This window comes from Triticum urartu, chromosome 7 (genome assembly GCF_003073215.2).
Source record: "Triticum urartu cultivar G1812 chromosome 7, Tu2.1, whole genome shotgun sequence".
NCBI classification, from domain to species: Eukaryota; Viridiplantae; Streptophyta; class Magnoliopsida; order Poales; family Poaceae; genus Triticum; species Triticum urartu.
In genome coordinates, this window is record NC_053028.1 from 437,924,907 (window position 1) to 437,996,995 (window position 72,089).

General features: G+C 45.8%; 2 protein-coding genes across 3 annotated transcripts; both read right to left on the reverse strand.

The window, feature by feature from the left end:
• Positions 1–31,409: 31,409 nt before the first annotated feature.
• LOC125519896 lies at positions 31,410–49,867 on the reverse strand. 2 transcript variants are annotated; one of them, XM_048684673.1, is made up of 6 exons: positions 49,393–49,859; positions 48,138–48,226; positions 47,759–48,039; positions 47,315–47,378; positions 46,770–46,860; positions 31,410–31,733 (listed from the first exon to the last, which is right to left on the reverse strand). In XM_048684673.1, the coding sequence occupies exons 1-6, from the start codon at positions 49,433–49,435 to the stop codon at positions 31,576–31,578; spliced, it is 726 nt and encodes a 241-aa protein (XP_048540630.1). In that variant the 5' UTR covers positions 49,436–49,859; the 3' UTR covers positions 31,410–31,575. The 2 variants fall into 2 exon arrangements, with proteins under 2 accessions (XP_048540630.1, XP_048540631.1); XM_048684674.1 differs by lacking the exon at positions 31,410–31,733 and adding an exon at positions 44,940–46,673 and having other exon boundaries at positions 49,393–49,867.
• A 447-nt stretch (positions 49,868–50,314) lies between these two features.
• LOC125519895 (polycomb group protein FIE1) lies at positions 50,315–54,500 on the reverse strand. Its single transcript, XM_048684671.1, has 13 exons — positions 54,091–54,500; positions 53,519–53,584; positions 53,308–53,430; positions 52,827–52,907; positions 52,655–52,747; positions 52,179–52,254; positions 52,014–52,093; positions 51,851–51,922; positions 51,573–51,632; positions 51,322–51,418; positions 51,017–51,080; positions 50,845–50,904; positions 50,315–50,649 (listed from the first exon to the last, which is right to left on the reverse strand). Exons 1-13 carry the CDS (start codon positions 54,277–54,279, stop codon positions 50,574–50,576), a joined length of 1,137 nt encoding a protein of 378 aa, XP_048540628.1. The 5' UTR covers positions 54,280–54,500; the 3' UTR covers positions 50,315–50,573.
• Between the last annotated feature and the right edge of the window lie 17,589 nt (positions 54,501–72,089).

The window sequence follows — 72,089 nt, forward strand, 5'->3', positions numbered from 1 at the left end:
TTATTTTGTATTTTTTAATAAATTCGGATACGGATAATTTCCATTTTCATTTTGGTTCGGATGTGGATGTTTCGGATACGAATAGGCATTTTCTCGAATACGAATATCGGATGTTTCGGATTATCCGCTACCACTTTCCACCCCTAGATATGACCGAGGTGGATTATGGTGGAGGGGAGCACCGCACACGGCTAAGGGATCAATGATCAACTTGTGTGTCTATGGGGTGCCCCTGGCCACGTATATAAAGGATGGAGGGAGGAGGAGGCTGGCCCTCATAGGGCGCGCCCAAAGTGTGGAGTCCTACTAGGACTCCCTAGTCCTAGTAGGATTCCACCTCCCACATGGAATAGGAAAAAGGGAAGGGAGAAGGAGAAGGAAGGAAGGGGGCACCCCCTTTCCCTAGTCTAATTCAGACCAGTTCATGGGGAAGGGGTGCGGACACCCTTGAGGCCTTTCTTTCCTTTCCCTTATGGCCCATTAAGGCCCAATACGAATTCCCGTAACTCCCCGGTACTCCGAAAGATACCCAAATCACTCGGAACCTTTCCGATGTCCGAATATAGCCTTTAATATATCGATCTTTACGTCTCGACCATTTCAAGACTCCTCATCATGTCCCCGATCTCATCCGGGACTCCAAACAAACTTCGGTCATCAAATCACATAACTCATAATAAAAATCGTCACAGAACGTTAAGCATGCTGACCCTACAGATTCGAGAACTATGTAGACATGACCCAGACTCATCTCCAGTCAATAACTAATAGCGGAACCTAGATGCTCATATTGGTTCCTACATATTCTACGAATATCTTTATCGGTCAAACCGCATAACAACATACGTTGTTCCCTTTGTCATCTGTATGTTACTTTCCCGAGATTCGATCGTCGGTATCTCAATACCTAGTTCAATCTCATTACCGGCAAGTCTCTTTACTCGTTATGTAATGCATCATCCCGCAACTAACTCATTAGTCACATTGCTTGCCAGGCTTATTGTGATGTGCATTACCGAGAGGGCCCAGAGATACCTCTCCGACAATCGGAGTGACAAATCCTAATCTTGATCCATGCCAACTCAACAAACATCATCAGAGACACCTGTAGAGCACCTTTATAATCACCCAGTTACGTTGTGACGTTTGGTAGCACACAAAGTGTTCCTCCGGTATTCAGGAGTTGCATGATCTCATAGTCATAGGAACATGTATAGTTATGGAGAAAGCAATAGCAACAAACTAAACGATCATCGTGCTAAGCTAACGGATGGGTCAAGTCAATCACATCATTCTCTAATGATGTGATCCCATTAATCAAATGAAAACTCATGTCTATGGTTAGGAAACATAACCATCATTGATTCAACGAGCTAATCAAGTAGAGGCAAACTAGTGACACTCTGTTTGTCTATGTATTCAGACATGTACTAAGTTTCCGGTTAATACAATTCTAGGATGAATAATAAACATTTATCATGATATAAGGAAATATAAATAACAACTTTATTATTGCCTCTAGGGCATATTTCCTTCACCGTGATCACTCGGAAGGTGATCATGGGTATATACATACATACTATACAAGTGGTGACTAAAGTCGGGTCGGCTCGTAGAGCACTCACGAGTGATTCACAGATTGGGGGCTGAAAGGACCTTTGTCCCGACGGCCCTCTGGGTGGATCTTTGTGGCGGAGCGACAGGGCAGGTTGAGACCACCCAGGAGAGAGGTGGGCCTGGCCCTGGTCGGCATTCGTAGTTACTTTAAGATAACACGCTTAACGAGATCTTGGTATTTGATCTGAGTCTGGCCACTGGCCTATACGCACTAACCAACTATGCGGGAACAGTTATGGGCACTCGACGTCGTGGTATCAGCCGAAGCCTTCATGACGTCAGCGACTGAGCAGCGCGCGCCGGGTTGGACCACGTAGCGCAACTTCCTTTGTAATGGAGGTTGCTAGGTTTGCTCATCGGCCGCGTACGCAACGTGCATGTGTGCAATGGGCGATGGGCCGAGACCCTTGCGCACATAGGATTTAGACCGGCATGCTGACCTCTCTATTGTGCCTAGGTGGGGCTGCGACGTGTTGATCTTCCTAGGCCGGGCATGACCCAGGAAAGTGTGTCCGGCCAAAGGGGATCGAGCATGTTGGGAAATTTGGTGCACCCCTGTAGGGAAGTTTATCTATTCTAATAGCCGTGTCCCTTGGTAAAAGGACGACCCGGAGTTGTACCTTGACCTTATGACAACTAGAACTGGATACTTAATAAAACACACCCTTTCAAGTGCCAGATACAACTCGGTGATCGCTCTCTCACAGGGCGACGAGGGGAGGATCGCTGGGTAGGATTATGCTACGCGATGATACTTGGTTAACTTACCATCTACTCTCTTCTACTGCTTCAAGATGGGGGCTGCCAGAAGCGTAGTCTTTGATATGACTAGCTATCCCCCTCTTATTCTGGCATTCTGCAGTTCAGTCTACATATACTACCCCTTTCATTGATATCAATGCATATGTAGTGTAGCTCCTTGCTTGCGAGTACTTTGGATGAGTACTCACGGTTGCTTTGCTCCCCCTTTTTCCCCTTTCTATACCCAATTGTTGTGACCAGACGTTGGAGCCCAGGAGCCAGACGCCACTGTCGATGATGACTCCTACTACAGTGGAGGTGCCTACTACTACGTGCATTCCGCCGCCGACGACCAGGAGTAGTTTAAGAGGATCCCAGGCAGGAGGCCTGCGCCTCTTTCGATATGTATCCCAGTTTGTGCTAGCCTTCTTAAGGCATACTTGTTTAACTTATGTTTGTACTTAGATATTGTTGCTTCCGCTGACTCGTCTATGATCGAGCTCTTGAGGCCCTTGGCTTGTAATATGATGCTTGTATGACTTATTTTATTTGTAGAGTTGTGTTGTGATATCTTCCGTGAGTCCCTAATCTTGGTCATACACGTTTGCATGTATGATTAGTGTACAGTCAAATCGGGGGCGTCACAGCGAACATCTAACCTCCCCCCTCTGGTTCGTTTGTCCGAAAATGCCTAACACTGGGCAAACTTTCCCGGATGTTAATCCCCTTCACCGGTATCGTGTAGCGCCGCGTTAGAACACCCCTAGTACCACGTTAGGTCACACCTAGCACCGTTATTTGTCTTGTCATGCTTTGTATTGCTATGTTTGCTTTATATTTATTATTTCTTCCCCCTCTTCTCTCCGGTAAACCCCGAGACCGATGTTGATGCCCTTGTGATCGACTATGTCGACAACGACACTTCTTCCTTTTCAGCAGAGCTTTCAGGCAAGCAAACCCCCCTTGAGCATTCCGATATTGCCCATTTCTTTCTCACTCATGCTTGGATTAGAACTGCTACTACTTTTCGTATGATCCTATTATGATGCATAGCCTATTTTTGTTACCTGCTTTCATAGCTTACCTGCTTATTCTAAACTTCTTAGTATATGTTGGTTGGTGATCCATCAGTGACCCCCACCTTGCCCCAGTTGCCCCGCTCTATGTTCGATGACTCGATCAACGTGATCGACATCCAGGGCCCGACACCGCACATCACCCCCCTTAGTTGTACGACTCTGCAGAGTTACTATCGAGTGCCGAGGGTGATACCTCGCCAGCACTTCTGATGTTAACCCTGTAGTGTAGCTATTCGGCCATGGTAATCGAGGGTGATTCCTCCTTCACCACTCCCGATAACGACTCTGTCGTGCAACCCCTCACGTGTGGACCAACGAGGGTGATTCCTCCAAGTCCACCTTAATGGTTACATCGAGTGGGAATCCATCGAGGGTGTTCCTCAGGTTTCCCCCTTGTTGTTTCAGACACACGGTTACTTTTGACTTACCATAGAGCCATGATGACATCGGGTCGGCCCCGAGGGGTACCCGCGAGTGATGTGAAGTCGGGTTGATCTAGAGGATACCCGCAAGTTTTCCACGCGGCGCAGCTGGGCATTCTTTGCCCTTGTCGCAAGTCCGTGAGACAGGGTGACGGGACCACATATCGTGGATGATTGATCATTACCGTACACTACCAAGATACTAATGGTTTGGATATTTGATCCGAGTAGGCTTCTGGCCTTTTTCGCACTGACCACCACGCGGGAATAAGTATGGGCACTCTGCATCGTATGTATCAGCCGAAAGCTCACTAACATCAGCGACTGAGTGGCGCGCACCGGGCTGGACTGGTTAAGCCTACACTTGTATAAGGAGGCTAGGTCTGCTCACCGGCCGCGTTCGCAACACGCAGGATTGCAAAGGACGATTGGACCATGACCCCTTCACATTTAGGCCATGTTCAAGAATTCATCCGATTAACCAGTTAACTTGCCGATTAATCCCTACTCATAGGGTCACCGAGTAGCCGATAAACCGAAAAATCGTCCGAATAATTGATTAAATGGACGATTAACTTGCCGATTAGCCGATTAATCCCCTACTCGCTAGCCAACCGAGCAGCTACCAGTTAACGGTTTCCGCAACAATGCAAGGATGTAGACCGGCATGCTGGCCTCTCTATTGAGCCTAGGTAGGACTACGATGTGTTCATCAGCCGAGGGTGGTCATGACCTGATGGTGTGTCCGGCCGGAGTTGATCGAGTGTGTTGGGTAAGTTGGTGCATCCCTACAGGGAAGAATTCTATATATTCGAATAAGAGGGTCCACGGTAACGGACGCTCGGAGTTGTATCCTGATCGATACAACTAGAACTGGATACTGGATGCTAAGGCATGTAATGGATATGATGGCTCCGGGATTGTTTCCTCGCAGGGAGTCGAGGAAGTGATCTCTGGGCAATGTTACAACATACTAACTAATATTAGAATATGCCACTCTTATGTCTTCTAATGCTGCAAGATGCTTGGAGCTGCTTGAAGATGCTAGTCTTCGATAGGCTAGGCTTTCCTCTTCTCTTCTGGCATTCTACAGTTTAGTCCACAGATACAACCCATTCCTTTGAGACAGATGCATATTTAGTTTAGATCTGATGTAAGTCTTGCGAGTACTTTGGATGAGTACTCATGTTGCTTTGCTAGCTCTTTCCCCCCATACCCGATTGTTGCGACCAGATGACGGATCCCAGGAGCCAGACGACACCACTGATGACTACTTCTACCCTGAGGGTGCCAACTACGTGACGGCCGCTGACGACCTGGAGTAGTTACGAGGCTCCTAGGCAGGAGGCCTTGCCTTTTCGATCATTGTTGCTTTTGTGCTAGCCTTCTTAAGGCAGACTTCTCTAACTTATGCATGTACTCAGATATTGTTGCTTCCGCTGACTCTTGTGTATTCTAGCTTATGTATTCGAGCCCTCGAGGCCCCTGGCTTGTAATTTAAAGCTTGTAATATTTTAATTTGCGTCTAGAGTTGTGTTGTGATTTCTTCCCGTGAGTCACTGATCTTGATCATACACATTTGCGTGTATGATTAGTGTACGATTGAATCGGGGGTGTCACAACCGACGAGGGAGCGTCTGCCCACTGGCGATGGAGCTTGTGGTGGCCCAGTCAGGCCCGGGAAGAGGGGGGAGGGGATGAGCACGCGTGAAGGCTGTAGGTAGGTGATGGATCTGGCCATGGCAGTAGGCAGCCATGGCAACTGACGATGGAGCTCGTGGTGGCCCAGTCGCAGCCCGAGGGGAGGGGGAGGGGTGATAACCCACAAGTATAGGGGGTCAATTGTAGCTCTTTTCGATAAGTAAGAGTGTCGAACCCAATGAGGAGCAGAAGGAAATGCCAAGTAGTTTTCAGTAAGGTATTGTCTGCAAGTGCTGAAATTATAAGTAGCGAGTAGTTTGGTAGCAAGATAATTTGTAACGAGCAAGTAACGATAATTGTAACAAGTATGCATCAAGGTAGCCCAATCCTTTTGAGGCAAAGGACATGCCAAAATGGTCTCTTATGATAAGCAAAGCGTTCTTGAGGGTACACGGGAATTTCATCTAGTCACTTTCATCATATTGGTTTGATTTGTGTTCGCTACTTTGATAATTTGATATGTGGGTGGACCGGTGCTTAGGTGCTGTTCTTACTTGAACAAACCTCCTACTATGATTAGCCCTCCCGCAATCATCCGCAACTATGAGAAAAGTATTAAAAATAAATTTTAACCATAGTATTAAACTCTAGGATCCAATCGGTCCCTTACGGAATAGTGCATAAACTGGGGTTTAAGTTTCTGTCACTCTCGCAACCAACCATCTATTTACTACTCCACAATGCATTACCTCAGGCACAAATATGGTGAAGTGTCATGTAGTCTACGTTCACATGACACCACTAAGGGAATCACAACATACATACTATCAAAATATCAAACACATCAAATTCACATGATTACTTGCAACATGATTTATCCCGTGACCTCAAGAACAAAAGTAACTACTCACAATCAACAAACATGCTCATGATCAGAGGGGTATTAATATGAATAATGGATCTGAACATATAATCTTCCACCAAATAAACCATATAGTAATCAACTGCAAGATGTAATCAACACTACTAGTCACCCCCTAGCAACAATCTATAGTTCCGGTAACAAGATTGAATATAAGATATGGAATAGGGTTTGAGATGAGATGGTGCTGGTGAAGATGTTGATGGAGATTGCCCTCCCCAAGATGGAGAGTTGTTGGTGATGATGATGACGATGATTTCCCCCTCCGGGAGGGAAGTTCCCCTGGCGGAATCGCTCCGCCGGAGGGCAAAAGTGCTCCTGCCCAAGTTCTGCCTCGAGGCGGCGGCGTTCTGTCCCGAAAGTATTATTGTGATTTTTTATAGGTCAAAACCACTTATATATACCAGAAGATGGGCACCAAAGGTGGGCCGAGGAGGGCACAATACACCAGGGCGTGCCCAGGTGGGTTCTGCCCACCTGGTGGCCCCCTTTGGTACTTATTGGTCCCAATATTTCTTATATATTCCATAAAAAATCTCCGTGAAGTTTCAGCCCATTTGGAGTTGTGCAGAATAGGTGGCCTAATGTAGCTTTTTCAGGTCCAGATTTCCACCCGCTGAAATTCTCCCTCTTGGTCTGTTCCTTGCAAATTATGAGAGAAAAATGCATCAGAATTACTCCAAAAGCATTATTATAGATAAAAACATTGTAAATAACAGTAAGAAAACATAATGCAAAATGGACGTATCAGCTCCCCCAAGCTTAGACCTCGCTTGTCCTCAAGCGAAAACCGAAATCGAAAAACATGTCCACATGCTTTGAGAGAGAGGTGTCGATAAAAACAAAATACGGACATAGAAGCATCATGTTGATTATTATAACAACAACAAATTTAAACATAGGACTTTTATCATAGAACTTTCATCATATACTTCATATGAATAAGTAATAGTTCATCACAAAATCGAAGTATAAAGCAAAAACTCTATTAGTAACCAACAAACTATGTCCTCAGTCAACTTTGCAACTACAATTCATCATCTTTTCAGGAAGGGTCACGTATCGGAGCCTTTAGGCAAGTCCACATACTCAACCATCATATAGTCTTCTATGATTGCTAACCCTCACCTTGTACTCATGAACAAAATGTCTCAATCGGACACATAGAATGATAGGGGCTTACAGTTTCACCTCCCAACTTACTCACCTCAAGGGTGATGTCAACAATAATAACTCATGCTATCTATATTCAACTGGACATATGTGCCTAGATCTTTCCTCACCACATGATGCTTGCCAAAAGAATAAATAAAAAGGAATAGAAGGAAAACTTTGACTCTTTGCATAAAAGTAAATACATATAAGTAAGAGATAGGCCCTTCGCAGAGGGAAGCAGAGGTTGCCATGCGCTTTATTTGTTTGCATGCTCAATCCCTTAGTGCAAGAGAACATCACGTTGTATTGCCCCTTAAGATGACAACCTTTATTATGCAGTCTGTCGCTTTTATTCTTTGTCATCCAAGTTTGTATAACGCTCAATTTTCTCTTATACTAAATGATCTTACATATTTAGAAGCAATTTTTATTGCCTTTTTGCACCGACGACAACTTACTTGAGGGATCTTGTTCAATCCCTAGGTAGGTATGGTGGACATTTGAAAAAAGATTTGGGTTTAAGGGTTTTTGGATGCACAAGTAGTATCTCTACTTAGTATGGAATTTTTGGCTAGCAAAGATAGGGGGCAAGCACCACATGTTGAAGGATCTATGACAATATGACTTCTATGTGAATATAAACAAACATAAACCATTAAGTTGTCTTCCCTATCCAATATCAACAATTTTGGCATATAATATTTTGATGAGGGCTCACAATCACAAAAGAATTCTAGGATAGTATATTTATATGTGAATCTTCCCTTCCATTCTTAATTCTTTCATGAGTTGCATCATTGACTAATGTTATGTTTGTCAATCTCTAATAAAATTTTCTTACTTATACTTTTCCTTATGTGGTGCTATCACCTACCATAGGATTAGTATATGATCATATTGATTTATTTCCTCTCTTTTATTTATTTCCTTTCTCTTTTTATTTCCTTCTTATTTATTTTCTTTATTTGCAACATGAAAGTAAAGAAAGCAAAAACTAAAACTAACTTTATTATATGACTTGCACACGATTACAAGGATAGATCACTAAGCAAACTTTCAAATAAGAGAGGATTGAACTAAATTTTATTTCATCTAAAAGCAAAAGATTGAACTAAGATAAATAAAAGCAAAAGGGTAGTGGGGTGATACGGTACCGGGGCACCTCCCCCAAGCTTGGCGGAAGCCAAGGGGAGTGCCCATACCCGATACTCAGTTCTCCTTTGGTGGTGAAGAAGATGATGGTGTTGATGAAGCGATCTTGTCTTTAAAGGCGAAGAGATCCTGAAGCCGACGGATGACGCTCCGAAGATAGATGATATGCTCTTGATGCAGAATATTTTCGCGAGTGAGACACTTATTTTGTATGCGAACCAATTCAAAAGCACGAAAAGCTTTAATCTTAGCATGAGTAAGGTGAGTAAGACATGGTTTAAGGATAACTTCCTCCTCCTCCTCAGCCAACAGTGCTTGTGCTGCCACCGGGGATGGATCCACGGTAGTTTCCTTGCCCTTGTCTCATTTGATAGCGTCCGTGGGCTCCTCCCTCTTCGTCTCGATCTTCATCAGCCAAGCATCTTCTTCCATGTGGTTGGAGGAACAGGAAGACATGATGCCCAGCTTGACAAATCTGACCAAGAATAGCAAGAAAAGAGAACAGAGGATTTTCTCCGCGATACGGTGGTTAATGGCTTCGGGAAGTATATATAGATTTATCTTGGAGGACAAGCATATGGAAGAAAAAAGGAGTACGAGAGATGTCCCAGGCGGGCACAACCCACCTGGGAGCGCCAGGCTTGCCCACCAGGGGACGCTTCCTGGGTGTTTCTTTATTTCCAAATTTTAAAATATTCCAAAACTGATAAAATATATTTTTGTAGATTTTTCGGAGTCCGTTTACTTACCGTATCACGTATCTCCTTATTTTGACAATTCTGGAGTGTTCTGAAAGGACTCTTTTATGTGTTCTTCCGGTGTCAAAGTTTGGATAATATTGCTTTCAACATTAATAGGCGTACCTGAGATATAATGCTTTATTCGTTATCCATTGACAACCTTCGGGTTAGTACCTTCGGAATTATTTATTTTGATGGCACCGCACCGGTAAACCTCCTCGATGACATAAGGGCCTTCCCATTTGGAGAGGAGTTTTCCTACAAAGAATCTGAAACGAGAGTTGTACAAAAGAACATATTCTCCGACTTTAAACTCGCGCTTTGAATTCTTTTGTCATGCCATCTTTTAACTTTTTCTTTAAATAACTTTGCATTTTCATATGCTTGGGTTCTCCATTCATCTAATGAGTGTATATCAAATAACCTCTTTTCACCAAGAAGTTTGAAATCATAATTGAGTTCTTTAACTGCCCAATATGCTTTGTGTTCTAACGCAAGAGGCAAATGACAAGCTTTTCCATAAACCATTTTATAAGGAGACATAACCATATGATTTTTATATGATGTCCTATAAGCCCAAAGTGCATCATCTAATTTCTTAGACCAATTCTTCCTAGACCTATTAACAGTATTTTGCAAAATTAATTTTATTTCTCTATTGCTAACTTCAACTTGACCACTAGACTGAGGATGATAGGGTGATGCAATTCTATGGTTAACATCATACTTAGCAAGCATCTTACAGAAAGCACCATGAATAAAGTGTGAACCACCATCAGTCATTAAATAACTAGGGACTCCAAACCTTGGGAAAATAACTTCCTGAAGCATTTTAATAGATGTGTTGTGATCAACACTACTGGTTGGAATATATTCTACCCATTTAGTAACATAATCAACAACAACCAAAATATGTGTATACCCATTAGAGGAAGGAAAAGGTCCCATGTAATCAAATCCCCAGACATCAAAAGGTTCAACAACAAGTGAATAAATTCATAGGCATTTCTTGACGCTTACCAATATTACCTATTCTTTGGCATTCATCACAAGAAGAGACAAACTTACGTGCATCCTTGAAGAGAGTAGGCCAATAAAATCCAGACTGCAATACCTTGTGAGTAGTTCTTTCTCCAGCATGATGCCCTCCATAAGACTCGGAGTGACATTTCCATAGGATTTGTCCCTGTTCATGCTCAGGTACACAACATCTAATAATACCATCTACTCCTTCTTTATAAAGATGTGGGTCATCCCAAAAGTAATGTCTTAAATCATAGAAGAATTTTTTTCTTTTGTTGATAAGTAAAGCTAGGTGGCAAATATTTAGCAACAATGTAATTAGTATAGTCAGCATACCAAGGAGTACCATTAGCAACATTTATTGCAACTAACTGCTCATCAGGAAAACTATCATCAATAGGAAGTGGGTCATCAAGCACATTTTCAAGCCTATACAAGTTATCAGCTACAGGGTTCTCTACTCCCTTTCTATCAATAATATACAAATCAAATTATTGTAAAAAGAGAACCCAACGAATGAGTCTAGGTTTAGCATCTTTCTTTTCCATAAGATATTTAATAGCAGCATGGTCTGTGTGAACAGTTACTTTGGAATCAACTATATAAGGTTTAAACTTATCACAAGCAAACACCACTGCTAAGAATTCTTTTTCAGTAGTAGAACAATTTCTTTGAGCACTGTCTAGAGTTTTACTAGCATAATTAATAACATCCAATTTCTTATCAACTCTTTGTCCTAGAACAGCACCAACAACATAATCACTAGCATCACACATAATTTCAAAAGGCAAGTTCCAATCAGGTGGTTGAACTATAGGTGCAGTAATTAAGGCTTTCTTGAGTGTTTCAAAGGCCTCAAGACAATCATCATCAAAGACAAAAGGAATATCCTTTTGAAAAATATTAGTGAGTGGCCTAGAAATTTTAGAGAAGTCTTTGATAAATCTCCTATAGAAACCAACATGACCTAAGAAACTACGAATACCTTTGATGTCCTTGGGACATGCCATTTTCTCAATAGCATCAACCTTAGCTTGGTCCACTCCAATACCTTTTTCAGAAATTTTATGACCCAAGACAATGCCTTCATTTACCATAAAGTGGCACTTCTCCCAATTCATGACAAGATTTGTTTGTTCACATCTCTGCAAAACTCGATCAAGATTGCTTAAACAATCATCAAAAGACTTCCCATAAACAGAAAAGTCATCCATGAAAACCTCAACAATCTTTTTACAAAAGTTAGAGAATATAGCCATCATACATCTTTGAAAGGTAGCAGGTATTACATAAACCAAAAGGCATACGTCTATAAGCATAGGTTCCAAAAGGACAAGTAAAAGTGGTTTTTTCTTGATCAGGTTGAGAAACAGGTATTTGTGAAAAGCCAGAATATCCATCAAGGAAGCAAAAGTGTGTGTGCTTAGATAATGTTTCAACCATTTGATCAATAAAAGGCAAAGGGTAATGATCTTTTCTAGTTGCTTTATTTAATTTTCCAAAATCAATTACCATTCTATAGCCTGTAACAATTCTTTGTGGAATAAGTTTATTTTTATCATTAGGAACAACAATAATACCTCCCTTCTTAGGAACACAATGAACATGACTTACCCATCTACTATCAGCTATAGGATAAATTATACCTGCTTTCAGAAGTTTTAATATTTCCGTTCTTATCACCTCTTTCATCTTCGGATTCAACCGACGTTGGTGATCAACAACTGGTTTAGCATCAGGTTCCATATTAATTTTATGCTGACATAGAGTGGGATTAATGCCCTTTAAATCATCAAGAGTATATCCAATAACAGCTCAGTGCTTCCTTAGAACTTTCAATAATCTTTCTTCTTCATGTTCTGAAAGGTTAGCACTGACAATAACAAGATATATCTTCTTTTCATCTAGATAAGCATATTTCAAAGTGTCTGGCAATTGTTTTAATTCAAACACATGATCACGTTTAGGTGGAGGAGGACCTCCAAGAGTTTCAATAGGCAATTTGTGTTTAAGTAGAGGATGTTGTTCAAACAAAATATTGTCTATTTCATTTCTTTCATGCATATGTAACTCATTCTCATGGTCTAGCAAGTATTGCTCTAATGGATCAGTAGGTGGCACAACAATAGAAGCAAGACCAATGAATTCATCCTTACTAGGAAATTCTTTTTCATGGTAATTTCTACTAAACTTGGAAAAATTAAACTCATGAGACTCATCACCAAAGCTAACTTCCATAGTTTGTTTCTGGCAATCTATCCTAGCATTAACTGTGTTCAAGAAAGGTCTACCAAAGATAATGGGACATAAGTCATCAGGTGGAGTACCAAGAACAAGAAAATCGATAGGATATTTTGTTTTCCCACACAAGACTTCAACATCTCTGACAATCGCAACTGGTGATATAGTGTCTCTATTTGCAAGTTTAATAGTAACATCTATGTCTTCTATCTCAATAGGTGCTATTTCCTCCCTAATTTCTTGATATAACTTGTGAGGAATAGCACTCACATTAGCACCCATATCACATAAACCATAATAACAGTGATATCCTATTTTAACTGAAATGACAGGCATGCCAACAACATGTCCATGTTTATCTTTTCCACCAGGTTTAGCAATTCTAGCAGCTTCTTTACAGAAGTAGATAACATGCCCATCCACATCTTCTTGCAAGAGATCTTTAACTATAACAATATTAGGTTGAACTCTAATTTGTTCATCTAGTTTAGGTGTCCTAACAGAGTTTTTGTTAACTGTAAGTGCATCTAGTGCCACCCCTAGTTGGTTTTGGAGTATTGACGACAAACCTAGTTGAGGGACTAATGTGTTTGTGAGAATTGCAGGATAACACAGGTAGAAGTCCGTCATTGATTCGGTTTTCCTACCAGAGATGACCCTTAAAAATGTATGAAGACATTGAAGTCAAAGGTGGTATATGAAGATATTCACATTGAAGACTATGACAAGAGAAGACACCACATGAAGCCTATGGAGCTCGAAGACTTAGATCTTTCGTAGTTCTCTTTCTTCTGTGTTGAGTCATAGGAACCACCGTACTGTTAAGTGGGGTCCAAGAGAACCAGTCAGAATGACTGAAGTGATGCCTAAACAAAACCTATGTCTTCGAGTGAAGACTATGAGAGCGAATCTTGTCCAGAGTCGGACAAGTCAGCTTTGCTTGTAGCCCAAGTAAAGTTGTCGTGTGAGTTTGAAATCTGACCGTTGGAACACTTGTCAGTTCCTTAGTGACCCAGGGTCATTTCAGACAAATCAGGTCGGGTTGCCAAGTGGCTATAAATAGCCCACCCCCTACAACCATAAACGGTTGGCTGCTCAGATTGAGAGTACGGCTTTTGTCGTTTGAGAGCAACCCACCTCGAAGCCTTTGAGAGAGAATTCCTTGCGAGGATAAAGCTCTAACCACCCAGAGCCAAAGAGAATTAGGCATCACTTAAGTCTTCTTGTCTGTGTGATCTGAAGACTTATTACACTTGAGGACTGTGAATCCTCCAGCCGGTTAGGCGTCGCGTTCTGAGCATCCAAGAGACATTGTGGATTGCCGGTGGACAAAGTCTGTGAAGGTTTGGGAGTCTACCTTGAAGACTTACCAGAGTGATTGGGCGAGGTTTGTGTGACCTTAGCTCAAGGGGAATACGGTGAGGACTGGGTGTCCTGAGCTGCGTGTTCAGGACTGGGTGTCCGGGACTGTGTGTCCTAGGGTTTAAATACCTAGCCGCCCCAACCAGACGTACAGTTGTCACAGCAACTGGAACTGGTCCAACAAATCATTGTCTTCAATGAGTCACTGGTTTCATCTTCCCTTCCCTTTACTTACTGTTACTCCTTGTGAAGTCATTGTATGTTTGCACTATCTTTTGTCTTCACTGAGTGACTACGTGTTCTGTCTGGCTTCATAATATCTTTCTACCTGATCCTTACTACATTGCTGCTATTAGTCATTGTGCTTTCACTCTATTGAATACTTGACTATGGCTTGCCTAGTGTAGTCTACCTTCCGCTACAGGGTATTAGGTTTATTTCTATCATTTGTCTTCATAACTCCCACGTTTTGAAAACTTTCATAAAAATCGCCTATTCACCCCCCCTCTAGTCGATATAACGCACTTTCAATTGGTATCAGAGCAAGGTGCTCCCTTGTTCTGTGTGATTCGGTTTAACCACCTGGAGTTTTAGCTATATCGACTGCAGGGATAATTAAAGTCTCCGCTGCGTGCCCCGTCTTCGATGGAACTGAATATCCCTACTGGAAGAATAAGATGCGCATGCATCTTGAAGCCATTGATGTCGACCTATGGTATATCGTCGAAAACGGCGTTCCCAAGGCTGGAGAAGGTGTCACTGCTGCTGATGTCAAGAAATTTGTTCAACTGGACTCTACTGCCGAGAATATCATCTGTGGTCACCTGACCAAAGGACAGTATGGCCGTGTGAGTGCTTTGAAGACATCTAAGCTGGTCTGGGACTGGCTCTCCAAGGTCAATGAAGGCATCTCAACCCAGAGAGATCAGAGAATTCAGTGTCCTTCGCAACCTCTTCAACCGCTTCAAGCGAAATGACAATGAGAATGTCCAGCTCACATTTGACCGACTCACTGACATCACAAATGAGCTTCAAGCCCTCGGCGCTACTGAGATCACCAAACATGAAGTCGTCAAGACACTACTGAGATCACTTGATAGTTCGTTTGACACCCTAGCCCTGATGATTCAAGAACGTCCTGATTTCAAGACACTCGATCCGTCTGACATACTTGAGAGGCTCAACACACATGAGTTTCAGCTTTCTGAGAAAAGAGATATCTACGGTCCAAACTATGGGCGAACTCGTGCCTTGAAGGCAAAAGCTGTCTCCTCATCTGAAGAAGAATCTGACAGCAGTTCTGATGATCCTGAAGACATTGGAAGGGAACTTGCTATGCTTGTGAAGAAGTTCCAAAAATTCACCAAGAAGAAAGGTTTCAGAAAGTCTTCCCGATCAAGCTCAAGGAATGATGAAGCTTCTGCTCATGACTACAAGAAGAAAACATGTCACAAGTGCAAGAAACCTGGCCACTTCATCTCTGAGTGTCCACAGTGGGACAATGAGAACAAAAAGAAGAAGAAGAGCAAGGAATATGACTCTGACGACAAAGAAGAAGAAGAAATACTCAAAGTCTTCTTCCAAGTCTTCCTCAAAGTCTTCATCACACAAGAAGAGCTCATCTGGCAAGGCACGTGTGTTTGTTGGCAAGGAAATGGATTCAGAGGAGGAGTCCGCTTCTGAGGAGGCGGAGGTGGAGTCTGAGGAGGAGTCCGATTCAGGCGTCGCAAGTCTGGCTACAGCATACGTTGCCAGGTCCATCTTCAATACTGAAGACAATGACCTCATCACCGACACCGATGCAAATGACAAGGACTACTCCGCTTCTACCTACTGCTTCATGGCACGTGGTGCCAAGGTAAACACACGCACTACTCACTATCAAACATCTAGTGACGATGACTCTGATTGTGATTCAAAACCCAGCTACAAAACACTTGCTAAAATTGCAACTGAACAACAGAAAGCTATGGAACATATTCAAAAACTGTTAGACAGAAGCGATGATCTGTTAGGTGCTGAAATGACTCGATCTGAATCCTTAATTGAAGACATAAAAAATCTTCACATTAAGTATCAGGAACTTGAAAGTCGTCATGAAACTCTCTCAACAACTCATAAAAGCTGTCCTATGATTATCTTTAAAGGAAACAAGATCTTGAGATATTGAGAGCGGTTCATGAAGATCTTCAAAAGGAAAACGAGTCACTTCGCGCCAAACAGATCAGTCCCGCTCAGGAAGGATTTGAACCACCATGTCTTAAATGCATTGAGCGTGATAATGCTACTTCTGTTGCTGAATGTTCTACTGCTACTACTGTTGCAATATCTTCAACTGTTGATGTGGTAACTAACCCCTCTGCTGAGAATACCACTGCTATTGCTGATGAGAATGCTAGGTTGAAGACATTGCTTGAAACAGGGATGTACAAAAGTCTTAAATGGCATCAGACACTATGTGATGTCCTCAAAAAGCAGATACTAAACCGAAACCCGAGGAAAGAGGGTGTTGGGTTCGTAAGGAAAATGAATGCTGATGGCTCTTACTGGAAACCTGAGCAGTACCCCAAAACCATGTGGGTTGCTGCAAAGGAACCTTCAGCAGACCCATCCAATCTATCTGGCTTCACTTGTGCTAACTCCATTATCATTGATGAATCCTTTGATGCAAACTATATACTGTTTAAGAATCAGAATGGTGAAGTGTTTGCCAGGTACATTGGTACTAACTGCAGGAATGGACCGCCTATGAAGAAGATCTGGGTTCCGAAAAGGTGTCTGGAGAATCTTCCTGTGAATGTAATCATGACACCTCACGTGAAGAAGACAAACCTCAGACCAAAGGCTTCATACGGTCCAAAGGCTTCATACAGACAGAGGACTCACCTGAGTCGCACTAACGCAAATGTTTTGCAGGGAAACCATACTCAGGCATATGAATATGAGAGCGGTGCATCAAACCGCCATGTTCATAAGACCAAGAACTATTCTGCTTATTCTTATGAGTACTATTGTCCGCTGGCAAGACTGTTTGCTAGGGCTCCAAAGCCAAAATTCTTAGATGATGCACTTAGACTTATTGCTTCTCAGCCACCCTTGAAGATGTGGGTGGCTAAGAAAGCTTAACTCTCTTTTGCAGGGAAAGGTCTCCAGCAGAAAACCAAAATCGTCTGACGCCATTGCTGGGGACCTTAAACATCTTGTAGGGCGTAAGATCAAATGACCGAATGGTCTTACTATGTACTTCGTTCCTGAATCGCTTGCTACTCTCCCTATTAGTCCTAATCTGGATCTAAGCTTTCATAACCCATTGGTTCGTCAAATGTTTTTGCTTCACAATGCTCTTGGTGAAGCCTATCCCCCTAACTGCACTGTAGGGTACGACACCAGCATCTTCGGAATGGATTATTGATAGTGGGTGTACAAATCACATGACTGGCAAAAGAAGTCTTCTTATGGACTCAACCTTACGTCCATCCGACAAGAGCCACATCACATTTGCTGACACTAGTAAAAGTAAGGTATTGGGTCTAGGTAGAGTTGCAATCTCAAGGGATCAACACATGGATAAAGTCATGCTTGTTGAATCCCTTGGCTTCAACTTAATGTATGTCTCAATGCTTTGCGATTTGAACATGATCGTAATATTTGGAAAATATCGTTGCCTTGTACTAATGGAATCTGACAAGTCTCTAGTGTTTGAAGGGTATCGAAAAGATGATCTGTACGTAGTAGATTTCTCAGCAGGACCACAACTTGCCGTATGTCTTCTAGCAAAAGCTTCAGAATGCTGGCTCTGGCATCAGAGGCTTGGGCATGCTGGCATGAGGAACCTCCACACCCTGGCAAAGAAGAAGCATGTCATAGGCATCGAGGGCGTCAAGTTCAAGAAAGATCACTTATGCAGTGCCTGTGAAGCAGGGAAGATGACGAGGGCCAAACATCCCTCGAAGACAATCATGACCACTACTCGACCCTTCGAACTGCTTCACATGGATCTTTTCGGTCCCACTCATTACTCAACTCTTACTACTACTGCTTGCCTCTATGGCTTCGTTATTGTTGATGATTATTCTAGATACACTTGGGTGCACATAATCCTTTACAAGACTGAAGTGCAGGATGTCTTCAGACGCTTCGCAAATCGAGCTATGAACAATTATGGCGCCAAGATAAAGCACATCAGAAGTGACAATGGCACTGAATTCAAGAACACTGGCCTTGATACATATCTTGATACCTTGGGCATCACACATGAATTCTCAGCCCCGTACATGCTACAGCAGAATGGCGTCGTCGAACGCAAGAACAGAACACTCATTGAGATGGCCAGAACGATGCTAGATGAATACAAGACCCCAAGAAAATTCTGGCCTGAAGCCATTGATACTGCATGCCATACAATCAATCGTGTTTATCTTCACAAGATTCTGAACAAGACATCTTATGAGCTCCTTACTGGCAAGAAGCCAAATGTCAGTTACTTCAGAGTATTTGGCTCAAGGTGCTGGATCAAGGACCCACATCACACCTCAAAGTTTGCACCAAAAGCACATGAGGGTTTTATGCTTGGATATGGAAAGGATTCACACTCCTACAGAGTCTTCAATCTCTTTCATTACAAAGTGGTTGAAACAGTGGATGTGCGGTTCGATGAGACCAATGGTTCACAAAGAGAGCAACTGCCAAATGTGCTAGATAAAGTTCCATCCAGTGAATCAATCAAGCTAATGGGAACTGGAGAAATTATACCTTCTGAAGCTCATCCTGAAGAAGAACTTATCATCTCAGCACCTGATCAACATGAAGACAATGCTCAGCCTGAAGACATTCCTTCTAACAACGACAATGATCAGCAAGAGCAAAGTCTTCGCCCTGTACATCCTCGCGTTGCCAATGAAGTGCAGATTGAAAGAATAATTGATAGCATCAATGCACCGGGTCCACTCACTCATTCAAGGGCAACTCAGCTAGCAAATTTTTGTGGGCACTTCGCATTCGTCTCAATAACAGAACCCAAGAAAGTTGAAGAAGCCTTCATGGAACCTGAATGGATTCAAGCTATGCAAGAAGAGCTTCAACAGTTTGAGCTGAATAACGTATGGGAACTAGTTAAGCGTCCTGATCCACGGAAGCACAATATAATAGGCACCAAATGAATATACCGCAACAAGCAAGATGAGCATGGTCAAGTTGTCAGAAACAAAGCTCGTCTGGTTGCTCAAGGATATACTCAAGTGGAAGGCATTGACTTTGATGAAACATTTGCTCCTGTGGCTAGACTTCAAGCCATACGCATACTGTTGTCCTATGGATAGAATTGAAGAAGAAGTGTATGTTGCACAACTGCCTGGCTTTGAAGATCCAAAACATCCTGACATGGTATACAAGCTCAACAAGGCACTATATGGCCTCAAACAAGCCCCTCGGGCCTGGTATGACACACTCAAATACTTCCTGAAGAGCAAAGGCTTCATACCTGGTTCCCTAGACCCCACTCTCTTCACGAAGACATATGATGGTGAACTGTTTGTGTGCCAAATATATGTGGATGACATTATCTTCGGCTGCACCAATCAGAAGTACAGTGAAGAGATTGGATATATGATGCAAGAGCAATATCAGATGTCCATGATGGGGGAGCTAAAGTTCTTCCTCGGTCTTCAAATACGACAACAACGCAACGGCATCTTCATATCCCAAGAGAAGTATCTCAAAGATTGCCTAAAGAAGTTTGGTATGCAAGACTGCAAAGGCTTCACAACACCAATGCCAGCCAAACATCATCTGGGTCCCGACGACAATGGTAAAGAGTTTGATCAAAAGATATACCGCTCCATGATTGGTTCTTTACTTTATCTATGTGCATCTAGGCCAGATATTATGCTTAGTGTTTGCATGTGTGCTCGATTTCAAGCGGCACCAAAGGAAGTCGCATCACTTAGCTGTGAAGCGAATTCTTCGATATTTGGCTCACACCCCAACTCTAGGATTATGGTATCCATAGGGCTCAGAGTTTGATCTGGTTGGATTCTCGAATGCTGATTATGCTGGTGACAAGGTGGATCGCAAGTCTACATCAGGCACATGTCATTTTCTAGGACGATCACTTGTATGTTGGTCTTCAAAAAAGCAGAACTGTGTATCTCTCTCTACTGCTGAATCTGAATACATTGCTGCTGGATTTTGCTGCGCTCAGCTTCTGTGGATGAAGCAAACACTCAAGGACTATGGCATTCATCTGAAGCAAGTGTCACTCTACTGCGACAACGAAAGCGCCATCAAGATTGCCAACAACCCAGTTCAGCACTCGAAGACAAAGCACATTGAAATTCGTCATCACTTTCTCAGAGATCATGTTGTGAAGGAAGATATTGATATCATACACGTCAACACTGAAGAGCAATTGGCAGATATTTTCACCAAGCCCTTGGATGAGAAGAGATTTTGCAAGTTACGGTGTGAGCTAAATATCTTGGAATCCTCAAATGTCCTGTGATCAGGCACACATCCTAACACTTATACATATTGATGACTTAGATGTGCAACACATGAAGTAAAGTATATATTCAATCAATGAAGACATACATTCTAAGTGTGAATACATTAATGTGGAATTTGACTTCGGAGCGCCACGATAATTGTGCGCCGTGTCTGGGTCTAATACTTCCTATACGGTGGGTAACGCCACCACCAAATTTTCTGTTTGAAGTGTTTCACTCATGGCGTTACATTTGCTATGTCTTCACATTTGGTTTGGCTTCAATCTCAACATGTCTTCATGATTATCTTCACTATGTTGATTATATATATACTAGGGTTCTGTCCTCTACAGCATTCACTTATAGCTATGTCTTCTTGTTGAATCTTTTGAACTAAGTGAATGTGATCGGACCCTAACCTCTCTATGCTTTCTATCTCAAACTCTATCTCTCCAAATCATATGCATTCTATTGAAACTGTCGAATGTCTTCTCTGCGTCCTTGTCAACAGAAGATACAGAGACAAACATTAAGTCCGTTTTCAATGCTCATTCCTCACCTGAAAACCGGAGAAGTGGGAACGACCATCCGACAATACAGGCGTGCGTGGGACGTGGAACAACCCCCGATATGCTGCATGACAGCCACATGTCCCTTAGATGTGAATCGCCAGGGGCACCTGTGTAATAACGCAGTGCCGTCCCTGTACCTATAAATACACGCCTCGCAGCAGTCATTATCTCTTCTTCCACTCTCGCACGAACCCTAGCGCCACTGCTAGCCCTCGACGACGCCGGCGACGAAGCGCTTCGCTGCCGCAACCTCTCCGACGTCGTTTTCACACCGACCGCGGACATCGTCCTCTCCGCCGTCGCCGTAGGTGTCCTCCGTCGCCAAGTTAGGGCACGGAAGATCGAACTGCTCTGCCTCCTCTTCCACTCCGTCTAGCAGTTCTTCGTGTGGTAAATAAAACTTCCTTTTTACGGCCCCCTTGATCCTATAGCTTTGTCACTTTCTACCACAAGCAGTTTCTATTCACACAAGTTGGATCTCTTTCATACTGCATCCTATAACATGCCTAGTATATTCACTTATGCTTCACAAAGTAGTTAGATTCCTCACTTGTACTGATCTCTGGATTCGTACAAATCTGGAACCAACTCCTTATCTATGAGTGAATGTCTTCGCACGATGAGGTCAATGTCTTCTAAACTGATTTATCTTCAAAATCTTCTAAGAATGCATATGACCTCTTCCCCTTCCCTCGCACCTTAATGCTGTCACAGGTACATGTCCGTGGGAGAATCCCTTAGTTCTCATAGTCTGCATTCATTTGCAGAATTCTTACAGCATCATATAAATTCTCCCGAAGCCAGTTCCTGTTTGTCCAGCAAGCGAAAACCTTTGAAGCCTTTGAACGTATTGAAGCCTTTCAGTTTAAAATTCATGGCTTCAGAGAAACTGCAAGGAAGGGTGGCAGAAAGCGTCGAGGAGAAACATCAAGAGATCTGCCCGATGACCTCTCAGAGCTGTACAAGACAGATCCTGAAGAGGATTACAATCAGCGCAAGACACGAATCCAATGGATTCGACGCTATTGGGCAGAACAGTGGTTCAAGTACAGATTTGTGACCAAGGAATATGCTGAAAAGAATGCCATCAAGCGACCATGGGGAGACATCCTCTATAAAAATCTTCAACCCAGGACCAGAGATGAAGCCATTGAACAAGGCTTCTATCCCTGCATGGTCCGTGGACCACAGCCAGCGGATGCTGACCCATCATCACTGCTATGGTGTCGTGACGACATTCTGTTCAAGCGCAACTTCCAGTTTGCCCAGAACTCAGCAAAGCAGAACAAGAAGACATTGGGACTAGACTTCAACCATGGTCCTTCTGCTCCAAGGGCTGACGGCACACGTGATGCAGAACCCAATGTCGTCGGTCCTTTCTACAATCTTGAAGGTCTCATCACCCATATCTTGGTTTAAGGGACAACCGTGAATGAGCCTGCAGATGACGCTGAATCAGATGAAGCGCCTGCAGCGCCGAAGCCAAAGAAGCAGCCTAAAGCTTCAAAACCTGCCTCTGCCCCAAAAATCTCAGCGGGCGAAGCCACTGGCAACTGCACCTCTTGAAGACAGTGTGCAGTCTGAAGATTTGTCACGCATCTCCAAGCCACAGAAGGTCAAGATGCCTCTGCCACACACCGGCCAAGAACTGACAGCTGTTGCTGTTCTGCGTAATGATGCCATTGATCTGTCCAGCGATGAAGATCTTGCAGATGACGCTCTTGAGAAACTGATCAAGAGCAAAGAAGAAGCAGAAATCTTCAATAATCTGCCTCTCTTTGACGTGGCAATCATCCATAACTTCATTGATGGATGGTTTGACACGCCCAACATCAGCTTCGATAATCTGCAACTTCCCATTGGCCTCAGTGTCGCCTTCCATGGCGCCATTGCTTCAGAGTTAGCTATCGCCCAGCGCATTGTTGAACTGAAGCAGAAGATTGACTTTGAGAAATCTCAATTCAAGAAGTATATGGCCAAGCTCAGCGTGCAAGAGGTGAAGAATTTCAAGATTATGCTGCACGAGCTCAAGGAAGCCTTTCTCACGAAACGTGCAGAAGTTCAGGGTTCTCGTGAGCGCATGAAGGTTCTGGCTGACAGGTGTGTGCAAGCCTACAATGAGGTTGAGAAGCGCATGGCCCTTGGGCGTCCTGGCATTGACCCTAGGATGGCTGCAAAGAAGAAGAAGAAGCCCGCTACGGCTGAACCCGACGCACCAAGGCAGGAAGCAGATCCCATTGTCTTCCCAACCAGCATGACTGGCTCGAAGCCAAAAGCCCGGTCAACCGCTTCAGAGCTGAAGAAGACAAGGACTGCTGAAGCTGAAGCCGGGAAGAGGAAACATCCTGAAGCCTCTCCTACTGCCCCCTCCAAGAAGAAGAGGAAGACCAAGAAAGAACGGGCTGCTCACACAGAGCCCTTGATTGTTGAACCCATTTCCATGGTTCACCCTGACGCTGAACCATAAGAACGTGAACTGACTGTCCATGAGCCTGCTTTCACAGAGGCTCATGAAGCTGAAGACTTTCCAGCAGCTGATCCCATCGCTGCTGAAGACATTGGTCACCATGACCATGTTGAAGATGATGCAGTCCTTCCTCAGCTCGAGCACCAACAGGTATCATCGCCTGTGCTAACGCACAGCGAACTCATCAGCATTGGTCGTCCTCTGACACCAATTGCTCAGGATGCTTCATGGGTTGATCGCCCACAAGAGGAAGAAGACTTTGAGGCCCAGCCAACACCAACTCCACAGGCGTCGTCAGCGTTACGCAGGCTTCGCAAAGGACCAAGGCCTCCAGTCTGAGTCTGAAGCTAAAGCTGCTGAAGACATTCCGACTACATCAGCCGATGAAGAAGAAACCCCAGAAGCTGCTACTCCCCCGTCCCACCAAGAAGCTGTTCTCGAGGAGAACGTGATTGTGACCGACCCTCCAGCTCGTCAAGTGGAGGTTGAAAATCTTGAGGCTGCCACCACCAACACCACTGAAGCCATTAACGCTGTCATGGCTGAAGCTAATGTGGAGCCCTCACCCACAAAAGCACCAGAAGTCAGCGAAGTCACTGATCCCACTGCTTCTGTTCTTGCGCCTGCTGCCGGTCCCCAGTTCGACTATCATGTTGAGCACAGGCCTCAGGTACAGAAGCCAATCCCAAGATTGCCCAGGTTCCCAGGTCCTGTATCAGCACCTGGATTCTTCAATATCAATGGCTTCAGAGCAGACAACACATTCTTCAATAACTCCAGGAACCCCTACTCAAGGGAAAGAATATCATCTGATCGGTTCTGGAGCTATCCGCAGCGAAGCTATTACTCCTGCATTCTTTACAATCAAGGTCGCATCTTCCCACACAAGCGTCTTGACATTGAAGCAATAGTTGGTATGCCCTGTCTAGAAGAGGCTCTGGATTGCTTCAAAGAGGTTGGATTGCTGCCGTTCGTCACTGACCAAGAGCATTAGAATGAAGAGTTGTTGCTCCAATTCTATGCCACACTTCACATCCGCGGGTATAACAGAGATCCGAAGACTTGGGTCCTGAAGTGGATGACAGGAAATGTTCATCATGAAGCCAAAGCCTTTGACATTATTGAGCTCACTGGTCTATCCACTCCAGGCGATCTCTACGAATCTGGCTGTCAACTTCACAGTGAAGCTGTGGAGAGCATCTTTCAGAAGTCTGAACCTAACATGAGTCAGATGCTCAGTATGATGAAGCCATTACCCCAAGATGCTGCATATCCCAAAGAGTTCTTTGTTGAAGACCTAAAGTATCTGCCAAGGATTATTTATCACATCATAAGGCGAACTCTCTGACCCATCAAAGGACACTCTCCACATGCCAAGCTGGAAGGTGCAATGAAGACTTTGGTCTTCTATATTATTCATGGCAAATGCTTCAATGCACAGGACTTCTTCATTCGCCAACTTGCTGCCTCAGGCTCTGATCTTTTTGGCTTGAAGTTCTACACCCCATAGGTAATGCGACTGATCAAACTTCACTCCGCTATCTCATATCAGCCATCTGCTCGCAATCATCGGATCTTTCTGCATGATGTGGATATGTCTATTGAAGCCATCTATCCTGAGCCTGCCAAGGAACCTCTAAGTCTTCAGAATGCAAAGCATCAAACTTTTTCTCAGAACATTGAAGGAGTTGAAGCAGTAACTCGTGTGTATCCTTTGGCTGGCACTACACGTGCACCGCATCCTACTCTCACTGAAGCCACTGATAGCACCATTGTCGAACGACCCAATAAGCGCACTCGTGTTCTCAATGACCGAGAGCTTCTTGTGGCTCTTCATCAGAAACAGGATAGGCATCATGACTGGCTGAAGCGTCAGATGCAAAGCCTCTTGGTGGATGTTAATCGCATTCAAAATCTTGCTACCAAGAATGCCTTTGTTGCCCATGAACCTCTCGACGCACATGGAAAGGGCTGACGCTGATGTGCTCTGAAGATGATCTTCAAGAGGATGGTTTCTCTGAGCGCTTCAAGTTTAAATCCACACCTCCTCGAAGGGCAGTGCTGCGACGAACTCCATCTCTTAAAGACTCTGAGTTCTCTTCCTCTGCTACAACTGTGAATGCCAGAATGATCAAGGATGAAGACGATGCTACTTCACCGCCACCTCCTTCAGCACGCTTCGACTCTGCTCCAAGCTCTTCAGCACCGCCAAACACCACCAACGACCCTGCTGCTTCACCTACTCCTCATGGGAACGAGTAGAGGCTCTATGTCTTCCAACCTTTTTGGTCCTTACTGACAAAAGGGGGAGAAGCATATGAGTTTGATAGTCTTCAAGCGGGTCTATATGGGCGGATGCTTCATGTTTTGCTTCGTGTTTACAACTCTCATTTTGATACATTTGACTCTTTGAATTGTAACACTTAAACTCGATGGTCGTCTGCTACTTATTTGCCATTTTGTGATGCGATGATAAATTCCGCATGTGCGACGATAAATTCCGCACTTAGATCATTTTGCAGACGTCCATTTTCCATTATGCATGTCATTATCTTCACATACCTTCACATGCATAGTGGATTGTCATCATAAGTTGAAGAGGATCTCCACAAGCACAACCTGTCATATGCATTTGCATTCCAAAAGCAAATTACTTATATGCACTTCTTCAGGGGAAGCCCTTGCAACTTATAAAGACAATTCCTTACCCTTTACAATTTCACATATTATATTCCCTGTTGAAAACTTCAACTAGTTTGTCATCAGTCACCAAAAAGGGGAAGATTGTAAGTGCATCTAGTGCCACCCCTAGTTGGTTTTGGAGTATTGGCGACAAACCTAGTTGAGGGACTAATGTGTTTGTGAGAATTGCAGCATAACACAGGTAGAAGTCCCTCATTGATTCGGTTTTCCTACCAGAGATGACCCCTAAAAATGTATGAAGACATTGATGTCAAAGGTGGTATATGAAGATATTCACATTGAAGACTATGACAATAGAGGACATCGCATGAAGCCTATGGAGCTCGAAGACTTAGATCTTTCGTAGTTCTTTTTCTTCTGTGTTGAGTCATAGAAACCACCGTACTGTTAAGTGGGGTCCAAGAGAACTAGTCAGAATGACTGAAGTGATGCCTAACCAAAACCTATGTCTTCGAGTGAAGACTATGAGAGTGAATCTTGTCCAGAGTCGGACAAGTCAACTTTGCTTGTAGCCCAAGTAAAGTTGTCGTGTGAGTTTGAAATCTGACCGTTGAAACACATGTCAGTTCCTTAGTGACCTAGGGTCATTTCGGACAAATCAGGTCGGGTTGCCTAGTGGCTATAAATAGCCCACCCCCTACAACCATAAACGGTTGGCTGCTCAGAGTTAGTATACGGCTTTTGTCATTTGAGAGCAACCCACCTCGAAGCTTTTGAGAGAGAATTCTTTGCGAGGATAAAGCCCTAACCACCCAGAGCCAAAGAGAATTAGGCATCACTTAAGTCTTCTTGTCTGTGTGATCTGAAGACTTATTACACTTGAGGACTGTGAATCCTCCAGCCGGTTAGGCGTCGCGTTCTGAGCATCCAAGAGACATTGTGTATCGCCGGTGAACGAAGTCTATGAAGGTTTGGGAGTCTACCTTGAAGACTTACCAGAGTGATTGGGCGAGGTCTGTGTGACCTTAGCTCAAGGGGAATACAATGAGGACTGGGTGTCCTGAGCTGCGTGTTCAGGACTGGGTGTCCGGGACTGTGTGTCCTCAGGTTTAAATACCTAGCCGCCCTCCAGACATACAGTTGTCACAGCAACTGGAACTGGTCCAACAAATCATTGTCTTCAACGAGTCACTGGTTTCATCCTTCCCTTCCCTTTACTTACTGTTACTCCTTGTGAAGTCATTGTATGTTAGCACTATCTTTTGTCTTCACTGAGTGACTGCATGTTCTGTTTGGCTTCATAATATCTTCCTACCTGATCCTTACTACATTGCTGCTATTAGTCATTGTGCTCTCACTCCATTGAATACTTGACTATGGTTTGCCTAGTGTAGTCTACCTTCCGCTGCATGGTAATAGGTTTATTTCTATCGTTTGTCTTTAAAATTCCCATGTTTTGAAGACTTCCATAAAAATCGCCTATTCACCCCCCTCTAGTCGATATAACGCACTTTCACTCATCTTGATGATCATGTGTTCGTTCCGTCCGCTGGTTCGTCCGGGGGTCTTTTGGTGGCCTGGGATTCTGCTGTTGTTTCTGGTCAACTTGTGGCTGCGCACGGGTTTCATATCACCATGCGGCTGGTCTCTGCTGCTAGCCATGATTCTTTCTTGCTCACAAGTGTGTATGCTCCCTGTCATGATCATGAGCGCTCTCTCTTCCTTGAGACGGCCAGCTCTGCGGTCGGCGTGGTTTCAGAGCCTTGGATGGTTGTGGGAGACTTTAACATGTATCGTTCTCAACACGAGAAGTCTCGGGGTCGTATCAACTGGTCTATGATGGATTTGTTTAATGAATGGATCCGGGAGCACGGGCTAGATGAAGTGGATATCGGCAACAGGCAGTTCACATGGTCGAACAAGCGTGGCTGTCCCACCCTGGTTCGCCTGGACAGGGTTTTGGTGAACACAGAATGGCTCCTAGCTTTTGTTCAGACAACTGCTTCGACTGTTCCCGCTGTTACATCAGATCATATTCCAATTCCGATTCAGTTTGGTTCTGAGGTAGGGAAGAGCAGGTTGTTCCGTATGGAGAACCATTGGCTGGTCAGGGAGGACACGAGGAAGATCATCGCAGAGGGCTGGTCCAAGGGTACCAGGCCTTTCCGCTCATCCGCCTCTCTTATCAGCTTCAAGATGAGGCGTGTTCGTGCAGGGCTGCGCGAGTGGAAGCGTAATCGCCCTGGTCTGGATCTGCTTATCGATAACAACAAGCTGGTGGTTGACTATTTGAATGCAGTGGAAGAAAGGCGCACGCTGTCTACACTTGAGGCGATGCTGCAGGGCTTTGCGTCTGCCAAAGCTGAGCAGCTTATCTTATGGCAAACGGCGATGTGGCGCAGGCGCGCTAAGTTAAGGTGGTGCGTTTCTGGTGATGAGAGCAACAAGTTTTTTCATGCTGCTGCGAACTGTCACGCCAGGCGTAATAAGATCAGGGTTTTGGTTCATGAGGGAGTTGAATATTATGAGGACCAGCTCAAGTTACAGCTTGCCACCAGTTACTATGCGGACATCTTGGGTCAGCCTTCCCCGTCGCTGCCAACAGTTCAGCTTCACTCCCTCTACGATCATATAGATTTGTCCTGCCTCGACAACGAGTTCTCTTGGGCTGAAATTCTGGAAGCAATAAATCACTCTCCTAACAACTGCGGCCCGGGTCCGGATGGGTTCACGAATGAGTTCTATAAGTCCTTTCACAACGTCCTCAAGGTTGATTTGCAGCGGCTCTTCTCAGACTTGTATCACAACCGAGTGGATCTCTCTGGTATTAACACGGCGTTCATCACTCTGTTGCCAAAGAAGGAAACACCTCTTGACATCCGTGACTACCGGCCTATTTCCATGGTCCACAGCGTGCCGAAACTAGCAAGCAAGGTTCTCACCCGTAGGTTGCAGCGTCAGATGCCGGAGTTGATTCACCCGTTGCAGTCTGGCTTTGCTAAGGGCAGGTCTATTGTGGAGAACTTTGCTATGGCAGCTGACATGATTCAGAGTGCTCATAAGCGGCGCTTGCCTATGATTGTTCTGAAGTTGGACTTCAGGAAAGCTTTCGACAGCGTTAGTTGGGCATGCATTTCCAACATTATGGAGGCAAGGGGCTTCCCCCGCAGATGGATTGGCTGGGTTTCTTCTCTCCTGCACACCTCCAGTTCCAGGATCATGATTAATGGCGAGCTTGGGGACACGATCGTCCCCCGAAGAGGGTTCAGGCAGGGCGGTCCGTTGTCTCCATACTTGTTCATTTTGGTGGCCGACGTGTTGCAACGTATGTGTTGTGTGGCGTTTGAGGCCGGGAATTTGGTTCATCCTTTAGGCCCTGACAGGTTGTTTCCGGTGTTACAATACGCTGACGACACTCTGCTTCTCTTTCAGGGCAGCATACAGCAGGCCACTGTGATTCGGGATATCCTGGCAGCTTTCATAGATTTTACTGGTCTGCACATAAACTTCGACAAGAACACTTTGGTTCCTATTGGGCTATACGCTGTCACCGCGTCTGAGATTGCTGCTCTGTTCGGCTGCCCGGTTTCTTCCTTCCCATGTACTTACCTCGGCCTACCTTTATCTTTGCATAAGATCACTCATGGCATGCTGCTGCCAGTAATTCACAAGGTTGACAAGCGACCGTCAGGTTGGTTAGCTACTCTTTTATCATGGGGTGGTTAGCTACTCTTTTATCATGGGGTGGTCGGCTGACGCTGCTGAACTCTGTGCTGGCTGCCATTCCAAGTTATTATATGACATGCTTCCCTTGGCCCAAGGAGTCTCTTACAAAGCTGAATAATCTCTTTCGAGCTTTCTTCTGGCAAGGCAAGAACAGCGTACGGGATGGCCAATGCTTGGTGGCATGGGATTACGTGATTATGCCGCGGTGTTCTGGTGGGCTGGGTGTGCATGATGTAGCTGCTCACAATCAAGCACTGTTGTGCAAGTTTGCGGCCAAGGTTCTGCAGCCCTCTGATATCCCTTGTTTTCAGTGGTTTGCTGCACAATACTGCAATGGTCGCATGGGCTTTGGAGTTCACAGTAGGGATATGTCTATCTGGAAAGGTTTCAGATGCTTCATTCCTATGGTGCTCTATGCATCCAGAGGCTCTCTGGGCAATGGATGTCATCTCTCCTTTTGGCATGACAAGTGGCTAGATGTCGGGCGACTCTTCCAGGTGTTGCCGACCCTATACACCTTTGCAAAGGATGGTAACTGCTCGGTTGCTTCACAACTCTCTGTTGCTGGTGTCTGGGACATTCAACTACACCCTAACCTCACCAAATCTGCTGCCCAGGAGCTCCACCATCTGCACTCCCTTCTGCTGCACATTTAACATGTCTCTCACCACCGAGACAACCGCTCTTCGTCCATTTACGACAAGGCCTTGAGCACTTCGTACTTTTATCGCCTCCTCACCTTTCGGGGGGTGGATGGCCGCTTCAGCATGTGGGTTTGGGACTCTATCATCCCACTTAAGCACCGGATCTTCTTATGGTTAGCCTTTTGGGGGCGTCTGAACACGAGGGATAACATGCTTAAGAAGAACTGGACTTCGGTGGCCTCTCATGCTGACTGTGACATCTGCCCAGCCCGCAAGTCCATCGATCATATCATCTTGCGATGCTCTCTCGCCGCTGCTCTCTGGGACAGGTTCGGTTTGGAGAGCTCTGCTTCGCGCTCTGTGGATCTCCTGGAGTTTATGCGCCTGTCGCAGGAACACTGGCCTTCATTTGCTGCCTGGCATGTTCTTGTCGCTGTTGCTGCTGTCACTCTTTGGCACGCCCAGAATGATAGGGTGTTCAACGGCACTTCCTGGTCTCCAACGTATGCACGGTTGTACGCTTCAAATCTTCTGAAGCTCTGGAGTCATCGGGCAAGGAGCCCGGATCACAAACAAGTTGTCTTGCTTTGGTTGCATAATTTATAGGCATAATGTAGTTTAGGCTGCTGATGTTGCTGATGTGCCTGCTCTTCCACTTCTTTGTGCTCCTCCTCCTCCCCTTTTCCGTTCGATAGGCAGCTTATAGCCTATGCACCTTGGTGCAGAATATAAGCTTCATGTAATGGACCTACGGTCTCCGGGCTACGGCCTGTTTTGAAATATATAAGGTAGAATGAAATCTACCTTTCATTTCAAAAAAAACTATTTTAGAATATTGATAATACAGCGACCTGTTTGGCAGTGCCGTATGCAGCGATGTAAAATGGGTTTTAAGTTAGCGCCTAGCTAGACGTTGCTTATGCAAAAATTAACCAAGTATAACACCTTAGAGTCTTGCTTCTTCACCTTCCTCTATGTTATGTAAATTTGGTGACAAAGCTCGGTGTTCTCTAGCTTCTTCTTTTTCGAGGCCACCTTCTCCTTGTTCTTTCTTTATAGTCACCTTCTCCTTGCCCCTGCTTAGAATCGTCTGTTGTGACATCCCTGGCATCAATATACAACATTGATAAATTTATGCTAATGAAAAATATACAAGGTACAAAAGAAGAAGAAAAAAGACATAGTTTGTAGAAAATCAGATGTATATCTTTTATGGTTCAGAAGAAGACACTCCACCACCACATTATCATTTTAAAATGTTTGACTCTTGTTTTCTCTAACAAACACACAGACAGCATAGGAAGTGTCGTGGTTCTAAGTCTGACAGTAGTGTAGGGGGGTAAGTATGGAGAGGCAAGATCTTAGCTATGGAGAAGTTGTAAGCACGCAAGGTTTACGAGTTCAGGCCCTTCTCGGAGGAAGTAATAGCCCTACGTCTCGGAGCCCGGAGGCGGTCGACTGGATTATGTGAGTATGAGTTACAAAGGTGCGAACACTTGTCTCGGAGGAGGGGGTGGCTTATATAGAGTGCGCCAGGACCCCGGCCAGCCCACGTTACAAAGGGTTCAGTGTACATTAAGGCGGGGCGTTACTGGTAACGCTGGTAATAAAGTCCTATGATGACCATAAAAGCTATTTAATGACCGACCGTTAGCGTGCGGAGTGACTTTAGGTCTCCTGGCCGTCGAGTGGTTGGATCTTGGTCGAGTGATTGCTTCTTGGTCGAGTGTCTTCGAGTCTGTCGAGTGGAACACCTTCAAGTCGATTGAAAGGTGATTTCTTCTAGAGATGTCCTTGGGTAGGGCAGTTAGGACAGGTCCATGACCCTACCCTAGGTACATAGCTTCATCATTAGCCCCCGAATGGATCAAGGTTTGAGTGGAGAAGGAGTTGAGAACTTCTCCGACTCGTTTTTCATGCCGTGAGCATATCTTGTTTCGGATCAACGAACCTGGGTGATGACAGCAACTTCCTTTTCAGTCGCCTTGATCCATTCTTAATTCTTCATTGAGTGAATTTCTTTACTTGTAAGGCTCCGAGTGACGGTGCGGAGGAGATCTTTGGTCTGACGAGTTGTTTGCTGCCCGCAGATTTCGTGGGATCCGAATTTTGGGAAGCGCGCGGGACGGGGGAGGCCACAGTAATCGGATGGGATAGAGCGGAGCCGCCTCGATCCCCGCGCCGCCTTTTTCGCCACGTATCGCGCGCAGTCGTTACGAGATTTGACAGAGTCACCTGGGCCTACCCGTCAGCCACTCGGAAGCGGCCTCATATAAGGCGTTGGACCGGAGTCTCCCGAACAGTGCGTTCTCATTTCCCCTTCTCCTCTCCACGTCCCTCCGCTGCGCTCGTTCTCGCCCCAGTATCACCGCTCCGTATGCGTCTCGCCGGCGGCAATGGGGAAGGAGAAGACGGCGGCTCTGGAGCGGGCAAAGAAGGCGACGGCGAGGTCGAAGGGGAAGGCGACCAGCCGGGGCGGATCTTCTTCGCGGACCGGCCTGCCGAAGGGCTGGATCCAGGGCGACTGGATCCACTCGAGGATCACCCAAGAAGACCTTGACGACCTGGCCGAAGGGGGGCTGATCCCCTATGACTCGGCACGGCTTTCGGGGAAGGAATCTGAGCCGCAACCTCGGAAGGGTGAGCGTGTTCTTCTTGCCACCCACGTCGACCGTGGATTTTCCTTGCCTCCTCACCCTTTCTTTCGAGGGTTTCTGAACTTCTTTGGGGCACAACTCCACCATTTTACCCCCAACTCAATCGTTTATCTCGCCGCTTTCATTTCTTTGTGTGAGAATTTCCTGGGTTGCCGGCCTCACTGGGGTCTTTTCAAGCATATTTTCACTTGTCGCTCCCAGACAGTGAAAAAGGCTAATCCGAGTGACGAGAGGACCCAAGTGATCCAGATGTGTGGGGGCCTTGGCATCCAGACGAGAGGGAAAAGCTCCTTTCCAGCCATGATTCTTCCTGACTCAGTTCGCGGATGGCAGTCGACCTGGTTTTACTGTAAAGACCAGTCGATGCCAGGGCAATCGACTGGCCTCCCTCCCTTTAACATGGACCGAGTGGAGAAACCCTCCCCTTTGAAGGTGCTCCCGGAGGAGAAGGCGCACGTGAAGGTGTTGGTCGATCGAGTGGTCCAGCTTATTCGTGACGGGGTCACTGGTATGGATCTCTTGGAGGTCTTCCTTCAGCGGCGCATCCAGCCTCTTCAAGCTCGAGACCATCCGATGTGGATGTATTCGGGTCTTGAAGACTCCACTCAGATCCATCCGGAGGAGGTCGACGACGACACACTGGAGAAGTGGCTGTCGGGCATTACCGGGAACAAGGACAATCCTAGGGGAGCCAGGAGAATTCCTCCATTCGACCAGTCTCATGCACCAGAGCAGGTCTGATTCCGAATTTTTGCTTGTAATCTGAATTCACTCGCGCAGCTGCCTATATTGCGTCGACTGACTTTGCTCTCCTTGCTTTCTTTCAGGCCATTATTGAAATGTATTCAATTCCCAACGGAGAGCAAGAGCAAGTTCTGGAAGGCGAGGCGAGTGGCGGCGAAAGTGGCGAGTGGACTTCCGATGGTGAAGGGGATGGATGAAGCGACGACTCAAGTGATGGAGAAGAAGTCGAGTCGCCCCCTCGCAGGGAGAGGCGATCCAAACTTGACCAAGAATGGCCGAGTGCCCGCGACAAGGCAACTGCTCAGGCTGGTCAATCTTCGAAGCGTCCTCGGATCTCTTCACCAACCCCGACTGAGAAGGCGCCCAAGCACCCCAAAGTTGCAGAGCCGAGGACTCGGAAGGCGTTGCCGAAGCTCAAGATTGATATCCCCGCCGCCTCCGCGTGAGTGTCTCTCTTTGTATTCACTCGACACTCCGCGTTGTTTGTTTTTCTTGTTTTAACTGGACGAACTTTGGAATTGTCAGCGCTGCCACTTCCGGGACCTCAGCTTACAGGGATGATGATGAGGTGATGGAGGATGCGGTCACTTCTAATCCGGGTATGATTTCTGCCATACTATCTTTATTCGGTCGATTCAACTGCAATGTGCATCATTGGGTGACGTGATTTTGGCAATCGAACTTTGCACAGCTCCCAACATTATTGATCTCCCTGATGATGATGAAGAGCCCGAGAGGCCTTTGACGAGGAAGAATAGGCGAGCTCCTGTAAGCGAGGCGCTACAGTCGACGCCGAGGGCGGAACCAGTCGTTCAGGACACTGGCGACGTCAATCAGGGTTCTGTTACCTTCGCCGAGCCACTGTCGAGTGCCTTGCCTTCTTCGCCGATTGCTCGGGCCTCTGTCGACCCACCTTCAGTTTTTGCGACCCATCATGGCCTAGAGGACGAGGTGAATGCTGCTAGGGAAGCCATACGCCAAGCGGGCGTTATGATGGAGAAGATGAAGATGGTGCGAGACGCCAGCCAAGTCGCCTATGATGCCAACTCGGCTCTCCAAAGCAACGTTCAGATTAGTTGGTCGCCGCTTTTTCTGTTAGGATATGCTACCTGAAGATTCTTTCTGAAAACCTTTGCATCTGTACACCCACTGGGTGCGTCGATTGAATTTTTGGACTAGTGGGGGCACGCTGAGTGCACCCACTAGGTGTAGTCCCCGAGACTACGGTGGACTGTTGGCAGTCGACTGTAGTCTTTGTATTTTGCCGAATGTATAAACCAAACTGGTAGTTTGTCTCTTCCACTTGACTTCGGCGGGCCGGTCGGGTGGGATCAGAACCGGTGCGCACGCTAAGTGCACCCCCTGGGTGTAGTCCCCGAGACTACGGTGGACTGCTGGCAGTCGACTGTAGTCTGAGTTCTACTTTCTCTCTTTCTGCCCCTTTTTTAGACTCGACTTCGGCGGGCCAGTTGAGTGGGATCAGAACCGGTGGGGGCACGCTAAGTGCACCCACTAGGTGTAGTCCCCGAAACTATGATGGACTGCAAGCAGTCGACCGTAGTCTTAGTATTTATTGCCTTTGTTGTTTTTTGCTGTAAAAATAACTTCTCCCCTTTGATTTCAGAAATCTTGTGATCTTGGAGCTCGCTTTGCTGACTTGGAGAAGCAGCAGATTCAACTGAACCTTGACTTGGAGCTGGCCAGGACAGAGCTACAAAAGGTCAGAGACGGCGCCGCAGGTAGGACGAGTTTGTCGACCGGTCAGTTTTAGGCTTGAGTACCCTTCTGCTATTTCTGAATCAATCATCATTTCTTTGCAGAAAAACTGAGAGAAGCTCTGGCGAAGAAGGATCAGGATTTGGCCGCTGCTCGTAAGGAGGCTGACGACAAGACCGCCCTGGCCGAACAGAAGCTGGCTTCGGTCGGCCAGTTGGAAGAAGAGAATACCAGGCTGAAGACCGCTCTGAATGACTCCAACAAGGAGTGCTCGCGCTGGAAGAAGGCGAATCTCGTCCAGGGCGAGAAAATGGAAGGCATTGCTCGCAGGAGGGATGATCTAGAGAGCTATCTGAGAAGTCTTGCCAAGAAATTGTTCATCAAGCTTGAAGTGCACATTCTGTTCTGACTGATTTTTTTTGTGTCGACTCAGTGTACGAAAATTGACTTATCCTTGGATCGTGAATGCTGAGTTTTGCCAGAATTTTGAAGAGGAGACTGGGCGGATCGAACCAGGTTTGGATCCAATCAACTCTCCCGTGAAAGATGAAACTGCCATGAATCTGCTCCGTCTGGAATCTCGCATCGACAGTGTCGTGGACTACTTGGCTCGACTGAAGGTCGTCATGTCGCGGATTGACCCGACACTTTGGCCAAAGGCTGTGCTCCACAATGATATTGAGTCCCTGATGACTCGACTAAATGAAATCCCCGACCGAGTGCAGGAGTGGAAGAAGTCTGCTGCTCGCTGTGGCGCTGACGTGGCTCTGTCTTTGGTTCGTGTCCATTGCAAGGAGGTGCGACAGGACAAACTGGCAGCAATCAAGGTCGCCAACACCCAGAAGCATGACTTCCGAACCTTTATGGAGACTTTCATCGCTGCAGCCACTCGGATAGCCGACGGCGTCGACCTGGATGAGTTCGTCGAGCCTGCCAGCCCTCCTCCCGCGGAGTGAACAAACTCTTATGTCCCACCTTAAATTTGCCTCGGAATGCCGAGTGGTTTTTGTAACCGTTAAAGTTTTTCGGGCTGCATGCCCGAGTACTTCGATCTGTGATCTGGAATCTTTGGAATTTACCTGAACTTGGTTTACCGTTGAATATCTTTATGAATCTCCTGCTAAGTGAACCCATTCTTCATTCGAGACAACTTTTGCATTCGCAGCGCAGCTCCGAAGGAGAGGGAGGCAGTCGACCCATGTCTTGTATTTGTGGCGAAGCTCCCCAGGGGAAGGCGGCGGTCGACCCACACCCTGTTACTGCAGAGTGGGACGGAGCGCACATTGTATTTGTGGCGAAGCTCTCCAGGAAAAGGTGGCAGTCGACCCGCACTTCGTTACTGTAGAGCGGGATGAATCGCGCGTTGTATTTGTGGCGAAGCTCTCCAGGAGAAGGTGGCAGTCGACCCGCACTTCGTTACTGTAGAGCGGGATGAATCGCGCATTGTATTTGTGGTGAAGCTCCCCAGGAGAAGGTGGCGGTCGACCTGCCCCTTGTCATCCTTGAGGAATGAGATGTGTTTCGTATTTAGGCGAGTTCTGGACTGCAGCTAAGCCCCCGAGTGGGAGGATTGCTCTCCACTCGGTAGGATTTTTTCAAACTTAGGCGAGTGCCGGACTGCAGCTAAGTCTCTAAGTGAGAGAACTTAGGCGAGTACTGGACTGCAGCTAAGCCCCCGAGTGGGAGGATTGCTCTCCACTCGATAGGATTTTTTCAAACTTAAGCGAGTGCCGGACTGCAGCTAAGTCTCTAAGTGAGAGAACTGGACTGCAGCTAAGCCCCCGAGTGGGAGGATTGCTCTCCACTCGGTAGGATTTTTCAAACTTAGGCGAGTGCCGGACTGCAGCTAAGTCTCTAAGTGAGAGAACTTAGGCGAGTACTGGACTGCATCTAAGCCCCCGAGTGGGAGGATTGCTCTCCACTCGGTAGGATTTTTTCAAACTTAGGCGAGTGCCGGACTGCAGCTAAGTCAACTTAGGCGAGTACTGGACTGCAGCTAAGCCCACGAGTGGGAGGATTGCTCTCCACTCGGTAAGATTTTTTCAAACTTAGGCGAGTGCCGAACTGCAGCTAATTCTCTAAGTGAGAGAACTTAGGCGAGTACGGGACTGCAGTTAAGCCTCTGAGTGGGAGGATTGCTCTCCACTCGGTAGAATTTTTTCAAATTTAGGCGAGTTCTGGACTGCAGCTAAGCCCTCGAGTGGGAGGATTGCTCTCCACTCGGTAGGATTTTTTCAAACTTAGGCGAAACGGATTCGCAGCTAAGCCCCCGAGTGGGAGGCTGGCTCGCCACTCGGTAGGAAACTGTTTTTACAAATTTAGGCGAAGCGGATTCGCAGCTAAGCCACCCACTGGGGGATTTCTTACGCAAACAAAAATAATAATCACTGGGAAAATTGTAACGCTCTTGTCTTTGATAAATAAACTACAGGAGTTTTTCTTATTACATCTCATCCGAGTGAGAATTTAAGTATAAAAGGGGCGGAGTAGCTCCGCATTCCAGGCTCGTGGCTCATCAATCTGGCGACCGACATTGTAGAGGTGGTATGCTTCATTGTGGAGGACTCTGGTGACTATGAAGAGGCCTTCCCAAGTAGGAGCGAGTTTGTGTGGTTTCTGCTGATCCACTCGGAGGACTAAGTCTCCTTCTTAGAAGGCTCGGCTCTTCACGTTTCTGGCATGGAATCGACGCAAGTCTTGCTGATAGATGGTCGATCGAATCAAGGCCATTTCTCTTTCTTCTTCTAGGAGGTCGACTGCGTCCTGCCGGGCTTGTTCTGCTTCATCTTCTGAGTAGAGCTCGACTCTGGAAGCGTTGTGAAGCAGGTCACTCGGTAAGATTGCCTCGGCTCCATAGACCAGAAAGAATGGGGTTCTTCCGGTCGATCGATTCGGGGTTGTCCTCAATCCCCAAAGGACTGATGGAAGCTCGTCGACCCATGCACCTGTTGCGTGCTTGAGATCGCGCATCAATCGGGGTTTCAGTCCTTTGAGAATTAGCCCGTTTGCCCTTTCTGCTTGCCCATTCGACTGAGGGTGAGCGACCGAAGCATAGTCGACCCGAGTACCCTGAGAGGCGCAAAAGGCCCTGAATTTGTCGGAATCGAAGTTTGACACGTTGTCGGTGATGATGTTGTGTGGAACTCCATATCTAAATATCAACTCTCTGATGAAACTGATAGCGGTGCAAGCATCAAGATTCTTGATAGGCTTGGCTTCAATCCATTTGGTGAACTTGTCGACTGCTACCAGCAAATGAGTGAAGCCGCTCCTGCCTGTTCTCAGTGGTCCAACCATGTCCAGCCCCCAAACAGCGAAAGGCCAGACGAGTGGAATGGTTTTCAGGGCTGACGCGGGCTTGTGCGGCATGTTGGAGTAATACTGACATCCTTCACATTTGTCGACTATCTCTTTTGCCATCTCATTGGCTCTTGGCCAGTAGAACCCCGCTCGGTATGCTTTAGCCACAATGGTCCGAGAGGACGCATGATGACCACAGGTCCCCGAGTGGATATCGTTAAGGATCATCTGACCTTCTTCTGGTGTAATACACTTCTGGCCGACCCCAGTCGCGCTTTCTCTATATAATTGTCCCTTTATGACTGTAAAGGCCTTGGATCAACGGACGATCTGTCGAGCCTCTTCTTCGTCTTCTAGGAGTTCTTTCCTTAGGATGTACGCGATGTACGGTTCTGTCCAGAAGGGAGTGATAACCAAGACTTCCATGATCAGGTCGACCACAGCTGGAACTTCAACTTCAGTCGGATCTATGGCGCTTTTTGGTTGCAGGGCCTCTTTAGTGAAGCGATCCTCCTGGACTGATGGTGTGTGGATGCGTTCCAAAAACACATTGCTGGGAATGGCTTCTCTTTTGGAACCTATTTTTGCCAGATCATCAGCTGCTTGATTTTTCAGTCGGGGTATGTGATGAAGCTCTAACCCCTCGAATTTCTTCTCCAGCTTTCTCACTGCATTGCAATAACCAGTCATGGCTGGACTTCTGACGTCCCATTCCTTCATCACTTGATTGACCACCAAATCTGAGTCGCCATAGACCATGAGGCGACGGACGCCGAGTGAAATGGCCATGCGCAACCCATATAAAAGTGCTTCGTATTCTGCCTCGTTGTTAGAGGAATCAAAGTGGATTTGAAGAACATATCTGAGTTTATCTCCTCTGGGGGAGACCAACACCACTCCGGCGCCGGAACCATTTAGCATCTTGGAACCGTCAAAGAACATGGTCCAATGCTCCGAGTGAACCTGAGTCGGCAGTTACTGTTCAATCCACTCGGCGACGAAATCCGCGATTGCCTGGGACTTGATAGCTTTCTTTGCCTCAAACTTGATATCTAGAGGAAGGAGTTCAATCGCCCATTTTTCCACTCGACCAGTTGCGTCCCTGTTATGCAAGATCTCTGACAACGGAGCGTCGCTGACGACTGTAATGGAATGATCAGAGAAGTAGTGGGCAACTTTCTTTGTGGTCATATAAATCCCATATACGAGCTTCTGATAATGAGGATATCTTTGCTTCGATGGGGTCAAGACTTCAGAAATATAATACACTGGGCGCTGAACTTTGAAGGTTTTCCCTTCTTCTTCCCGCTCGACCGTAAATACCGTACTGACGACCTGTCCTGTGGCTGCAATGTAAAGCAGCAAAGGCTCCTTGCTGATTGGGGCAGCAAGCACCGGCTGGGTGGAGAGCAGAGCTTTGAGCTCTACGAACGCTGCGTCAGCTTCAGGAGTCCACTCGAACTTGTCAGACTTCTTCATCAATCGGTAAAGAGGCAATGCCTTTTCACCGAGACGAGATATGAATCGACTTAGGGCGGCCAAGCAACCAGTAAGCTTCTGAACATCGTGCACTCGCACAGGACTTTTCATTCAGAGTATAGTACCGACTTTTTCTGGATTGGCGTCGATTCCCCATTCGGAAACGAGAAAACTGAGTAACTTTCCGCCAGGAACCTCGAATGTGTATTTTGATGGATTAAGCTTGATATCAAACCTTCTGAGGTTGGCAAAGGTTTCAGCAAGGTCAGTCAGCAGGCAGGAACCCTTCCGTGACTTGACCACAATATCGTCCATGTACGCCTCCACATTCCGACTGATTTGGGTGAGCAAAAACTTCTGAATCATCCTCATGAATGTGGCTCCGGCATTCTTGAGGCCGAATGGCATGGTAACATAACAAAAGCACCCGAATGAAGTGATGAAAGTTGTTTTGATCTCGTCAGGCCCATACAGACGGATCTGATGGTACCCGGAATAGGCGTCTAAAAAAGACAGTCGCTCACATCCCGCAGTCGAGTCGACTATCTGGTCGATGCGGGGGAGAGGAAAATGATCTTTCGGGCAGGCCCGATTGATATGTTTAAAGTCAATGCACATGCGAAATGACTTGTCCTTCTTGGGGACCATGACAACATTGGCGAGCCACTCGGAGTGGTAGATTTCTCGGATGAACTCCGCCGCTAAGAGCCGAGCCACCTCTTCGCCAATGGCCTTCCTCTTCTGGACGACGGACCGTCAGAGATGTTCCTTGATAGGTTTTACTTTTGAGTCGACTCTTAGGCGGTGCTCAGCCAGGCCCCTGGGAACACCCGGCATGTCAGAGGGCTTCCATGCGAAAATGTCCCAGTTCTCACGGAGGAACTGGATGAGCGCTTCTTCCTATTTGGAGTCGAGTGTTGTCGAGATATGAGTTGGAGCAGCGCTGGGGTCAATCGGGTGGATGTGAGCTGTCTTCGTATCGCCAGTCGACTGAAAAGCTGACTCTGTAGCGGGCTTCTTGGCTCGCAACAAATCACTCGGGTCTGCAGTCTTCTAGTATTCCTGCAACTCCACCACTGCCATCTGAGCATCGGCGATCTTTGAACCTTTCTGAAAACATTCTTCCGTTTTCTTCCTATTGCCCGTAATAGTGATCACACCTTTGGGGCCAGGCATCTTCAATTTGAGATACACATAACATGGTCGGGCCATGAAACGTGTATAAGCCGGCCTGCCCAAAATAGCGTGGTAGGCACTCTGAAAGTCTATAACTTCAAATGTCAACTTCTCTTTGCGGTAATTCTTGGAATCACCGAAAACCACATTAAGAGCAATCTGGCCGAGTGATTCAGCCTTCTTCCCAGGAATGACTCCATGGAAACTCATGTTGCTAGCACCGAGTCTGGACATCGGAATGCCCATCCCTTTCAACGTTTCTGAATACAATATGTTCAAACCACTGCCACCATCCATCAAGACTTTGGTCAGTCGAGTGCCTTCAACCACTGGGTCGACCACCAGAGCTTGCCTCCCAGGGGTGGCAATATGCGTTGGGTGATCGGACTGGTCGAACGTGATGGCAGTTGGGACCATTTCAAATAACTTGGTGTCGCCGGAGCAACCATATTCACCTCTCGGTTGATGACTTTCAGTCGACTTTTGCTCTCAACATCAGCAAAAATCATCAGGGATGGAATTGCGGGTATCCGTCGTCACTGTCCTCTTTGTCCTCGACCTTGTCCGACTCATTTTCCTTACCTTTGGGTTGCTTGCCCTGGAACTGCTGGATTAAGAGTCGACACTGTCGAGTGGTATGTTTTGGGTAAATGAAATTACCCTCTTCATCTTTGTTTGTGTGGACGAGACATGGCAAGTCCAACACATCATTTCCGTCCTGGTCTTTAACCTTTTTGGGGTTCCAAGGCCCTTTAGGTTTCCCTTTAAACTTTCCTTGGGTTAAAGCCAAGGCTTCCCCGGGAGCCGCTGGCTCGGCTTTCCGTTTCTGTTTCCGATTGGAATTGCCTCCGGTTTCTTGGGTGACTGACTTGAGCTTGCCACTCCTGAGTCAATCCTCATCTTCGCCATTAGCGTACTTGGTGGCAATCTCCATCATCCGATTCAGGGACATATCCCCGGTTCGACCGAATTTCAAATTCAGTTCTCTGTACTTGACGCCTTCCTTGAAGGCACAAACTGCTTGGTGGTCAGGCACATTCTCCACCGAGTGGTGTAACGTGATCCACCTCTGGATGTAATCCCTCAAAGTTTCATTCGGCTTCTGCACGCAAGACCGGAGTTCCGTCAGTCCTGCCGGTCGCTTGCATGTGCCTTCAAATGTGGTGACGAACACTCGGGAGAGATCTTCCCAAGTGTAAATGCTGCTAGGTGCTAACTGGATCAGCCACGCTCTGGCCGAGCCCTCCAACATGAGAGGCAGGTGCTTCATGGCCACTTCATCATTGTCGCCGCCAATCTGGACGGCCACTCGGTAGTCCTCAAGCCAAGTATCGGGCTTGGACTCGCCAGTGAACTTACTGACTCCCGTCGCCAACCTGAAGTTGGGAGGAATCACAGCGGCCCTGATGGCTCTAGTAAAGCACTCTGGCCCCGAAACATGTACTCTGCTGCTGGTAGGTGCATCTCTGTCATGACTTTCTCGGTGAGCCCTGTTCCTGTCGACCAGACCTTGGACGAGAATGGATCTTGCGTCAAAGCCTGGCCCTCTGGGGTCGACTGGAATCCTTCGCCCACCACTATGAGGGCGTCTGTCATCCTGCTGGCGAGGCACATACGACCCGCTCCTCGGGGGAGGCGTGGGCACTCGACGTCGACCGTCACGATCGACTCGGTGATCATACTGCTCATGGTTCCCATATTGGTCACGCCGGTCTCCACGTCCCTCACGCCTCGGGGGCGATCTCGGGCTGTGAGCCGACTGGACTGTGTCCGCGGCAACGGATCTACTGTGAATCCTGTTCCGCGACTGAGAAACAGCGGAATTCTGATCTCCTGCTGCCCGGAGTAACGCTCTGATCTGCAGCAAGCCTTTGTCGGCCTCCGACTGGGAAGGCTAAATCGACTCCGCAGCTGCTAAATTCTGAATCGGAGTTCGATATACCTGCGGGGCGGGAAGAGCTGACGTCGACTGGATTCGGGAACCCGTTGTCGCGCACGCTCGCCGAGTGCTCGCTGGAGGTTCTCCAGTCGAGTGCGCTTGGCCAAGTTTGCCAGGCGCGCGTCCTCCAAGGCGCGAGCCTCGAGGGTTTCTCCAACGATAGGAGTGTGTAGTGCATCCACGTTCCGGCGGCGAAGTTCTTCTCTCTGCAGCGACGTGAGAGGCTCGGGAAGATACTCCTCATGAAGACGCGACGGGTCGCCTCCACCCGCGCCTCCGTCGGTGCGGGGAAAACCGGGAGGACTGGGCGGTCCATCGACCATCAGAACCTCCGTCGCCGGATCGCTGCTGTCGCACTCGGATGCGGTCTCTGCGGAGCCAGTCGACAGGTCGAACAGGCCGTAGAGGGATTCATCGGGCTCGATCACCGCGACTTGAGGGGTGGCCGACTGACATGCCACCGCGTGCCTCACCCACCGCTGAAGTCTCGACCGACCGGAGCGCTTGCGCCGGCGGGAAATGGGGAGGGAGGACAACACAGGAGCCGACCGGTAGGGGGTCGACGGTTGCCGCGGGAGAACGCCGCGGACGCACGCGCTAAAGTGCGTTGCACCGCGAGCAGGGAGTGGGTCCACATCAAGCGAAGCCTCCTGGAGCCAAGCAAAGTCGTCGACGATGAACGTGAGCGCGCCGAGACGGATCTCGCGGCCCTCCACCGAAACTCCGCCGAAAACCATGATGATTCGAGTCGGAAAAGGTCGCAACTCCTCCAACAAACGCTAAAGCACCTGCCCCACGGTGGGCGCCAACTGTCGTGGTTCTAAATCTGACAGTAGTGTAGGGGGGTAAGTATGGAGAGGCAAGATCTTAGCTATGGAGAAGTTGTAAGCACGCAAGGTTTACGAGTTCAGGCCCTTCTCGGAGGAAGTAATAGCCCTACGTCTCGGAGCCCGGAGGCGGTCGACTGGATTATGTGAGTATGAGTTATAGAGGTGCGAACCCTTGTCTCGGAGGAGGGGGTGGCTTATATAGAGTGCGCCAGGACCCCGGCCAGCCCACGTTACAAAGGGTTCAATGTACATTAAGGCGGGGCGTTACTGGTAACGCTGGTAATAAAGTCCTATGATGACCATAAAAGCTATTTAATGACCGACCGTTAGCATGCGGAGTGACTTTAGATCTCCTGGCCGTCGAGTGGTTGGATCTTGGTCGCGTGATTGCTTCTTGGTCGAGTGTCTTTGAGTCTATCGAGTGGAACACCTTCAAGTCGATTGAAAGGTGATTTTTTTTAGAGATGTCCCTGGGTAGGGCAGTTAGGACAGGTCCATGACCCTACCCTAGGTACATAGCTTCATCAGGAAGCACACTACCAATAAAGACATCGTGACGACAGACACCGCTCAAGGGCGAGGAAGGCAGCGTCGGCGGCGAGGGTCGGGTTATTGGGGAGGGTCGTCACTATAATGAGCAATAACAACTCTATCCCTAGCAAAACTTATTTACGGTACCGCGACCCTTCGGCGGAACAGACCGCGTAAACCAACCCGCAAATGTTTGCGGGACGCGTTTACGTGATATGTTCCGCATCGGAGGGCTTGCGGTACCGCACAATTTTCATAGCTTCGTAAATCAGAGACTTCAACAAAGAAAACCGAATGGAATCATAATATAAATATAAATGGTCCGAAAAGCAATTCACAATACAGCAATCATTTTCATCACAACAAATGTTCAAATTTGAATAATTATTACAACACCAAATTGTTCGAATCATCGGATGAAGACAATGAGGACGAACTCCAATCCATCTATAAAATGCACATGAAACCCCATGAATTTCACCCGAACCTACTCCGAGCCAAATCGAGCACAACCCCGCGAGTGTTGGACATACCTCGCCCGAAGCCGGCCGAAGCAAAGCCGCGCTACGCCGCCCTTTCTTCTCCCCGCCGACTGATGCAAAGCCGCGCCGCCGCCTTCCTCCTACGCGCGCAGGCGAGCCCCATCGATTCCGAGGCTCACTGGCGACCAACCGGATCCACCAGCTACAAGGTCGTGCGCCAAGCTCCGGGATGGGATCCATGGCGCCAACGGTGGCCACGAGCCCTGGACACAAATGGGCACCCCCCCCTCCCCCCCTTGCCGAAACTTGGTGGAATGGATGTGGAGCAGGGTGGCGAAGCTTTCGGGTGGCGTGAGGCAGCCGAGGCAGCAAGACCAGACGGGGATGTGCGGTGGCGGCGGCGGCGACGGGGAGTGGAGATGCGAACGGAAGCGGGCGGAAATGCGTTCACGCAAAAGGAAAGAGGAGCTGGCAAAATTGATTGAAATCCCGTAGATATGAACGAAATGAGCTCGTGGATTCGGGATCCCACAAAAAGTTTCCGGGACGGCCAAAATTGGGGGATTTATTCGGGCCGGGCAAACCCCCTCCGTCCCGCAAACCGACGTTTATTTTGCTGGACGTCCGGTTTGCAGGATCCGCTAGAGATGCTCTTAATCGTCCTCCTCTTGCAAGACAAAACATCATCTTTTTCCCTACATTTCCTTTCCGTCCACTTTCATTCTCTTAAGGCCATGGCCAATGCATAGCCTCGGGGTGATGCCTCACATGCCATGTAGGATTGGATGACAGGAAAAGTAGATTGGGATGGGGAAGCGGGATCCTCTGCAGGAGGCGAGTGCTTGAAGATAAAAAATGTGGTCAGGTGCATAAAGTAGAAAAAGTTGAAGTAGTGAGTATGGATACATGTGTAGTGAGAATCACTTTCTATTCTTTGATGAAGCCCACTAGTAGTAGCTTGCATTGGGGGGGAGGGAGGGGGGGGGGAGAAAATTAATATAGATGCCTCAAACTACTTTTTGTCGTGGGGCATCTATATCCATATGCCACCTTTGTACATGCACTAATCCGCCCATTCTCTAGCATTACTGATGTTACCATCGCTTAGACACATTTTACAAACTCTTCATTGCTAGTGAACCCCCCCCCCCCCCCCCCGCCCTCAATTTCGCCAGAGCCGCTCGTAATACCTATCGATCCAACAATGCAAATTTCCACTACATTTTATAATTGGTCGCTATTTTAACATTTAGTGATGAAATGTTAGTAGGCAAGAACATCATTACCTATTGTGTTACCAATTTGCCGTTTATTAGCCACCTTGACATCAACAGATTTAGCGGGTTTTGTATCTTCGTCACTGAAGAAAACCAATTCCTGAAAATGATAAAAACATCATCGGAATACATATGTAGAAATCTTAATTCATGTCTAACATTTGCAGCTAATATCAATGAAATAAATGATGAAGTACATACACAGCAATGACGATCTTCTTGGTAAATAAAATCTAAACACCTTATATGATTGCATGACCATTATTTGTATTTGGCAGATAGAGGTTTTAACCCAAAACATTTATTGTTCAAAGTATAGGGCTTCTCTGTTGTTTATGCTAAGAAAAATATATTCAGAAAACATAGTGCTCGATAAAATAATACAAACAACTTTTGCATTTGTACCAATAATGTTACACCATAATAAGTATAATGCTAGATGCGGATATGAATTTTAGTACAAATAACAGATTTCATTTCACAAGGAGTGAATGGAAAAAACAATACCACAGAACTATCAAAGAAAGGCGCGAAAGAGTTGTCAGCGTATTCACCTTATTCTCGTTTCCTGTATTTAACCTCCCATATTGGTAGGTCCGATTCTTGGAATGGTACCATCTGCACATCAGTAAATTTATCAGAGAAACATAATGTTATGTGGGGTAACAATGGGAGACCGGAAGCACGGCACAAGCAATAGTGGTTTCAAACACGTTTACCACTGCCATCGCTGCAGTTCAAGTTTATATTCATATTATTTATAGATGGAATGCAAATTAGTGTAGCTGACAGAGTGGCAATAGAAGGAGAAATAATCAATAAATGGATTTGCGCACAATCAAAATAACATAACAAGGCGTAAATGTCGTACAACAAAGTGAAAAGTCTCAGATGCGTAAGCAAAACCTACGAAATGCTAGAGAAGAGAGATAACATAGTTCATAGAACTTCTAAAGGTAAACAACAGATGACCTGGGTCAGCAAACAGGAGTGATTACCTCTTGGCCGAACTCCCAAAAGTAAGATCTTCTGTCTGTAGTTTATGGGACAAGTCCTTTGGCTCAACAAAGTTTTTTTTCTGTCGACTTTCTGTACAGAACTTCAAATCTAACTTGCTATCATCCATATCTAAATGTTTCTCAGAAATATTTTGAAAAACTGTACGCCTTTTTGGTTCATGATTCATGGGATTTGTTGCTCTTTTCCGATCTTTCATTTGGGAAACATGTTTGCCTGTGTTAAAATAGCCTAGCTCTTTAGCGAATGCTGCTGCAGCGCCCTATGTATAACCAGGAAAGTTGTCAAAACATTTGTAAATAGTCACCACAAAAGTATAGTAACATAGAAAATTAGGACTGAGGACACTGAAGCGTGCACCTTCCCATAGCTCTTTGTAGGTGGAGTAGACTGTAAGTGCCGATGGTATTTACCAACAACGATGCTGCTGTTGAGCTCATCACCATTATCTGCAAAAGAAATGGCAAAGGTCCATTTGTTTTTGTGGGGAAAGGTAAATTGATGACTGAAAAAACATAAGCAATATGCATCAGACAGTTGAAGGCAAGAAAAGGAAGGTATTCGATCGGCTCACGTGAATACACCTTCGCTAAAAACCAGCAAAAGGAAGACAATGAATGAATCCTAAATTCCTAATACTTTTCTGCCTCAGGCTTGGGCTGTTGTGCATATCTCATAGGTGACTCACTTTCCTTGTGCCTCTTCAGATTTTCATGCACTGGTTAGTTTGTTATCCCAGTTGGCCGATGGTGCCACAAGAAATGTGTGTATCCAACTTGTAAGGTTATATAAATGTAAAATAATTAGTTAGATAACTACGTGAATATGTGTTTTTAGGTCAAAATTTATCAAGTTACTGATGATTAAAAGTATTACCGTTTAGCTCACAATGAATCTGAACTCGGCTATGTACAGAAAGTCCAAATCGAATCCAGATATAAGTTTCATGTAGCTTCGTATTAATTAGCACAACCAAGTTATGGGTAAAAAAATGCAGGGTTAAATACTTCTGCATATCATCGAAATAAGAAACAGAAAAACACCTCTCTGACGAAGAGGGACAACACATAACCCAGTGTAGTTGATTAATTCAATTAACATATGTCCAGTGATCCTTGGTGATGAGTTATGAAGATAAAAGAACGTTGAGAAAAGGAACAGCTGCATACTTGTAGAGTTGTCCAGCAGTACATCATTTTTCCAGTAAGGTAAGTACCCATGAATAATTTTAATATTCGGCAGAATGACACCTTTTGATACTGATTTCCACAAATTATGGTAACCAACACCGTAAACCTACCAAGCACGAACATCGAGGAATTGGATATAGTGAAAACAAAATCAAAAGGCTATGAAGGAGTAGTGCCGGCAGCATTCATGTCTCGAAAAGAATGTGGGCATTTTGCCCAATGATACACTTGGCTTGCAACCGTAAGAATTCGTGCTTACATCATCAAGATAAAAGGAAATTCATGGTGAATAAGTTGAGCCGGCAAGGTTTGCTTGGAGCTAAACATCTAAACGCACGCACAGCTATCAAGTAGCATGCAACTGAAAAATTACTAGTATTTCACAGCAACAATATATTCATCAGTAAGCGAAGATGCAAAATTACCAGCGGCGGTGAGGTAACGCGTCGTGGCCCCGTGACCCGTCATTCCTCTCGTTCCCACGTGCAGTTCACCGAGGCAGCGACCGAGATGCAGGGGAGGCACGGCAGCGAGGGATGCCGCGCGCCCGCCGCGCCGGGGGAAGGACAGAGAGGTGACGCCGGCGGGAGGACGGAGCGGCGGCAGGGTGGAGGGTGGTGCGGGGAAGAAGGCGAAGGGAGCGCCGAGGAGGCTAGTTAGCGGATCTTGGCAGCGAGAATCGGCGGCGGCGAGGATGAGAACTCGGGGTGTGAGAAACCTAGCGAGACGACGATGAAACAACGAGGGTCTGGAGGGTGCTGTTTCCTTTTGTCAATCGGATCGTTTTTGGTGGGAAGGAAAGAAACCAGCGTGAGAGATTTTTACAAGAATCTATCGACCGGGCGTTCCCACAAGCCAAATTCCTTCGGGTTCAACTTTTTATTCAGAAAAACCGTCAAAAAAACACTTTTTATTCAGAGATATCATGTGACTTGGTCGCCAATGGCTGCGAGGAAGAGGACGATTTCCTTCTCGGCCCGCGATCAAGACCACCCGACCGCGGCACATTTTGGCGCCAAACGGCCACCTTTCCTATCATATCCTCCTCTTTGCCTTCGCCCAGCCACGAAGCTCATAGCTAGAGCCTAGAGAGACTTCAGGTTGAGGAAACATTTGAAAAGAAAACCATGAATGAATGAATCTCCCACGATTGATGCAGAAATGGCAAATTTCGGCAGAGCCCCTGTAAAACTCACACGTTCCAAACAGGCCAGACCACAAAGACGGCACCGCCACGGAGAAATTTAGGCCATTCAAGCGTCAGGATTATGACGAGGTTCTTCTTCACCCAACAAAGTGTTTCCTTCTGGTATGTGTTAGGCCACCAAATTCAGGCAGGTCGCCAACTCAATGAGAATGCGAACGAGGATTTAAGTTTAACTCCCACATTCGGTACATGATACAGCCAATGTAATAAACAGAAACATCCGGCAAATCATCGAATCAACAACATCCTAGCTTACAACATTATAAGCTCATTCACCCCAACTTCTGGACTAAGTAATTGGTACAACCCACTAAGTAAGCAACACAACAACTACCCAGGACAAGCTCAAACTGGCTGGCATTGCCATGGGGCCGCACGGCATGGTGGTTTTCAGTTGCTTCAATTTTTTGCAGCTTGATGTTCCACTTCGTCCCAGCGGTATATGCTGCCATCCTCGCCGCAGGCAAGGATCGTGCTGAAGAATGGAAGAAAAGAAGAAGAGTGACATGCAATTCTTATGCACCAATACCAAAAGCAGACTTGAAAGAAGAAAAACTATAATGGATGCACATAGCACACATGAGAAGCTATATCCATAAAAGTACAGGAAAAATAAGTGCTAGAGAGGTACTACTGGATCAGAGGTGGCGAACGGAATATGGTGATGTACCTTCCATCAAACGACACTGCAGTCTGCCTTATTGGCATTTTGCATTGTGGACTACTCAGCCTGGAAATTATCAGTGTGTACATGCAGGAACATACAAGTTAGTAGCTAGCACCACCACCACATTCAGAGGAGGAGAAATTGGGAATAGCTGAACTTGCTCGGTTAAACTTACCGGGTAATTAGCACAGGAGGGCTCGCCTGCACTTCCCACACATAGATTTTGCCTTCGCGGTTGCCTGTTTACAAGCAAACGATTAACCACAAGAGTTATACTTTTTGAATTTCATCTAACCCTGATCAGGTGCATGTAGATGAGTTCGTTTACGAGCAAACGATTAGCCACGAGCATGTTTTCTACAAATATCAGTTTTTTCACGTGTATAAGTACGGCCATCCTCAGAAACTTGTTGACAATCACATAAGTACAATACAGAAATATGTCCGCAGATAGATAATAATTTCAATATAAAGTGTTACCTATTGCTAATTGATTGAAGTGAAAATCACATGAGAATTTGATAAACCAAATGTCACAATCAGGCACAGGGTACTTCTGAAGAACATCAATGCTACCCTGCATATGGAATGAAGAATCACTTCAGAGGAAGGCACATAGTATGGCCGGCATCATTTTTAGAAACAAAGGAGCACAACCAGAACTAGTTTGTATCAGTACAAAAGTATAATGTGTTAAGCCCTATAGTTCTTTAAAAGTAAAACTGCATCACCTCGCCGGGACCCTGCTCTTTTATTTTTGGCTCCCACAGAACAATTTCATTGTCAACACTCTGCAAGTTCAAGGCGAAGCAGATCAGATGTTCTCATCCTTCAGGAAATAATTATATCAGCATTGAAAAACAGGTGGCAACACTAATCTTTGATATATAAAAAAGACTGTAAAGTATGATATTACAGGTTTCAGGTATAGTCTGAAATTTTGCACCAGTAAGCATTCTAACATTGTGTTCACACTAATTCGTCTCTCCTACAAAAATGAGCAATTTACCTTCGACAGGATGAAGTCACCAAGCCACCTAGTACAGTCAACATAGTTAGAATGAACCACGGAAGTCATGAGCTGAAAGGGGATATATCAGCACGATGCTGAGAGGGTCAATATTAAAAGTTTGCATAATAACAGGTTCAAAGATGAGAGATACTTAACATACCGGAAATTGAACAAATTTCGTTGGAAATTTTGATGGAAGGTCAGTCCATGTAAAGGATTTCTCCACGTATGGCCAAAATTCTATGACAACATTAACAAACCATGTCAGTGATCAGCAGTAATAAAATGTAAATAGGAAGCAAGATTGATGAAATGGTTCGCTAACCTTTCATTGACCAGATTTTAACAGTATTATCCATGCCACAACTGGCAATTCGGTAGATATCAGAAGGGTGGAAGTCCTGATATAACGGAAGTATTAATGAAAGGACAGTTAGTGCCGAGATAACATGTTTTATTTTTCAGTGATACTAACTAAAATGATCCACTCAATAATGCCAGTAGCTGGCAGACAGCTATATTTAGAGTGTGTTCGGATTTAGCCCATATTTGGCTAGCTATAATTTTGGTGATGATTTTGCTAGCCCATGATTTGGCCAACATTGGTAAGAAAACTGAACTAGGGTGGCCAAACGAGCATTGGCATGCCAGAAAATTGGCCATGATCCTAACAAAGACCACGTTTTTGATTATGAACAAAATATTGGCAGGGTAGCTTTTGGCCACAATCCAAACATATCTTTGGGCAGTGAAGTGAGTGGCAATATAAAACAATGTCACTAGGAGGTAGGTGTAACTTACAACACTCAATACTTCATTACGGTGACCTCCTCCTCCAGCAAAAATCAAGATGCAGATACCTGTATGGACATTCCATAGCCTAACAGACTCGTCCTATATAAGGCCATATAAACTGCATCAGAAAGGTAAAAGGCATAGGTATATCCAGCATCACACCAGGTTATCTGCCAACCTTGCTTGCAGAAATGAAGAGCGAAGGCTTCAATGGTTGAGTTCTTATCTCATTTATTGAATCACCATGGCCAAGAAAACTCTGCATGATTTGTAAGACGAAATAAGAAACTTACTCCACGTTCGTAGTCATTAGTTTAGGATATTGAATCGTAATATATACGCCCAATTTCATGACTACCTCAGAAGAATAGATCTGCTAGGTTGTAAATGTTTTCACCACGGTAGACGTACTAAAGTATTTGACATCTACAATCTCTTTTGGAGAAAAATAAACTACTGTATAGCAGAAACACAACTTTTCCTAAAAGTCCAAATCATCATCTCGAATGGACAATACAGAGAAACCAACAATTATCAAATAAGTAACTGTTTTCAGAAAGGACATCAAATAAGCAGCTGAATAGTAGATTGATGCAAGTGAAACTTCATCCATGTTGGCCACAATAAGAAAGTAGAAAACTCTGGCACTACTATTATACCTTAAACAACTTCTCGGTGGCACAGTTGATGACCCGAATGACCGCATTGCTTCCTGCTGCCACTAGCAGTGGTGTGCCGTCAAGGTCACAAGCCCAGCTCAGAGTGTAGAATGACTGAGCATCCTGAGATAAGATGCAGACCTCGTCAGCCTCAGATAAAGTACAACTAATATAAGAAACTGAAGATTCTAGAGACTGTAATGGAGCTTACGTCCGCATCAATGTATGCTTGCAGAACAGCCAAGTTACCGTCGGGGAGGCCACGGTACGTCGTCACCTGCAAGATCAGCAGAGTCAACTTGTGGACAGGAGCAAACCAGAAGTAACAATTAATCGAATCAAACTACGATCGGATGCCTATGGAAAAGAAAACTAAGACCAGATTCTCAACAATTCCCTCCACTGTGATATTGATCGAAAGTTCCATCGAATATGCAAGTTGTTATCAGATACAATATATCAAAACTTGTGACAAACAGCACCCTGTTTCCCAATGGAAGGTCCAAATTTTCCGAACCAAAAGCCAAACTTGCAGCTCCATCGACCTTATTTGGGAGGTTCCTTCACCCCTTCGCCTCGACGGTGAGATTTGGCCAGCGGTCGCCCTCTCCATTTTGTGGAAAATTTGGGACTCTCGGAATCCCTCCACGAAGGTCGGATCCTCCTATGGAGCCCCGCGCACCGGAACCCCAGCTCTCCCACTCAACCACTCACAATTAAGAACATTCCCAAATCTAAAGACAGGGCAAAGATCGAGCGGGCGGGCAACCACAGAAGGCTTACACGATTGCCGCCGACGGTGGCGAAGACGTCGTAGTAGCGGGCGTCGATGAAGTTGAAGCCGATGGCGTAGAGCGGGCGCTTGCCCTCGGTGTGCTTGCTGCAGAGCTTGTACTCCCGGCTCCGGCTGGGCGCCAGCGACCCCACCGCCGCCTCGCACCCTAACCCCTGCCCCGGGCCCAGCCTCGCCATGCGCGCCGGGAGAGGTTGGGGCTCTGGCGCCTGCTTCTCCTCCTCCGCCGCCGCCTTCCTCTTCCCCCTCCCCCTACCCTTCCTCTCGGCCCACGCCTTGGAGGCAGCGGCGGCGTCTGCAAAGGCGGTGGCGGCGCGGGCTTCGGCTTCTGCGGGTGTGATGGGGCGGCGCTGTGACCTCCGGCGCGTGACGACCTCAGGCGTTGTCGCGCTTCAGAGTTGAGAGATTTGGGGTTTAAGCACCGCGTGGAAATCAGATTTACATTTTCTTCTTACGGAAATCAAATTAGAAAAGAATCAATGAAAGCAATTAATCGGGCACCTGCAGTTTACACTTGGATTTACATCTTTCACTTTTTTGGCAAACCTTTAATGTAGTACAGTAATTGGGTTGTTGGGATATGGCTGGTTATGGGTTTTCAAATTGCAAATAGGGACACGAGTATATCAATAGCAAACATTTAATAATATATGCTGGTTACAACTGGAGTTGGTAACTGAGATGGGGCTATTGCCCTCTGCAACGGGATTTAAATCCATTCGCAAAAAATGATGATGATGATGATGATGATGATGATGATGATGCTGCTGATGATGATGATATGTTATCATTGGATTTACATCCAAATTTTTTTCTTTCGTAGAACTGAACCAAGACATTGTTTTACTGGATTTGCTAGATTTTTTTTTACCTGATTTTCTACTTTTAAGGTTAAAGCAATACTTTAAGATTCATGCAACTAAGAAATCTACCACAATGCAAGAACAGTTGTACAACAAGTTGATATACCTGGATTTTGATTCAACTTCATTTTAAAAGTCGTGTAATCAAACTATGAAGAAAATCACTCATACTAAAGTAAAAAAAATGTTTTTTGAAAATAACCTGATAAACTAAAACTATTTGTGTTATCAATGACAAATAAACCACATACCATAACGATTGAGGACCAAAGGAACTATATAACATAGATCTAAAAAAAAATTTACTTTGATTTAGTAAGAAAAAAGGTTTGGAGTAACAATATTTCCCATGTACCACGTACTTTTTGCGACGCGACTTATACTGCATCTTGCCGTTGGACCCCATCAACGGCGTCTCATCGTTCGGGGTGCTCATGCCATAGCAAGTAGTTGGAGTAAGGGGCCTTGGTAAGATGCCTAAGGTGTAGTTGTGTGGGGTTTTCTAGATAGTTGTCTAGACAATGACACTAAACATGTACTATATGTTTGACATGCTTTGCCGGATATGGAAGAAAGTGTCGATTTTTCTTCACGGGAGTCTCGGATCCACATGTGCGGCTGTAACCACAAAGAAAGGATGGTCAAAATCGAATAAGGCAATGAGATGTCATTGTCCGATGAAACCGGGTAAGTGTTAAGGTGCGATAACAACTAGACAACTGGAGAAGAGGAACACGAGGAAGCTAATGGATACCAGGAGTGAAGGATGTTGGCGGCGGCGGATGGAATGAATTGTATGTTCTAGTTTATATAATTGAAATTTAGGGTTTCAAAACTAGATGATGAAAATATGTGTTCATGGGCCTGTCGTTTTCACGGGCCTACCCGTTACTTGGGCCTGACACCTTATAGAATGTTCGTGGAATGAACCCATAGATTTTTCATCATCTATAAAGGTCATTTCGATAAATAAAAACTAGATTAAACCCCCATTGATTGCACTACCCTAATTTCATAAGGATTATTCGAGTAGCTAGATCTCCAAAAATACTCGTTAAACTCTGGCGTGCATCTAGTCCCTACATTGAAATTATTTAGTACTTTTTGTATTTGTAGTTTATGTATATAATATACAATGTACTATTATTAATATAATTGATTTTGAAGGAGATATGCCCTAGAGGCAATAATAAAGTTATTATTTATTTCCTTATTTCATGATAAATGTTTATTATTCATACTAGAATTGTATTAACCGGAAACATAATACATGTGTGAATACATAGACAAACTAAACGTCACTAGTATGCCTCTACTTGACTAGCTCGTTGATCGAAGATGGTTATGTTTCCTAACCATAGACATGTGTTGTCATTTGATTAACAGAATCACATCATTAGGAGAATGATGTGATTGACATGACCCATTCCATTAGCTTAGCACTCGATCGTTTAGTATGTTGCTATTGCTTTCTTCATGACTTATACATGTTCCTATGACTATGAGATTATGCAACTCCCGTTTGCCGGAGGAACACTTTGTGTGCTGCCAAACGTCACAACGTAACTGGGTGATTATAAAGGTGCTCTACAGGTGTCTCCAAAGGTACATGTTGGGTTGGCATATTTCAAGATTAGGATTTGTCACTCCGATTATCGGAGAGGTATCTCTGGGCCCTCTCGGTAATGCACATCACTTAAGCCTTGCAAGCAATGCAACTAATGAGTTAGTTGCGAGATGATGTATTACAGAACGAGTAAAGAGACTTGCCGGTAACGAGATTGAACTAGGTATTGAGATACCGACGATCGAATCTCGGGCAAGTAACATACCGATGACAAAGGGAACAACGTATGTTGTTATGCGGTCTGACCGATAAAGATCTTCGTAGAATATGTGGGAGCCAATATGAGCATCCAGGTTCGCTATTGGTTATTGATCGGAGACGTGTCTCGGTCATGTATACATTGTTCTCGAACCCGTAGGGTCCGCACGCTTAAGGTTTCAATGACAGTTATATTATGAGTTTATGAGTTTTGATGTACCAAAGGAGTTCGGAGTCCCGGATGAGATCGGGGACATGACGAGGAGTCTCGAAATGGTCGAGACGTGAAGATCGATATATTGGACGACTATATTCGGACATCGGAAAGGTTCCGAGTGATTCGAATATTTTCAGGGGTACCGGGGAGTCACGGGAATACGAGGAAGAAGCAATGGGCCTCATGGGCCAAGTGGTGGAAGAGAGGAGGCAGGGCGCACGGCCCCCCTAGCCCAAACCGAATTGGACTAGGGGGCCGGCCCCCCTTTCCTCCTTTTCCTCCCTCTCCTTCCTTCTCCTTCTCCTTCCCTTCCTTCCCCTCTCCTACTTGGACTAGGAAAGAGGGGGGAATCCTACTTGGAGTAGGATTGCCCCCCCTTGGGCGCGCCTCCTCCCCTTGGCCACCTCTCCCCCTTGCTCCTTTATATATGGGGGCAGGGGGGCACCCCATGACACACAAGTTGATCTTCGTGATCGTTCTCTTAGCCGTGTGCGGTGCCCCCTCCACCATAATCCTCGATAATATTGTAGCGGTGCTTAGGCGAAGCCCTGCGACGGTAGAACATCAAGATCGTCACCACGCTGTCGTGCTGACGGAACTCTTCCCCGACACTTTGCTGGATCGGAGTCCGGGGATCGTCATCGAGCTGAACGTGTGCTAGAACTCGGAGGTGCCGTAGTTTTGGTGCTTGATCGGTCGGGCCGTGAAGACGTACGACTACATCAACCGCGTTGTCATAACGCTTCCGCTATTGGTCTACGAGGGTACGTAGACAATACTCTCCCCTCTCGTTGCTATGCATTACCATGATCTTGCGTGTGCGTAGGAAAATTTTGAAATTACTACGTTCCCCAACATCGGTATCCGAGCCTAGGTTTTATGTGTTGATGTTATATGCACGAGTAGAACACAAGTGAGTTGTGGACGATATAAGTCATACTGCTTACCAGCATGTCATACTTTGGTTTAGCGGTATTGTTGGATGAAGCGGCCCGGACCGACATTACGCGTACGCTTACGCGAGACTGGTTCTACCGACATGCTTTGCACACAGGTGGCTGGTGGGTGTCAGTTTCTCCAACTTTAGTTGAACCGAGTGTGACTACGCCCGGTCCTTGCGAAGGTTAAAACAGCACCAACTTGACAAACTATCGTTGTGGTTTTGATGCGTAGTTAAGATTGGTTCTTGCTTAAGCCCGTAGCAGCCACGTAAAACTTGCAACAAACAAAGTAGAGGACGTCTAACTTGTTTTTGCAGGGTATGTTGTGATGTGATATGGTCAAGACATGATGCTAAATTTTATTGTATGAGATGATCATGTTTTGTAACCGAGTTATCGGCAACTGGCAGGAGCCATATGGTTGTCGCTTTATTGTATGCAATGCAATCGCCCTGTAATGCTTTACTTTATCACTAAGCGGTAGCGATAGTCGTAGAAGCATAAGATTGGCGAGACGAACGATGCTACGATGGAGATCAAGGTGTCACGCCGGTGATGATGGTGATCATGACGGTGCTTCGAAGATGGAGATCACAAGCACAAGATGATGATGGCCATATCATATCACTTATATTGATTGCATGTGATGTATATCCTTTATGCATCTTATCTTACTTTGATTGACGGTAGCATTATAAGATGATCCCTCACTAAATTATCAAAGTATAAGTGTTCTCCCTGAGTATGCACCGTTGCGAAAGTTCTTCGTGCTGAGACACCACGTGATGATCGGGTGTGATAGGCTCTACGTTCAAATACAACGGGTGCAAAACAGTTGCACACGCAGAATACTCAGGTTTAACTTGACGAGCCTAGCATATAACAGATATGGCCTCGGAACACAGAGACCGAAAGGTCAAGCGTGAATCATATAGTAGATATGATCAACATAGTGATGTTCACCATTGAAACTACTCCATCTCACATGATGATCGGACATGGTTTAGTTGATATGGATCACGTGATCACTTAGAGGATTAGAGGGATGTCTATCTAAGTGGGAGTTCTTAAGTAATATGATTAATTGAACTTTAATTTATCATGAACTTAGTCCTGGTAGTATTAGCATATCTATGTTGTAGATCAATAGCTCGCGTTGTTGCTTTCATATGTTTATTTTGATATGTTCCTAGAGAAAATTGTGTTGAAAGATGTTAGTAGCAATGATGCGGATTGGATCCGTGATCTGAGGTTTATCCTCATTGCTGCACAGAAGAATTATGTCCTTGATGCACCGCTAGGTGACAGACCTATTGCAGGAGCAGATGCAGACGTTATGAACGTTTGGCTAGCTCAATATGATGACTACTTGATAGTTTAAGTGCACCATGCTTAACGGCTTAGAATCGGGACTTCAAAGACGTTTTGAACGTCATAGATCATATGAGATGTTCCAGGAGTTGAAGTTAATATTTCAAGCAAATACCCGAGTTGAGAGATATGAAGTCTCCAACAAAGTTCTATAGCTAAAAGATGGAGGAGAATCGCTCAACTAGTTAGCATGTGCTCAGATTGTCTGGGTACTACAATCGCTTGAATCAAGTGGGAGTTAATATTCCAGATAAAATAGTGATTGACAGAATTCTCTAGTCACCATCACCAAGTTAGTAGAACTTCGTGATGAACTATAATATGCAAGGGATAACGAAAACGATTCCCAAGCTCTTCGTGATGCTAAAATCGACGAAGGTAGAAATCAAGAAAAACATCAAGTGTTGATGGTAGACAAGACCACTAGTTTCAAGAAAGGGGCAAAGGGAAGAAGGGGAACTTCAAGAAGAACGGCAAGCGAGTTGCTGCTCAAGTGAAGAAGCCCAAGTCTGGACCTAAGCCTGAGACTGAGTGCTTCTACTGCAAAGGAACTGGTCACTGGAAGCGGAATTACCCCAAGTATTTGGCGGATAAGAAGGATGGCAAAGTGAACAAAGGTATATTTGATATACATGTTATTGATGTGTATTTTACTAGTGTTTATAGCAATCCCTAAGTATTTGATACTAGTTCAGTTGCTATGATTAGTAACTCAAAACGGGAGTTGCAGAATAAACAGAGACTAGTTAAGGATGAAGTGACGATGTGTGTTGGAAGTGGTTCCAAGATCGATATGATCATCATCACAGACTCCCTATACTTTCGGGATTAGTGTTGAACCTAAATAAGTGTTATTTGGTGTTTGCGTTGAACATGAATATGATTTGATCATGTTTATTGCAATACGGTTATTCATTTAAGTTAGAGAACAATTGTTGTTCTGTTTACATGAATAAAACCTTCTATGGTCATACACACCAACGAAAATGGTTTGTTGGATCTCGATCGTAATGATACACATATTCATAATATTGAAGCCAAAAGATGCAAAGTTAATAATGATAGTGCAACTTGTTTGTGGCACTGTCGTTTAGGTCATATTGGTGTAAAGCGCATGAAGAGACTCCATGCTGATGGGATTTTGGAATCACTTGATTATGAATCACTTGATGCTTGCGAACCATGCCTCATGGGCAAGATGACTAAGACTCCGTTCTCCGGAACAATGGAGCAAGCAACTGACTTATTGGAAAAAATACATACTGATGTATGCGATCCGATGAGTGTTAAGGCTCACGGCAGGTATCGTTATTTTCTGACCTTCACAGATGATTTAAGTAGATATGGGTGAAGGAAATATGCCCTAGAGGCAATAATAAAGTTATTATTTATTTCCTTATAATCATGATAAATTTTTATTATTCATGCTAGAATTGTATTAACCGGAAACATAATACATGTGTGAATACATAGACAAACAAAGTGTCACTAGTATGCCTCTACTTGACTAGCTCGTTAATCAAAGATGGTTATGTTTCCTAACCATGAACAATGAGTTGTTATTTGATTAACGGGATCACATCATTAAGAGAATGATCTGATTGACATGACCCATTCCATTAGCTTAGCACCCGATCGTTTAGTATGTTGCTATTGCTTTCTTCATGACTTATACATGTTCCTATGACTATGAGATTATGCAACTCCCGTTTGCCGGAGGAACACTTTGGGTGCTACCAAACGTCACAACGTAACTGGGTGATTATAAAGGAGCATTACAGGTGTCTCCAAAGGTAGATGTTGGGTTAGCGTATTTCAAGATTAGGATTTGTCACTCCGATTGTCAGAGAGGTATCTCTGGGCCCTCTCGGTAATGCACATCACATAAGCCTTGCAAGCATTGCAACTAATGAGTTAGTTGCGAGATGATGTATTACGGAACGAGTAAAGAGACTTGCCAGTAACGAGATTGAACTAGGTATTGGATACCGACGATCGAGTCTCGAGCAAGTAACATACCGATGACAAAGGGAACAACGTATGTTGTTATGCGGTCTGACCGATAAAGATCTTCGTAGAATATGCAGGAGCCAATATGGGCATCCAGGTCCCGATATTGGTTATTGACCGGAGACATGTCTCGGTCATGTCTACATTGTTCTCAAACCCGTAGGGTCCGCACGCTTAAGGTTACGATGACAGTTATATTATTGAGTTTATGCATTTTGATGTACCAAAGTTTGTTCGGAGTCCCGGATGTGATCACGGACATGACGAGAAGTCTCGAAATGGTCGAGACATAAAGATTGATATATTGGAAGCCTATGTTTGGATATCGGAAGTGTTCCGGGTGAAATCGGGATTTTACCGGAGTACCGGGAGGTTACCGGAACCCCCCGGGAGCTATATGGGCCTTAATGGGCTTTAGGGGAAAGGAGAAAGGGGCAGCCCAAGGTGGCCGCGCGCCTCCCCCCTCCCCTAGTCCTATTAGGACTAGGAGAGGTGGCCAGCCCCCCTCTCCCTCTTTCCCCCTCGGGGAATCCTAGTCCAACTAGGATTGGGGGGGGAGTCCTACTCCCGGAAGGAGTAGGACTCCTCCTGCGCCCTCCTCCTGGACGGTGCCCCCCTCCCCCTTGGCTCCTTTATATACTGAGGCAGAGGCACCCCAGAAACACAGAAGTTGATCCACGTGATCTATTCCTTAGCCGTGTGCGGTGCCCCCAGCCACCATAGTCCTCGATAATACTGTAGCGGAGTTTAGGCGAAGCCCTGCTGCTGTAGTGCATCAAGATCGTCACCACGCCGTCGTGCTGACGGAGCTCTTCCCCGACACTTTGCTGGATCGGAGTCCGGGGATCGTCATCGAGCTGAACGTGTGCTCGAACTCGGAGGTGCCGTAGTTTCGGTGCTTGATCGGTTGGATCGTGAAGACGTACGACTACTTCCTCTACGTTGCGTCAACGCTTCCGCGATCGGTCTGCGTGGGTACGTAGACAACACTCTCCCCTCTCGTTTCTATGCATCACATGATCTTGCGTGTGCATAGGAAATTTTTTGAAATTACTATGAAACCCAACAGTGGTATCAGAGCCTAGGTTATTTATGTTGATGTTATATGCACGAGTAGAACACAAGTGAGTTGTGGGCGATATAAGTCATACTACCTACCAGCATGTCATACTTTGGTTCGGCGGCATTGTTGGACGAGACGACCCGGACCAACATTACGCGTACGCTTACGCGAGACCGGTTCCCCCGACGTGCTTTGCACATAGGTGGCTTGCGGGCGACTGTCTCTCCAACTTTACTTGAACCAAGTATGGCTACGCCCGGTCCTTGCGAAGGTTAAAACGGAGTCTATTTGACAAACTATCGTTGTGGTTTTGATGCGTAGGTGAGATTGGTTCTTGCTTAAGCACGTAGCAGCCACGTAAAACTTGCAACAACAAAGTAGAGGACGTCTAACTTGTTTTTGCAGGGCATGTTGTGATGTGATATGGTCAAGACATGATGCTGAATTTTATTGTATGAGATGATCATGTTTTGTAACCGAGTTATCGGCAACTGGGAGGAGCCTTATGGTTGTCGTTTTATTGTATGCAATGAAATCGCGATGTAATGCTTTACTTTATTACTAAGCGGTAGTGATAGTCGTGGAAGCACAAGCTTGGCGAGACGACAACGATGCTACGATGGAGATCAAGGTGTCACGCCGGTGACGATGGTGATCACGACGGTGCTTCGGAGATGGAGATCACAAGCACAAGATGATGATGGCCATATCATATCACTTATATTGATTGCATGTGATGTTTATCCTTTTATGCATCTTATCTTGCTTTGATTGACGGTAGCATTATAAGATGATCTCTCACTAAATTATCAAGAAGTGTTCTCCCTGAGTATGCACCGTTGCGAAAGTTCTTCGTGCTGAGACACCACGTGATGATCGGGTGTGATAGGCTCTACGTTCAAATACAACGGGTGCAAAACAGTTGCACACGCGGAATACTCAGGTTATACTTGACGAGCCAAGCATATACAGATATGGCCTCGGAACACGGAGACCGAAAGGTCGAGCGTGAATCATATAGTAGATATGATCAACATAGTGATGTTCACCAATGAAACTACTCCATCTCACGTGATGATCGGACATGGTTTAGTTGATTTGGATCACGTGAACTTAGAGGATTAGAGGGATGTCTATCTAAGTGGGAGTTCTTAAGTAATTGATTTGAACTTAAATTTATCATGAACTTAGTACCTGATAGTATCTTGCTTGTTTATGTGATTGTAGATAGATGGCTCGTGCTGTTGTTCCGTTGAATTTTAATGCGTTCCTTGAGAAAGCAAAGTTGAAAGATGATGGTAGCAATTACACGGACTGGGTCCGTAACTTGAGGATTATCCTCATTGCTGCACAGAAGAATATACGTCCTGGAAGCACCGCTGGGTGCCAGGCCTGCTGTAGGAGCAACGCCGGATGTTATGAACGTCTGGCAGAGCAAAGCTGATGACTACTCGATAGTTCAGTGTGCCATGCTTTACGGCTTAGAATCGGGACTTCAACGACGTTTTGAACGTCATGGAGCATATGAGATGTTCCAAGAGTTGAAGTTAATATTTCAAGCAAATGCCCGGATTGAGAGATATGAAGTCTCCAATAAGTTCTATAGCTGCAAGATGGAGGAGAACAGTTCTGTCAGTGAGCATATACTCAAAATGTCTGGGTATAATAATCACTTGATTCAATTGGGAGTTAATCTTCCAGATGATTGCGTCATTGACAGAATTCTCCAATCACTGCCACCAAGCTACAAGAGCTTCGTGATGAACTATAATATGCAAGGGATGAATAAGACTATTCCCGAGCTCTTCGCAATGCTGAAATCTGCGGAGGTAGAAATCAAGAAGGAGCATCAAGTGTTGATGGTCAACAAGACCACTAGTTTCAAGAAAAAGGGCAAAGGGAAGAAGAAGGGGAACTTCAAAAAGAACGGCAAACAAGTTGCTACTCAAGAGAAGAAACCCAAACCTGGACCTAAGCCTGAAACTGAGTGCTTCTATGCAAGCAGACTGGTCACTGGAAGCGGAACTGCCCCAAGTATTTGGCGGATAAGAAGGATGGCAAGGTGAACAAAGGTATATGTGATATACATGTTATTGATGTGTACCTTACTAATGCTTGCAGTAGCACCTGGGTATTTGATACTGGTTCTGTTGCTAATATTTGCAACTCGAAACAGGGACTACGGATTAAGCGAAGATTGGCTAAGGACGAGGTGACGATGCGCGTGGGAAACGGTTCCAAAGTCGATGTGATCGCAGTCGGCACGCTACCTCTACATCTACCTTCGGGATTAGTATTAGACCTAAATAATTGTTATTTGGTGCCAGCGTTAAGCATGAACATTATATCTGGATCTTGTTTGATGCGAGACGGTTATTCATTTAAATCAGAGAATAATGGTTGTTCTATTTATATGAGTAATATCTTTTATGGTCATGCACCCTTGAAGAGTGGTCTATTCTTGTTGAATCTCGATAGTAGTAACACACATATTCATAATGTTGAAGCCAAAAGATGCAGAGTTGATAATGAGAAGTGCAACTTATTTGTGGCACTGCCGTTTAGGTCATATCGGTGTAAAGCGCATGAAGAAACTCCATACTGATGGACTTTTGGAACCACTTGATTATGAATCACTTGGTACTTGCGAACCGTGCCTCATGGGCAAGATGACTAAAACACCGTTCTCCGGTACTATGGAGAGAGCAACAGATATGTTGGAAATCATACATACAGATGTATGTGGTCCGATGAATATTGAGGCTCGTGGCGGGTATCGTTATTTTCTCACCTTCACAGATGATTTAAGCAGATATGGGTATATCTACTTAATGAAACATAAGTCTGAAACATTTGAAAAGTTCAAAGAATTTCAGAGTGAAGTTGAAAATCATCGTAACAAGAAAATAAAGTTTCTACGATCTGATCGTGGAGGAGAATATTTGAGTTACGAGTTTGGTGTACATTTGAAAAATTGTGGAATAGTTTCGCAACTCACGCCACCCGGAACACCACAGCGTAATGGTGTGTCCGAACGTCGTAATCGTACTTTACTAGATATGGTGCGATCTATGATGTCTCTTACTGATTTACCGCTATCGTTTTGGGGATACGCTCTAGAGACGGCCGCATTCACGTTAAATAGGGCACCATCAAAATCCGTTGAGACGACGCCTTATGAACTGTGGTTTGGCAAGAAACCAAAGTTGTCGTTTCTGAAAGTTTGGGGCTGCGATGCTTATGTGAAAAAGCTTCAACCTGATAAGCTCGAACCCAAATCGGAGAAATGTGTCTTCATAGGATATCCAAAGGAAACTATTGGATACACCTTCTATCACAGATCCGAAGGCAAGACTTTTGTTGCTAAATTCGGAAACTTTCTGGAGAAGGAGTTTCTCTCGAAAGAAGTGAGTGGGAGGAAAGTAGAACTTGACGAGGTAACTGTACCTACTCCCTTATTGGAAAGTAGTACATCACAGAAAACTGTTTCTGCGACACCTACACCAGTTAGCGAGGAAGCTAATGATGATGATCATGAAACTTCAGAACAAGATAGTACTGAACCTTGTAGATCAACCAGAGTGAGATCCGCGCCAGAGTGGTACGGTAATCCTGTTCTGGAAGTCATGCTACTAGATCATGATGAACCTACGAACTATGAAGAAGCGATGGTGAGCCTAGATTCCGCAAAATGGCTTGAAGCCATGAAATCTGAGATGGGATCCATGTATGAGAACAAAGTATGGACTTTGGTTGACTTGGCCGATGATCGGCAAGCAATTGAGAATAAATGGATCTTCAAGAAGAAGACTGACGCTGACGGTAATATTACTGTCTACAAAGCTCGACTTGTCGCAAAAGGTTTTCGCCAAGTTCAAGGGATTGAATACGATGAGACCTTCTCACCCATAGCGATGCTTAAGTCTGTCCGAATCATGTTAGCAATTGCCGCATTTTATGATTATGAAATTTGGCAGATGGATGTAAAAACTGCATTCTTGAATGGATTTCTGGAAGAAGAGTTGTATATGATGCAACCAGAAGGTTTTGTCGATCCAAAGGGAGCTAACAAAGTGTGCAAGCTTCAGCGATCCATTTATGGACTGGTGCAAGCCTCTCGGAGTTGGAATAAACGCTTTGATAGTGTGATCAAAGCATTTGGTTTTATACGGACTTTTGGAGAAGCCTGTATTTACAAGAAAGTGAGTGGGAGCTCTGTAGCATTTCTGATATTATATGTAGATGACATATTACTAATTGGAAATGATATAGAATTTCTGGATAGCATAAAGGGATACTTGAATAAGAGTTTTTCAATGAAAGACCTCGGTGAAGCTGCTTACATATTAGGCATTAAGATCTATAGAGATAGATCAAAACGCTTAATTGGACTTTCACAAACCACATACCTTGACAAAATTTTGAAAAAGTTCAAAATGGATCAAGCAAAGAAAGGGTTCTTGCCTGTGTTACAAGGTGTGAAGTTGAGTAAGACTCAATGCCCGACCACTTCAGAAGATAGAGAGAATATGAAAGATGTTCCCTATGCATCAGCCATAGGATCTATCATGTATGCAATCCTGTGTACCAGATCTGATGTGTGCCTTGCTATAAGTCTAGCAGGGAGGTACCAAAGTAATCCAGGAGTGGATCACTGGATAGCGGTCAAGAACATCCTGAAATACCTGAAAAGGACTAAGGATATGCTTCTCGTATATGAGGTGACAAAGAGCTCATCGTAAAAGGTTACGTTGATGCAAGCTTTGACACTGATCCGGACGATTCTAAATCGCAAACCGGATACGTGTTTACATTAAACGGTGGAGCTGTCAGTTGGTGCAGTTCTAAACAAAGCGTCGTAGCGGGATCTACATGTGAAGCGGAGTACATAGCTGCTTCGGAAGCAGCGAACGAAGGAGTCTGGATGAAGGAGTTCATATCTGATCTAGGTGTCATACGTAGTGCATCGGGTCCAATGAAAATCTTTTGTGACAATACTGGTGCAATTGCCTTGGCAAAGGAATCCAGGTTTCACAAGAGAACCAAGCACATCAAGAGACGCTTCAATTCCATCCGGGATCTAGTCCAGGTGGGAGACATAGAGATTTGCAAGATACATACGGATCTGAATGTTGCAGACCCATTGACTAAGCCTCTTCCACGAGCAAAACATGATCAGCACCAAGGCTCCATGGGTGTTAGAATCATTACTGTGTAATCTAGATTATTGACTCTAATGCAAGTGGAAGACTGAAGGAAATATGCCCTAGAGGCAATAATAAAGTTATTATTTATTTCCTTATAATCATGATAAATGTTTATTATTCATGCTAGAATTGTATTAACCGGAAACATAATACATGTGTGAATACATAGACAAACAAAGTGTCACTAGTATGCCTCTACTTGGCTAGCTCGTTAATCAAAGATGGTTATGTTTCCTAACCATGAACAATGAGTTGTTATTTGATTAACGGGATCACATCATTGAGAGAATGATCTGATTGACATGACCCATTCCATTAGCTTAGCACCCGATCGTTTAGTATGTTGCTATTTCTTTCTTCATGACTTATACATGTTCCTATAACTATGAGTTTATGCAACTCCCGTTTACCGGAGGAACACTTTGGGTACTACCAAACGTCACAACGTAACTGGGTGATTATAAAGGAGTATTACAGGTGTCTCCAAAGGTACATGTTGGGTTGGCGTATTTCAAGATTAGGTTTTGTCACTCCGATTGTCGGAGAGGTATCTCTGGGCCCTCTCGGTAATGCACATCACTTAAGCCTTGCAAGCATTGCAACTAAATGAGTTAGTTGCGGGATGATGTATTACAGAACGAGTAAAGAGACTTGCCGGCAACGAGATTGAACTAGGTATTGGAATACCAACGATCGAATCTCGGGCAAGTAACATACCGATGACAAAGGGAACGACGTATGTTGTTATGCGGTCTGACCGATAAAGATCTTCGTAGAATATGTAGGAGCCAATATGGGCATCCAGGTCCCGCTATTGGTTATTGACTGGAGACATGTCTCGGTCATGTCTACATTATTCTCGAACCCGTAGGGTCCGCACGCTTAAGGTTACGATGACAGTTATATTATGAGTTTGTGCATTTTGATGTACCGAAGGTTGTTCGGAGTCCCGGATATGATCACGGACATGACGAGGAGTCTCGAAATGGTCGAGACATAAAGATTGATATATTGGAAGCCTATGTTTGGATATCGGAAGTGTTCCGGGTGAAATCGGGATTTTACCGGAGTACCGGGAGGTTACCGGAACCCCCTGGGAGCTAAATGGGCCATGATGGGCCTTAGTGGAAAAGAGAAGAGGCAGCCCTACATGGGCCGCGCGCCCCTCTGTAACACCCTCGATGCGACTATATCTCCCACGTGTCGAGGCACGACTTAGAGGCATAATCGCATTGAAGGCATATGTCGCAAGTGAGGTAATCTTCACACAACCCATGTAATATAATAAGGGAAAGAGATTACATAGTTGGCTTCCAATCGCCACTTCACACAATTACAGGAATAAAGCATTACAACAACCAAATACAATCAGGGCCCGACTACGGAGCCAAAATAAAAGAAGAACCCCAAATGCGACAAAGGTCCCCGATCGACCCCAACTGGGCTCCACTACTGATCAACGAGAATGAAACACCACAAAGGACAAGATCTTCATCGAGCTCCTCCTGAGCTTGGTTGCGTCATCTGCACGGACTTATCGGCACCTGCAAGCTGGTTTTGGAAGTATCTGTGAGCCACAGGGACTCAGCAATCTCACACCCTCGCGATCAAGACTATTTAAGCTTATGGGTAAGGTAAAGGTATGAGGTGGAGCTGCAGCAAGCGACTAGCATATATGGTGGCTAACATACGCAAATGAGAGCGAGAAGAGAAGGCAAAGCACGGTCGATAAAAGTATGATCAAGAAGTGATCCTATAGCAACCTACGTCAAGCATAACTCCAACAACCGTGTTCACTTCCCGGACTTCGCCGGAAAGAGACCATCACGGTTACACACGCTGTTGATTCATTTTAATTGAGGTCAAGTTCAGGTTTTCTACAACCGGACGTTAACAAATTCCCATCTGCCCATAACCGCGGGCACGACTTTCGAAAGTTCAAATCCCTGCAGGGGTGTCCCAACTTAGCCCATGACAAGCTCTCACGGTCAACGAAGGAATAGACCTCCACCCGAGACGTTCCGATCAGACTCGGTATCCCGGTACAACAAGACATTTCGACAGGGTAAAACTAAACCAGCAACACCGCCCGATGTGCCGACATCCTGATGGGAGCTGCACATATCTCGTTCTCAGGGCAACACCGGATGAGACATCCTACGAGTAAAACCAGCCCTCAAGTTTCCCCGAGGTGGCCCCGCAGTCTACTCAGTTCGGACCAACACTTAGACAAGCACTGGCCCGGGGGGGTTAAAATAAGATGACCCTCGGGATGCGCGACTCCCAAGGGAAAAAGGCTGGGTGGCGAATGGTAAAACCAATGTTGGGCATTGCTGGAGGAGCTTTACTTAAGGCGAACTGTCAAGGGGTTCCCATAATAGCCCAACCGCGTAAGGGACGCAAAATCCGGGAACATAACACCGATATGACGGAAACTAGGGCGGCAAGAGTGGAACAAAACACCAAGCATAATGCCGAGCCTTCCACCCTTTACCAAGTATATAGATGCATTATTTAGATAAGATACATCGTGATATCCCAACAAGTAAATAAAAACCCCAACAAGGAACGGCCTCCAATCTTCACCTGCAACTAGCAACGCTATAAGAGGGGCTGAGCAAAGCGGTAACATAGCCAATCAACGGTTTGCTAGGACATGGGGGGTTAGGGGTTCAACATGGCAATTGGGAGGCTGGCAAGAAAATGGTAGGCATCGTAGCATTGGCATGGCAAAGAGCGAGCAAACTAGCATAGCAAAGATAGTAGTGATTTCGAGGGTATGATCATCTTGCCTGAAATCCCGCAAGGAAGAAGAACGAGTCCATGAAGAAGACAAACGGAACGTAGACGAACGGATCCTCACAACACGACGTTACCGGAACCAACCCGAAGAAGCAACACCGGAAAGAAGCAAACAAACATGGTAAACAACCTTCACATAATCATGGCAAGATGCACAACCAAGTATGATGCATGTCCGGTTTAATCATGCATGGCATGGCAAAGTGCACAAACAATACTACAAATTAAGTGGAGCTCAATATGCAACGAGTTGCATATTGACGGAACACCACATCAATTATTTAGTTCGATCTCGTTTATGTACCCAACAATATTAAATGTTGATTAACATGGCAATTGGGTGAAGCAAATGAAAACTACCTATCTAGGCAAATTTAAATGAGGCCGGAAACAACGAACAACATTTCCGGAAACTCCTCATGTGCATATATTAGGTTTGGTACTGTTCTGCCCTAAACATAATTTTAGAGTTGTTAAGCATGCAAAATAAGGCCAACATGTTAAACTAGGCAAAATTCTACCCCATTTACATATAAAGTTTATTAAAATCGGAGTTACGGTTAATTAGTTATGAATGAAATCATTTTAGCATGGCATAGGAGCAAATTAATGCAAACAACATTTTAAATATTTTAAACATAGATGAAAGTTGGATATTATTAATCTACACAAAATTCTGAGCAAGTTTCATATATAAATCATTTTAATCCGATGCACGGTTCATGAGTTATTAAATGCATGAATATGAGGGTCTAATCTGTAAAACTGGCAATCTCTGGATAATTACTAAATTCGCAGGGCTGGAGAAAAAAAATACACAACGGGCTGAATCTGGTTGGCCCAATCGGCGAAAAAAAACAGAGGGGCGCTGGGGGGGCTGCTCACCCATGGGCCTGGCCCAGCAGAGGAGGAAGGAGGCCGAGGCGAGGCCGGCTGGGCTGGCCTTAGGGCGCTCGCGCTGGGCCTGGAGGCCAAGGCGGGAAGGCTGGGCCGCACTCGGCGTTGCGCTAGCCGGGAAGCTGGACCAGCCCACGTGGAGGGTCAACGTCGTCGAGCGGGGGAACTGGTTCCCGATCCATGGCGATGGCGGCGATGGAGGACTCCGGCAGCGAGCGGGGTCCGGCGAGGCGGCAGGAAACGGGCAGATCCGGCGAGCTCCATGCCGGATCTGGACGGGGCCGGAGGAAGGGAGGCGACGGCGAGGGAAAGCGACGTCAGGACGGGCAAGGCGGCGCCGGCGATGGTGGCCCGCGGCGGCGGAGAAAACCGGTGGCGAAGGCGTGGATCGAGGGGCTCCTCCCCTCGACCGGCTGCGGGAGCGAGGAGGCGCGGGGTGCCTGCGGGCGGCGGCGGAGATCCGGGCTCGCGCGGGCCCCGGATGGGCTCCGCGGGCCGGCGGCGAAGTGGGGCGGCGCGGTGCCATGTGGCGCGCGGTGAGTGGAGGGGAAGCGACGGCGGGGTGACGTGGCGCCTTCTGATTGGCTGGAGTGAGGTGGCGCGCGGGGGCGGACATGTCCGGTGCAGCGCGGACGCGTCCGGTGGCGCGGGGAGGAGTGGATCTAGGGTTTAGACTGCGAAATGATCCGAAATTTCGAGGAGGGGTGCTCTTTTATAGGTAGAGGGAGCTAGGAAGCTCCAAATGAGGTGCGGTTTTCGGCCACGCGATCGTGATCGAACGACCGAGATGATG

What these genes read in the sequence shown, in the direction of transcription:
- LOC125519895 (XM_048684671.1), bottom strand. Translation starts at nt 54,279, where the DNA reads ATGGCGAGGCTGGGCCCGGGGCAGGGGTTAGGGTGCGAGGCGGCGGTG. An exon ending in GTAATGAAGTATTGAGTGTT is followed by an intron (nt 52,255 to 52,654) that starts GTAAGTTACACC and finishes CCGTTATATCAG; the next exon opens with GACTTCCACCCTTCTGATAT. An exon ending in AAGAGCAGGGTCCCGGCGAG is followed by an intron (nt 51,419 to 51,572) that starts GTGATGCAGTTT and finishes TTCCATATGCAG; the next exon opens with GGTAGCATTGATGTTCTTCA.
- LOC125519896 (XM_048684673.1), bottom strand. Translation starts at nt 49,435, where the DNA reads ATGACGGGTCACGGGGCCACGACGCGTTACCTCACCGCCGCTG. An exon ending in GCGTTACCTCACCGCCGCTG is followed by an intron (nt 48,227 to 49,392) that starts GTAATTTTGCAT and finishes TTTCTTTTGCAG; the next exon opens with ATAATGGTGATGAGCTCAAC. An exon ending in CTACAAAGAGCTATGGGAAG is followed by an intron (nt 48,040 to 48,137) that starts GTGCACGCTTCA and finishes GGTTATACATAG; the next exon opens with GGCGCTGCAGCAGCATTCGC.